This window comes from Xyrauchen texanus, chromosome 10 (assembly GCF_025860055.1).
Source record: "Xyrauchen texanus isolate HMW12.3.18 chromosome 10, RBS_HiC_50CHRs, whole genome shotgun sequence".
NCBI lineage: Eukaryota > Metazoa > Chordata > Actinopteri > Cypriniformes > Catostomidae > Xyrauchen > Xyrauchen texanus.
This window is the reverse complement of record NC_068285.1, coordinates 26411799-26483887: the sequence shown is the minus strand read 5'-3', so window position 1 is coordinate 26483887 and position 72089 is coordinate 26411799.

Sequence of the window (72089 nt, the reverse complement as noted above, 5' to 3'; positions counted from 1 at the left end):
ATGTGTATTCTATATTCTGTGTATTGTTTACTGTACATTGTATATTATCATTGAACTGCACACAAGACTTTCACCTACTGTTGCACTTGTGTACATGGTAGTGTGGCAATAAAGTGATTTGATTTGATTTTAATTTCAATTTGATCGGGAGATAATTTTGAAGAGTGTCTACACAACACTATGTGCTGATATGTTGTGCAAAGGCACTACTTCCAGATAGTGTAAAAACACTGCGTAGTCCATCAGAACCAACACAAAGCGATGCCCGCATTCCTTCCACTCTAATGGCCTCTCTGCGAATGCCTGACCAATAGAAAGGAGCCATTAGATGCTTCAGTGTCTTTTCCTGCCCTAAGTGAACTGCTATTGGATTATAATGAGCCATCTGGAATAACATTTCCCGACGGTTCTTTGGTATCAATAACTGGGTCATATCTTCCTTTGTCTGAGCGTCCTGCATCACTCAATACAACCGGTCATTTATAATACAAAAGTACAGATAGGCAAGTGCAGTGTCTGGCTGAAGATGGTGACCATCAATTGCTGTCACTTGGTCGAAGGAGTGCTCATCTTATGTCTGGTGAGCCAATCTCTCCACTCTCACTGCAATGACAAACAGCTGTTAGAGACAATCATTGTTTGGTGATGATACTTACCGTTCTCATCTCCTGATCTCGCTCTCAATTTTCAGCATCATTACTGCAGTCTTCAGTGTCACATGACCCTTCAGAAATCATTATAATATGCTGATTTTCTAATATGGGCATATTTAAAGTGCATTTTACTCATTTACACCTGAACAGATATTTGCAAGCACAAGCTTTGTTGATGATAATGAGGCAGCATAAACGCGATTTAAAATATAATCTAAACATTCATATCATTTTATATCATATTACATATCATATTTATATTATACAGCATACAATTTAAATACCTGCTTTAAACGTTCATCAGAGTCCCGCTCTTCTTCTGAGGAAAATGTTAACTCTTCCATAATATCCTGGAGCTTTCTCGTCTGTGTATCGTTGCAAACGCACAGAAAAATGAATGAAATGTGTTTAAATCAAACCTCACAGTCGCCTGTGTATCGAAAAGTTGAGTTGTGTTGTGTTTACATTAAACCTCAGAGTCGGGGGCGTGTACATTTGCATTGATCGTCTCAACGTATTAGCATATGAATGACGCGTTCTGCTGGTGGATGAGATCACATTACAGATAATTAGATAGCCTAGTAAAAACTGTACAAACTGTACATCACTTTGTTTCAAACAGATTGCATTGCAGGAGAATATTTGTTTTAAATTTTATTTAAAAGTAGACATTTTGAGCTTTCTTTAGACAATAGTTTTATGTTTGTGTGATAAGTATTTGCAGAGTTTCAGTTCATTTTTGTGACGTGGTTCTGAAATATGCTCGTGAACACAGAGACTACTGAAAGCTCACCCTCTTTATTATCTTTATTTTACAAAAGCACAAGATTTTGTTGTTATTGTTAGTGTAAACAAATAAAAGTAGACCCTTTATAGTCTCTAATGATGTCTTACCAAAAATCTGTATACCCAAAAATGATGGAGTATTTTAAGTTGTTTCTGCTGTAATGACGAAAATATCCAGCAGGACGCGCTGGCGACCCCAGAGGGTTAACAGAGGCCTACAACTGTGCACTGGGTGTACACCATAGCTAAACAACACAAAACTCAGCATTTGAACTCATAGTAGCAGCTAAATCCACAAATAATCAAACATACTTACAGGTTGTGATCCTGAAGCGCCAGTTGTCCAAACAAATTGGGAACTGCACCATCTTTCAGGAGTAACCGTTTTGAAAATACAGCATTGGTTGTGGTTGTACTGCTGAGGAGTTAGTGTTGTCAAAAATACTGGTACCCCGGTACCAAGTCGGTACTCAAAAAATTATTTACGATACCAGAATTTCTGAAGGTACCGTGGTACCGGGTCTACCCGGTACCCACTCAGAGGTGGGAACTTTCGAAGGCTCACAACAAGCAAAAGATTGCGGCAAGCAAAGCTGCTGTTGCTGCGGAGTCTCAACTGAATCATGTCGAAATGAAAAGTGGGAAAAAGCCAGGTAATTTGAGGCTGATGAAAAGGGAAACACCATAGATCAGCAAAAACGTATTTGTAAAAGCTGCTTTCACAATTTTCTGACGAAAGGAGGAAACACATAAAATGTAATAAACCACATGAAAGACAAGACACCCAGATTTATTCAAGCAAATAAAGCAGGTGAATTTAAAAGCATATTATCATTTGCATTAGGTCTGAAACGTTTAGTCGACATTATCGACATCGTCGAAAATACAAAATTGATGAGAAAAACTTTCGTTGTCGAATAGCCGTTTGTACGGAAGCTCAAAGAGGCCTTGCGTTATTATAATTTTTCGGTCTCGTTTTCTCGTGATCTCGACATATCTAAGGTTGTTTTCTCATGATCATGACTTAATTTTCTCGTGATCTCGGCATAACAAAAAGTTGTTTTCTCGTGATCTCGACATAACTAATGTTGTTTTTTCGAGATCTCGACGTCTCTCTGTCATTGACAACTTCCAGATTAGTGTCAGACACCTTAGAAGAAGACTATCACGTCTACAACTTTGTCATAGAAAATACAGTGACCCTGAACGTTTGGTCAATTTCATTGCCAGCCAACTTGAGGGACCGGGACGTCTGCATGACTGTGGTCAAGCCAGCCGCGATTTAGATCCGAGTGCGCGCATATTGCAGTTATGACGGTACTTTGCGGAAAGAACAGAAAGACGTGCTTCTTGACTCCTGTTGAGTGCAGAAGAAAGCGAGTCTTACTCTATTGATGAAAAAGCGTCTGTATGTTTGATTTAGACTATGTGAAAGGTGACTGGTTAGAATACTCTTGGATAGGGCAGGTGAATATTGGTGAATATTTTATAACCAATGTGTAATGAATTAACATAACTTTACATTTACATATAATAAATTGTACTTTTCTGCCAAGGATCTCTCATTGTCCTTCATACCTTGTAATAAACTTTGAATTGTAAATACTGTAGGTCAATTAAAAACTGTATAGAAAATTTAAGGCAAAAATAACTTTTTGTTATGTCGAGATCACGAGAAAACAACTTTTTGCTATGTCGAGATCACGAGAAAACGCAAGGCCTCTTTGAGCTTCCATATAAATGCAGTAAAATTGCTTTATTAAAGTTCAAATAATACAGAAGCAGGTCATGTTAATAACTATAAACTCAGAAACTGGCATTTCTCTGTGTGGTCGGTGCCTCTTCTATGAGTTGCGCGAATGTCCCGATCTAAGGGGGAGAGATTGAAACTTCACCGGCTGAGAGAGACTCTGCCTCGGGGAACTCCTCCCTCGCACGCTAAATGCAGCTAAATTAGAACTTATTCGCGACTTATTTAATCATAATATATGTCACTGTGTATTTCTTATCATGAAGAAAATTGGCAATATGCAGCTTTATTAATAAGAGAGCACTTTGCACATTAGTTTGGAAATAGTTTTTTATAAATTCTATTGTATGCTTGTTCATTTAGGCTTTTTTTTTTGTACTTGGTAAAAACTTAAATTAAAAGTTGCAAAAGTTGAAGCAAATCTTCAAACATACTTTAAGCATACATTGTTCAGTTTTGTTATAATTAAAAAATAATATATTTAAATTAAAGTGTTGTTCAATGGCATATTTCTGTTCTTAGTTCTGCTGCTAATATTTTGTAGACTTTGTTAAAGGGGTCATGACATGAGAAACCAAATTTGCCTTGATCTTTTGGTATATAAGAGGTCTTTGTATCATTAAAACGACCTGCAAGTTCAATATTTTAAGACGTCCTCCCCATTCTAAACAAATCATTTATTTAATCAAGCTCAAAATACAGCTCGTTCTGGATTCATGGTTAGAAGTGACGTGACGGTTAGAAGTGACGTACCAGCGTTTGCATATGACCGCCTCCAGCACAAGATAACTACGCTTTAAGCGCAAGACAACTACGCTCATTTCGTATCGCCGTGCGCCTCACAAGTGTTCAGTCGATGGACAGCGAGCTCTGACAGAGACTACTTGTGCACAGGAAAATTACGATGCCACACAGATGTGCTGTTCCTGGCTGTGGTCAAACAAAACCTCTGAATAAGCTGCCGAAAGATCCAGACGTCAGGGAAAAATGGATGCAGTTTATTTTTTGCGGACGTCCCAGTCACGGCAGTGTTAACTTAAGCGTTTGTTCTGTACATTTTAAGGTTTGTTCTGTACATTTTAAGGATGACTGTTTTGAGAACAAATCTCAATATGATGCTGGCTTTGCCAGAAAACTGTTGCTCAAAGATAAGTCCGTGCCGACTATTCTGGGAACAACGACGACGCAAACTGTAAGTAATCTATTTTAAACTTTAAACTACTTTTTAAAGCGCAATTTCATTCATTATGAATAATCACAGTGTTTTTACTTAGTTTACTTGCATATTGTTCTGGCTGGGGGCGTCAATAATTGATACATAGGCACTGACGTTAGCCAATCATAACAGTGGGCGTAACATTGAAGTCTTAAATGGAAAACGCCCCCAAAACAGACTGTTTGAATCAGAGGATGAGAAACAGGGTGGGAAAAGGTCATAAATCACTAGATTTTAAAAGTTTTTCTTAAAAAAAAATATATTAATACTATAATTGCACCTAAGGGAACATAATAATACAATAAAAAAACCCATGTCATGACCCCTTTAATAAAAGAGTGTTGCTTACTAACCTGTTTTTGCTTTGGTACCGAAAATGGTATCGAGTACCGTGAAATTTCACTGGTATTGGTACCAACTACTGAAATTTTGGTACCGTGACAACACTATGAGGAGTAGTGGTAGAAATACATTTTAACCACTGATTCTTCAATTTGTCTGCCTTTGCAAGTCCAAACAAAGAGGTTTTGCTTTCACAGTGAAAAAAACTGCATCTTCTCAACATGGCAACAACACTAACCCTACTCATCCTGGCCTCAGCTATAACTACATTTGTTTGAGGGTGGGCCAAAGTAGCCTTTAGGTGGGCATTATGCACATGTGTTACATAGTGACATAGATACTTTATGGAAGAAATGGCTGGACTACAATCCAGCCATTTCTTGTTTTTCTTGAGCAGTGTTTTCTGTTGGAGAGAATAACTCCCTTTTGCGTGGACATTGTGCTTCGTAACTTTGCAGACAGATATATTACACACTAAAGGAAAGGTAAAATCCCAAAAAGCATAATAGGGCCTCTTTAATGACACATCAAATAAGAAAAGAATACAATGGACCTCTGTTACAGCAGATTTTAATGCACATGAATAATCATGTGTGGCCTACTGAAAAACATTACATTAAATCTATGGAAAATGATGATAGCTGTGGGAGATCTTATAATTGATAGAGGGTCAATTAATATCACACCATCAGCAACTGTGGAAAATGGAAGATAATTAAAAGTAAGTTTTCAGAAACCCAATGTTAAACTGGGTATATAAAATTTTAGTAAAAATAAAAGATGTACATAAAATAAGCATGCAGAGTAAAGCTAAATACTAGTAAATTAACCTTAAAATAAAAAAAGGTGCGCATTGCTTTTTAGCATCTGTTTCCATGGTGACTTGTGAAATTGACACTCCATTGACAATGCCTTTTTGTACTCACCGTGTGTGCACTGTAACTCTGAGTTACCACTAGAAGGTTGATTAAACGAACCCCTCATGGGTGTTCTGGAACCGGATTACTGCAAATAGGCAATGTTTGGGTTAATCATCCTAGAGTTCAGGGTTTATGTCTCAGTAGGTTAGCCTTGCTTTCTGGAAAACCCCCCAGGGTTTTAGCCTGGAATGTTTTAAGTAAAGCCCCATTTTTTTTCTATCATCTTGTAGTGATGTCAAAAGTACAAGTGGTTACCAAATATACATTGTAATATGAAACATTGTTATTCATTTTTATATAATTAACACAGTATCGATAATACCAAATACAGAGTCAATTCAGAATCCACGTGCTGTATTGTGGGCGGCTGTATTTCAGAACTCATGTAAACGTGTGCATATCTCACTTACGATTGCAGCAATAGAGTGTCAATAGAATCAAACAGTCAAAAAGCCTGTCTTGGTGATATATTAGAAACTGTATTGCGAGTTGGTCCATCCAGATGCAGTTAGTACAAAATAATAAGATAAAACAATGAGTGATATATACAAATGTGCTCTATGATTTTTCAAACTTTAAGTCATGAGCCAGAACTTAGCGGGGGTTTTTTTGTGCAAAACTCAAGACATGGTGCCATAAACCTTGCAAACTTTGGCAATTCTAGATTTTTTTCTAGGACCTATCAGCCCATTATGCATTGATTTTAAACAAATGTACTTAACACAAGTATATAGGCAATGCCTGGCAGTGGCAATCAACGTTGTTCCCAATGATAACATGTTTTAATATTATTTTTTAATATTATCTCAATTCTGTCTAATCACCCCTCAGACTGTGTACACATGATAATACTGCCAGTAAACTTGTCCAACAACTAAAACTAAAATAATTTGCAAAGTGGCTCGAATGATTTCTGTCTTGTTGAGCAATCAACAATAAAATCTTCATCACTGATGCAGCTTGTAAGGAATCTGTTTTCGTTTTAAGATCTGCTTGTTGAGTTCTTCTTCTCATGGACTGTCATAGTCAGAGGACAAACCAGCTGAAATGAGCATTGAGCCACCAACCGTACCGGGGTAAAACTGCTTGTTCATTAGCGGCACCTATAGTAAAAGCGTGAATGCGGCAACTGCGGTCATTCGCTTCGCTTTCTATGTGCATTGGCCACTCGTCGGCGATTCGTCTCTCATATTTGCACCACCTTTAATGTTAAAAGGCCTTTAATGATGGACACAGTTAGTGCTTTTTGAATTTGGATAAAGCTATGAGGTGAGAGGAATTTTATACATTTGCTCAGTATGAGAAGTTTGTTGGTAGTCAGCATATGTTGACTACAAACAAGTGATCTTTTTCTACTGGATATAATTCTTAGAAATATTTCCATTGGTGTAACCTTATGTATTCATGTTAATTCAGTCATATTAAAAAACAATAAACAAACAAACTTTAATTTAGATCAGGTTTTTTTTTTTTATGTTCCTGGAGCCTCCATATTTTGGATGTATTTGACACAACCAGTTCAGGTCACGGAATAATCAGGTGATGTGTTAATTAATTTGTTTTAAAATAAGGGAGACATCCTTAAAGTGTAATTATGAGGAGGTTCCATGTGTGGCAGTATGGAAAACGTACGATGTCTTGATGCTGTACGGCTTAATGGAGGAGGTCAATCAATTATCTAATCATCCACAAGTGAGGAAATGTCTGAATATAGGGTGGAGCTGTAGGAGAGAGAAAAAAGAAAGGAGCAGGTTACCTGACAGGAGGGGGATGCCGCCTAGTCAGTGAGACATCGCTGTGTTTGGGCCCTGGTGGATCCCTAGAGTGAATGTGAGTTCCCAGGGGGATCGATTGAGTGTTGCGTGCTACACCTCTTGACACCGGCTGCAGAGCGATATATATATATACACATACACATACACACACACACACTAAAGAACATGCAGGTTTCCAATAAAATTTTGGTAAAAAAAAAAAAAAACACTTTTGTAAAAAACACTATTGTAACACTTACAATAACTGTTAATAATATAAAGAGGTCAGCTCTGGGATGAAAAGAATTACCAGTAAACATAAGCAATGAGGATATTTGGTACCAAAGAAAGTGCAGGATACCAAATAAATTGAGGTATAACATCATATTTACAAGTCATTTCTAACAATAGGATAAGTGGTAATAATTTAGAGTAAAGCTCTGGAGTAGAATATGCCATTATAACTGCAATGCTGACCTGTGGCACAAGGATTTACAAGCTATATTTAACAATAGAATAACAGTTAAGCATTGTGACGGAATGAAGGTTGAATATTTGGTACCAGGTAATGTGCAATATCAAGTATCAGAGGTATGAAATAGTACTCCCAAGCAATTTTTTATAGAACAACAGTTAAGCACACTGATGGAATGAAAGTAGAATTTGTGGTACTAGTTAATGTGCAATATCAAATATCAGGTATGAAATAGGATTTACAAACTACAATAGAATCGTTAAGCACTGACGAAATGAAATAAGCCAATACTAAAGTTGCGGTAAGTAGAATATTTGATACCAGTTAATGTGCAGATATCAAGTATTAGATGTATAATCTAGGATTTACAAGCTATATTTAAAAATAGAATAGTTAAGCACTGTAACAATGAAATAAGCAGCAAATTGTATATGAAATAATTGAGATTTTTGGTATCAAAGAATGTGCAGGATAACAGGTATAATATACATTTTGACATTCAACTTACACATGACAACAAGTGGGAATAAATATAATTAACAGCAGAAAATCTGGCTGTAGAGAACACAGCCAATCAGAATGTCTGGAGTGGTTGGGGTCTGCGTGGCGTAGTGGGCTAAGAATCACCGGTTTTCCCCGACCTCCAGAATGAGGCAGTGCAAATTGGCATATCTTCAGTGATTCCTTGTGCACCTGTATAAAAGGACAAACCATCCCATATTCATCCAAGGAGCTGCCCTCAAAGCAGGGTCACGATAAAAAAAATAAATAAATAAATAAAAAATCCAAAGTGAACAGTGTGGATTGAGTGAGTGTAGTCTGACACTTTTAGCAGGCTATTTTAGGGGTCTTGATGTTACTGACTGCAGGATAAAGAAAGGGTTCCAGTTGTCAGTGATGCTGGGGTGTCAGTAGTCAGCCTAGGTTTAAGGGGTCGGCTGTGGGTCCCTCTCAGCTGTGCGGCGCCTTTTTCCACCTTCACGGTCAGATGCGCCTTTCAGGTAACGCGTAACGTTAACCTGGATCGCCTCATCAGTGGCATCCTGGGTTGCCGGGTTCTTCCGGATGGCTCCTGTAGAAAATAAAGATCTGTCATTCCATTTGAATGGCATAAGGTCATACACATCTACTTAAATATAAAAAAAAAATATCCAACTTACTTTGAACAATGGTCTTCAGGAACATGTCTCCAAAACATGCTTTATCCCCTACACCAGTCCAGGTTGTATTGATGGAAAGGTGATTAGAAAAGATACTCTGAAGCATTCCCCACACGGTTGTCTTTAGGTCCCTCCCACATTTGATTGCCAAAAACCGAAGCTGAAAATACAAAAAAAAACGTGTTACAAATTACATTTCTCTGAAGCTTCTCATAAATGTAAAATGTGACAGGCTGTGGATTCAGACTGTTGAATATGCAATGTACAATCTTAATTTTACTTTTTAGATTACCCTATGGTTTAATAAATGAAATCAGCACACTTACAAATCGTTGCTGGAGCTCTTTATCCTGCCTCAAACTGTTATCAAGCAACGCCAAATCTTCCTGGGTGTCTAGGGGGAGTAACAGATCCCCTGGCAGGGATAACTCTCCAACAGACACATTGGCATTGAAATGTTGCAGCATAGTGTCCATTTTGTTGTCCATGCTATGCACAACATCGCCAAACTCGCCAAGACGTCGCAGCATAAGGGTCTGATCTGCACCTACAGGGGTTCCCAGAATAAAATAATAAAGTAGTCAGTGCTGGTCCCTCAACTACTAAATTATCACATTTATATCTAGGTCTACTACATGTACAGGTGGCCCCGGTGGGAATTAAACCAACAACCACATGTGTTTTCAAGTTGTACCTGATTGCCCAGTGCGAGCAAACTTCTTCAACATTGTCCCAACTTGCTTCACCTGCTCTTGAAGTGAGCCACTGTCACCTGGGAAGTAACAATATATTGATTAACAATACACTAAATATAATAGTAATATAATATAACCACAATTATCATACCAGTAACGTTCCCTGTAATTTCTATCGACAGTATGTTATGCATGGCATACAAGTTCATAATGAAGGACCCTTATGAGAACATCAATTCAATTTCATTTTTTTTCTTTGAAGCAGACTATCTGTTTGTAAAAGGGGAGGAAAAAGAAAATTATGAAATATTGGTATACAGATTTTGGTTGATATATCATACTGTACAGTGAAATTTGCTATTGTTATATCCCTACTCACCTGAAGGACGGATAGATCAGGCAAATCTCCAGTCAGGCCTTTGTAGAGTGTGCTCCTTTGTAGAACATAACACTTTCATGAGTGGGAAGTTGCATATCCACAGGTATTTTAATTCAAACATGCAACATATTGTAATAAATCTACAATATTCAGCCTTTACCTTACACCCTCGGTTGTTGCTCTACACTTTTATTATATTAAATACTTATTTATATAGCTTGCTCACTGTATAATCATGATAGCCTAATACTTATAACACAAGATTGCATCTTAAACGAATGACTGAGTTGAAAACTTGAATAAGAACGCATTTTACCCGGAGGGGACCAGCTGGGGAAACTTACCTGCCTACAATAACTGTTTCATTTGATTTGAGTTATATTAAACATGAATAACCTTAGCCGAGTCCCCAGGAACATCAGGCTATTAAAGTAACAAGCCTATAACTGCTGTCTTATCAATTCTAGCTTCACCATACACTCAAACTGTGAGGTTTCTCTGCTTTCCTCATGGACCTGTAGCACAATGCCCTGACAGTGACTTCACCTGTGCCCTGATCTTTATTAGAAACTGAGAGGAGAGCAAGTTAATACAATTGATATTACAATTATCACAAAAATTAACAAACAGTCTGCTTTAAAACTAAGAAAAACAAGCTTCTGTACTAACATTACATTAAAAATGAACACGTGGCGAACTAGCTTAGCCGCTATCTGCCGGCACACCACATTAGATTAAAATCCTTACCCTTGTAGTTGTGCAGATAACTCCATATGTAGAGTTTAAAGCCCTTGTCCCTCTTGCTTGTCGGAGCAGAGGACCAGGCATCAACAATGTGATGAACATCGCTGACGCTTATTTTCGGAAGATCATGGAGACATCGAGTAAAAACAGACATTTTGGTCGACGTGCAAGTAAACCGTAAAAAGATATGCCAACTTCTGGCGACAGCGGAAGTTCGTCACTACGCTTGTGCACGTAGGCTATTCTGTACTTCACAGTTCAGTCTTTGTAATGTGTTTTAGCAATACATTTTTAACATTTATAATGTGTTTACATTTTTTTTTTGTACAGGTCATAATTGCAAATGAATCCCTTACCTGTAAAAGGTAAAATAACAAAAAATAATAATAGCCAACATGGCTGGTCGATTTTGAGAGTAGAAATCCTTGCATTTCAAAGCGGCTTGCCGCCAGGCGGCCGCGGTCCATTAGATGGAGGGAACCACCAGAGAAAACGAAGCAGTTGTCCCGCCGGCTGTTCACCGGCGGCATCTCGCAAGAAATGGGAGTGACGAATTCGGCGGCAAACGTTTCATCCCCGCGAGTGGGACGCACCTATAGCCGACAGCTTAGGGTCGGTGGCAAAAAGATATTTTTTGCTATCTGGGTAGGAAGGAGATAACACCTGCGAGTTGCAATGTCTAAATCATTCAGTGTTAGGATTGTTTATGGTGCCCCCCTGTCCCCCCCCCCTTCAAGAACTATACACTTCCAGAGTGAGGAAAAAGACTGGTAAAATCACTCTGGACACCACTCACCCTGCCCACTACCTTTTTGAACTGTTGCCTTCTGGCCTGCGCTTCAAAGCTCTGAACACCAGAACCGTCAGACACAGGAACAGTTTTTTCCCTCAGACCATCCATCTAATGAACAATTAAATTGCCTCATTGAGCAATAATGATGTGCAATACACAGTTTAATTTTAATTTATATTATCCAACATATCCACTTCTGCCATTACTTTTTTTACATTACTTTTTGCTCTGTACATAATATACTGTTTTTTATATACAGATTGTATTAGATGTGCACTACGTGTGTGTATGTGGGTATGTATGAAGGTGAGTTTATGTACGTATATGTATAATTATTTATTTTTGTTTTTAATTACCTATGTCTTGGTGCTGTTTTTTGTATTGTTTGTATTGTTGTAGACTGGAAGCTCCTGTCACCAAGACAAATTCCTTGTATGTGTAAGCATCGTAGGCAATAAAGCTGATTCTGATTCTCTAACATGTGATTTTGCCATAGTCAAAAACTTCAAATCATTTTAATTGCTCTCCTTGGTACGTTCTTGAAGTAGAGAAAGTATAGTAGTAATAATTGATAGCTAACCCATGACATCTGCACATAAGTTCTGTAATGACAATGGGGACATGGGAACTTGTTTAATGTTATGGCTAACTACATATTATTTTCACAAAGGTGGAAAGAGACCATATTTGTAAAGTGCTAAAATGTTTGAAATGACCTATCAGAATCTTAGAAAATGTTGTACTATGACACCTCTAATTTAATTTGCATATGACTATAATTGCTTGTGAATGTTTTTGAATGGATATTGTGCTTTTTCTCCTTCTGTCTTTCTGAACTACTGGATCTGTGACAAAGCAGGCAAAGAATGAGTGTCTAAGTGCAGCTTTATTAAAATAAACAAGAAAACTCAGAATAAATGAAAAACACAGGGAATCTAGCACAGAGCATAACAAAATATGCAAGAACTGACAAAATAACTGGGGGAAACAAGGGCTTAAATACACAAGGGAAAACAAGGAACACCTGGGGAAACAATCAGGGAATGAGAAACATTCAGGGGAAAACCAATCATAAAATGAAACTACAAAGAACTACAAAAACCTAACAGCAAACAGGAACTAAACAAGAACTTCAACATAAAAGCACAAAACAAAAGACAACAGGCAATATGTGACAGGATCACGTTGATATATAATTTTGTGATAAATGACTGTTGCAATGTTTAAAGTGATCATGTCATAAGGAATCTAATTAAATTTTCTCTTTTCACATATAAGAGTTTAATGCACTATAATAACATACAGTAATTTCAAGAACTTCCCCTTAGTCCAAAAGAGCATTTACTGACACCAAGCTCCAAAAATGGCTCGTTCTCTGCTTCTGCGACTTGCCCACGTCACTAGGGGGCCTTTATTAATGAATGACCGTCTTCAGAGCAAGAGATCGATACCTCTTTTAACATCATCACCTTTTTGGTCCACCCGCTGGTGTGCAGTCAGAGTGAATGACAAGGAGAGAGCTGGACAGGTATAGCCTTTGCACCTAGAGGGACCATTGCTTTAGTTGTATTAAACAAACAAACAGATTGTTATTTCGGGAAGATTATTAAATGTTGTGCTGTTTCTGGCTGTAATTATAAACTAATATGATTCAGACTTTGCAAAAAAAAAATTTCAATAAAGATGGAGCACTGCCAACTAAATTAGACATGACAGTAATACAAGTGAGTACCATATTCAATACCACTGTTTCTGTCTGGGTTTGTTTGATATGTAAGGAATTGTATGGAATCCAATGGACTCCAATGCAAAGCAGATTTTGCTTATCAAACGGTTAATTACCAAAGAGATACACAATTTTTCACAACCTATTGAAGTGAGTTTAAATTATTTTATACCACAGGTCTGTAGAATGCTTTATTCTGATTGGTTAATGGATGTTCTAAGGTGTGCAATAATTTCCCAGTAAATGGATGGCTATGAAGTATTTCCAGGTCTTGACCACATAATGGTTCCATATCACTTTGGCAAATTATTTCAGTAATTTCATAGAACTGTACAGGATACCACAGCATTATAACCATATAAAAAAAGACTTTGGTTAAAGTATATCTGATAAAAATGAAAAACAATGTCTATAATATCCTAAATGTATTTCAGTTTGTATTGAATAGTGCTTGCGATCCCTCTCTCTCTCTTTCACTCGTCTCTCTCTCACACACACATTCGCACAGACACATTCATACACAAACATATGTGCACACAAACACACACACACACACACACACACTGACACATACGTACAGTGAGAGACTCGAGTCGTGACCAACAAACAGAGCCTTGATGTAAAAAGCAACCCCACGACTTCTCAATACAACAGTTTCTATATTATCAGAAATAACTTTTAATTTCTGTGAAAACCACCCTCTCTCTGGACACACATACTGTATGCACACACATAGTCAAGAGCTGGGACACATGTCAACAGACCCCCGCAATTTACAGTTTTTTTTTTAACTACTTACATACATTTTCAAATCTTTGCCTCTTTTTTTTTTCAAATCTTTACACACAAATCCAAGAATTGCACACACAAAATGTAAAATGCCTCACATCTCGTGCAAAATGAAGAACTGCATTCAAAATATCAAAAAAACTGTCTCAAAAACAAACATTTGTTTGCCAAACAAACACCTTTGCCATAATATTATATTTTTGGATATATCATATACACACAGTTATTCAAAACCTAAAGCTCTTCTTTTATGAGCTCCTATGTAAATTTCTGTACAACATTGAAAGTAATTGGAAGAGAGATGTTGAAAAATTCATGGTAAACATGAAAGCAAACTATTTTTTTTTTACTGTAAGCATTTGTGGTTGTGAATACAGTATTACACAGTATGAAAGAAAAGAAATACATCAACCACATGTAGTTGGACAGAAACCAAACATAATTTTGAAAAAGGTGATATTCCAAAAGGAATGGTGCGTGTGTGTGTGTGTGTGTGTGTGTGCGTGCGTGCGTGCTGGTGGGCGAGATGGTTGTGTGTATCTAGGTTCCATCTCTTCTCCGGGCCGGGTCCGGACACAATACTTTATCAACGTCACATGCTATGTTCTCTCTTGCCAGACACCTTGGAAAGAACCTCCTTGTATGGCATATCCAACCTTGGATGGAGGCAGCGTCAATATCTGGAGAAGTGTCATGTTGACATAGGGACGACGATCATACACTTTCAGGCGCCATGTGGAGAAAAATTCCTCAATAGGGTTTAGAAAAGGTGAATATGGAGGCAAGTAGACAACAGAAAAATGGGGATGAGTAACAAACCAGTTTTGGACTTGATGGGCGCGATGAAAGCTGACATTATCCGGATGATGACAAATCTTGCCTGGTCTTCATTCTGCAGACCTTAAACAAGCATATCATGCACAGTATCCAGAAAACATATGATGTGATCAGTGTTATGGGGCAGAGTGTGGCATGATGGTGCAGGACACCATTCTGTGTAATTGCAGCACACATTGTAATGTTTCCGCCACACTGTCCAAGGACATTGACAATGGCCTTTTTTCCAATGACATTTCTCACCCTTTTCTGGTTTTGCTGAGATTAAAGCCCACCTTATTCACGTAAATGTATTCATGGACGATGGCATGGTCATCTATCTCCAAAATTCTGTGTAAAAGACAAAAGAATATGTAGATTAGTATATGCTCAACCCAATAGCCTGACTTGGTAGGTGCAAGTCTGATATATTGGAGAAAGTGTTGTATGCATACATCCACAAAGTCATGTCAAAGGTTCTTGACTCTGCCACAGTTCCTTTCAAATGGGACCCTGTACCAGCTGTTTCATTCTCAGTTGAATTTTTGGGAGGACACAATGTATTGTTGAGGGGCTCACAGTATTTATGTTAGCAATAATTGTGGCATCATTAAGGATATGATTGTGTTTTTGGCGAATTGTTATAGCATTATTAGCCAAAACCAAATTAGATGCAATTTTGCAACGTTTGTCTAACCCAGTTTGGCAGGGTGCACCCAGTGGCCCTAGCACCCAGCCTCGGCGATATCGGTTTGATTCAGAAGGCCAACCTATCTGTATACGGTGTGGACAGCCAGGTCATATAGCTAGGCACTGTCGTAACTGGGAGGGAGCCACCAAGCTGCCGCCACCAGGGAGGTTCAGAGTGGAGTTGGGGGTCGGGGCAGAAATACTTATGCCATGGGGCCCTCGGGAAACTAGCCTCATCTAGTGCTCAGGGCCAGGCTCTAGATGGTGGATTGGGTGGCTCCTTTTTAATGTCAACTGTGCCTTCACATTCTACGCTCATTGGTCAGTGTCCAGTAATGAAGGTTGTAATGGCAGGTGTGGTTGTGCCATGTCTTGTTGATACAGGTTCAATGGTGTCAACTATTGCAGAGGGATTCTTTACAGAACATTTCCAACCTCAGGTTCAGGGTATTTTGCAGTCATGTGGCTGGCTACAGTTGAAAGCTGCCAATGGACTAGATATCCCGTATAAAGGATATTTAGAGTTGGATGTGGAAGTACTTGGTAGAACTTTGTCTCGAATGGGTATTTTGGTTGTACGAGATCCCCCTGATGTACAGACGCAGACAAGAAAACGTAATGTTCCTGGCCTGTTGGGAATGAATATTCTGCAAAGTTGTTACCAAGAACTGTTTAGTCAGCATGGCACCGCGTTGTTTCATTCCCCACCAGCTGTAGCTTTACCTGATGTAAGGTATGGCGGAGGATCAGTGGCCTTAACAGATTCACGAACAAACAAGAACTTACTGTTAAAAACTCCCCTAATTACTGAAATAGCGCCAACCAGTCTCCACAAGCACAATAAATGTATTGACAAAGAGACAATGAACTATTGACAGAGAATCGCATGTGACATCCGCATGCTCACCACGTGCTTATCGTGTGGACAGGAAGGGGGAAACTTTTGAACGTAAAAATGTGTGTCTTTCTTATAAAGCCTAAAAGGGCTTAGTTTTAATGAAATATGTTGTAATCCCTGTGTGCTATGTATTTTGGTGTAGATCAAAATTAGTAGAATTGTTTAGTAGTGTAGGAGAACTCATTATATCTAATAAGAGGCTTTATATTTAATAGCCTGAGTGTAAGAATGTTAAACCCACTTTTAAAGGTACCAACTATACCTTTCTTGGTATCAAATTAAACCTTACGATTTGTCCGAGCTGAATTCGAATATAAGATCTCTGTAGAATGATATTACACGATGTTTTACTATCTTTTGAGTCATTCAGCCCAAAATCTCTTACTGTCATAAACATGCAAATGAGCCTTGACAAAGGAATCATTCTCCTGTCCCAATGGAAGGAGAATTTTACGACCTCCAAAGGAATGTTCAGAGAAGTGCTGACCCTCACTTCATTCTCTTACTGAGAAAGAGAAATGAACCCTGTTAATCCTATATATATATTCTATATATCCATGTGATAAATATTGACATGTATCTAATGTGCCATCTCACATTTTCCCTTAAATGTGCTTGATCTATGTTTTCTTGCAAACTAATGGGTTAATGTTTCAGACTTTGCATACTATGGTTAACCAAAATCATATGTGTGGCATATTTGGTCTCTATAACTTGGTATTTTGAAGATTGAAATGACTGTGTACATGATATGTCGATAACAACAACATATTTGTATTACAAGTATATTTCCTATTTTCTTGCACATGCAATGGGCAATTTTACAACAAAGAGCAATAAACCAAATTCCCGTCCTAGAACTCAAACCCTTCTTATTGGTCGAGCCAATGAGAGGTGGGACCTGTTTCCTGAGGGTATAAAATTGCTGCGCCCACTTCCTCGCGCCCTCTTAGCCCCCTCTTTTCTCTTAGCCCTCTCTCTTGTCTCTTATCTCTTGCTTTCTGGTTCTCTGAGCCTTGTGCTCTCTTACTCTCTTGGGCCTTCCGGAGAAGTCCTAATGAAGATGATGCTGAACTAGAAGGCCACCAAGGACTCCCAAGCGTGTGCCAGGCTACGGCCTTGACTTTCCATTCACCAAAGATTCTCTGACTCCCACTGGTTCTCTCTCATCAAGACAACATCATCAAAGATCAACTGGAGCCTCAACAAATTGCATCAGGACAGTTTAATTCAAATGGGACATGCAAGTATCAAACTTAGTCTCATTATTTGATACATTAAGTATCCTTAACCCCTTTCTAAAAAGGGCGTGTCAGAACTAATATGATGGTTTGTTCAGGCTGTTGATCTGCTGAACTTCAAACAATGCTATAACTTCTTGCCTTCCTGTATTCTGCTTCAGCCCTCTTTCCCTTGGTAAACTGTATGAATGTATGTATATGTATGTTAGAGTAGTTTAAATGTTTAGTCTAGTTAATAAAGTCTTGTTCATGTCACATGTAAAGTTGTCTGTGTCTCAAGCTCATATCTAAAGTCACTAATCATAGATTTTGACTACTTGCTCTTAATACTTAGTAAGAAAGACATTTCCCTTGCCCGGAAATGTAACATTTCTATTAATTAATTAATTAATAACCAAAATTGAGTGTTCACGGGATGAACCGAGTATTTGGTTGTAATGTTAATGTAGCTACATCAAGTTAACCCGATTAACTGATCCAAATATTCATAATTGATTATAACAAGTTATGATTTATTATTAATATTTCATAGAGCTGATTCGCTACCTAATGGTGGAAGAATATAGAGCTGATTCGCTACACTGATGTGCTGAAGAACGCCATGTCCGAATTTCAGACTCTTGAACGTTTAACTGATTCTGAATTTATTGGTAGTGTCTCTATTCCCCCAGGTCCCTCCATCTGTGTTCCTTCTGGGTCATTTAAGATAGTTCCAGCCTTGTGCAGACAGGGAGTTGGTTCACTTATTCCTGCTGCATTTTTAGAACCCCCAGGTATAGGTGACTGGCAACTACCTGCAGACCTCCTGATTCCATGTACCCTTGGTTAATATAGGTACTCAGGACAGGTGGTTAAGACCCCAGACTTTTTTAGGTAGACTTCAAATGGTTAGTGTGTGTCCCCACAGTCAACCCGTGATTTTTGGTAGTGAAGAGAGTTGTGAGGGCCCTACTGTGTTTATCCAGTCAGCTGAAGTAGTGAACCGCACTGTCCCTGGTCTGGCCGATATATCATGGCCTAACCTAGAAGAGGTAGAACAGGAAGATGCCAAGGCTTTGTTGGAGAAGTATAGTGTGGTTTTCAGTCAGAGTGATGGGGATTTAGGATGCACAAACTTGATAGAGCATGAGATTCCCCTGTTAGATAATGTACCTATTCGCCAACGTTATTGTAGCGAATCAGCTCGCATTCTTCCACCATTATGTAGCGAATCAGCTCTATGAAATATTAATAATCAATCATAACTTGTTATAATCAATTATGAATATTTGGATCAGTTAATCGGGTTAACTTGATGTAGCTACATTAACATTACAACCAAATACTCGGTTCATCCCGTGAACACTCAATATTGGTTATTAATTAATTAATTAATAGAAATGTACATTTCCGGGGCAAGGGAAATGTCTTTCTTACTAAGTATTAAGAGCAAGTAGTCAAAATCTATGATTAGTGACTTCAGATATGAGCTTGAGACACAGACAACTTTACATGTGACATGAACAAGACTTTATTAACTAGACTAAACATTTAAACTACTCTAACATACATATACATACATTCATACAGTTTACCAAGGAAAGAGGGCTGAAAGGTGTACAGGAGGACAAGAAGTTATAGCATTGTTTGAAGTTCAGCAGATCAACAGCCTGAGCAAACCATCATATTAGTTCTGACATGCCCTTTTTAGAAAGGGGTGAGGATACTTAATGTATCAAATAATGAGACTAAGTTTGATACTTGCATGTCCCATTTGAATTAAACTGTCCTGATGCAATTTGTTGAGGCTCCAGTTGATCTTTGATGATGTTGTCTTGATGAGAGAGAACCAGTGAGAGTCAGAGGATCTTGGTGAATGGAAAGACAAGGCCGTAGCCTGGCACACGCTTGGGAGTCCTTGGGGCCTTCTAGTTCAGCATCATCTTCATTAGGACTTCTCCGGAAGGCCCAAGAGAGTAAGAGAGCACAAGGCTCAGAGAACCAGAAAGCAAGAGATAAGCGACAAGAGAGGGCTAAGAGAGGGCGAGGAAGTGGGCGCAGCAATTTTATACCCTTAGAAAACATGTCCCACCTCTCATTGGCTCGACCAATAAGAAGGGTTTGAGTTCTAGGCGGGAATTTGGTTTATTGCTCTTTGTTGTAAAATTGCCCATTGCATGTGCAAGAAAGAAAATAGGAAATATACTTGTAATACTAATATGTTGTTGTTATCGACATATCATGTACACAGTCATTTCAATCTTCAAAATACCAAGTTATAGAGACCAAATATGCCACACATATGATTTTGGTTAACCATAGTATGCAAAGTCTGAAACATTAACCCATTAGAGTTTGCAAGAAACATAGATCAAGCAACATTTAAGGAAATTGTGAGATGGCACATTAGATACATGTCAATATTTTTATCACATGGATTATATATATATATAGCATATATAGGATTAAAAGGTGTCATTTCTCCTTCTCAGTAAGAAAGCAGTGAGCTTCAGCAGTCTGAGCATTCCTTTGGGGGGTCGTAAAAGTCCCCTTTCTTTGGGCAGGAGAATGATTCCTTTGTTCCGTCATAGCTCATTTGCATGTTTCTTATGACCGGGTCTGGCTTTGGTTTGAATAACTCAAAAGATGGTAATACCTAGCAGAACACCATTCTAAGGTAATCTTATATTTATATTCAACTAGGACAAATCGTAAGGTTTAATTTGATACCAAGAAACGTGTGTTTAGTACACTTAAAAGGGAATATACACTGAGGCTATTAAATATGAGGCCTCAGAGTTTAAAACACACAACGAAACAGTTCTAACGAGTTTGATATACCTCAGAAATACACAACATACAGGGATTACACGTATTTCATTAGCAATATGCAGTTCTGTGTTTAACTGAAAAACACACACACACACATTGTTACGTTCAAAGTTTCCCCTTCCTGTCCACACGATAAGCACGTGGTGAGCATGCGGATGTCACATGCGGTTCTCTGTCAATAGTTCATTGTCTCTTTGTCAATACATTTATTGTGCTTGTGGAGACTGGTTGGCGCTATTTCAGTAATTAGGGGAGTTTTTAACAGTAAGTTCTTGTTTGTTCGTGAATCTGTTAAGGCCACTGATCCTCCGCCATACCTTACATTATAGACAACTCCATCCGTCTCAGTATGATCTTGTGAAGGCTCATATTCAAGATTTGGTAGAGCAGGGGGTAGTGCGGGTGAGTTGTAGCCCTTTCTCCTCTCCCATTGTGGTGGTCAAGAAAAAGGATAGGTCAATTCGCCTGTGTGTGGATTATCGCCAATTAAACGCGAAAACTAGGAAGGATGCGTTCCCCCTTCCTCACACAGAGGAGTCTTTGGATGCCTTGACTGGCGCTTGTATGTTTTCTACACTGGATTTGGCGAGTGGTTACAACCAGGTCCCCGTAGCTGAGAAGGATCAAGCCAAGACTGCATTCTGTACACCTTTTGGTCTGTTTGAATTCCAGCGGATGCCTTTTGGCCTTTGTAACGCCCCAGGGACATTCCAGAGATTGATGGAGTACATCTTTGGAGATGAAAGATTTCACTCACTCCTCTTATATTTGGATGATGTGGTTGTTTTTTCATCATCATTTCAGAATCATTTGGAGCGGTTGGAGCTAGTATTACACCGGTTGCAACAGAATGGCCTGAAACTTAAGCTCAGAAAATGTCACTTCTTCCAGCCAGAGGTAAAGTACCTTGGGCATGTTATTTCTGCATCTGGTGTTGCCACTGACCCTGAAAAGATCAGTGCTGTTAAAGAGTGGAAGACTCCATCTACTGTTGTAGAACTATGATCCTTCTTGGGTTTTGCCTCTTACTACAGGAGGTTTGTGGAAGATTTTGCAAATGGGCATTATGCCGCCCCTCTCCACAAATTAGCAGCAAAATTACAGCCTTCCAGTAAAAGAGCTAGGCCCAGATCAAACAGTTCCTGGGGTGATCACTGGGACTGGAGTTGCGAACAGGCATTCCATACTCTTAAGGAGAAGCTGATTGGGGCCCTAGTATTGGGGTATGCGGATTTTACTAGACCGTTCGTCCTAGAGGTGGATGAAAGCAATCTGGGGCTGGGTGCAGTCCTGTCCCAGGAACAGGAAGGAAGGCAACATCGGCCACTTGCATATGCAAGTCGTGGGCTCAGACCTACTGAGAGGAATATGACAAATTATTCAGCAATGAAATTGGAACTGCTTGCACTCAAATGGGTGGTAAAAGAAAAATTTAGAGATTATCTTCTTGGCTCTAAATTTACAGTCTTCACAGACAACAACCCTCTTTGTTATCTCCGCACTGCTAAATTGGGTGCCGTATAACAACATTGGGCATCGCAGCTGGCACTCTTTGATTTTACCCTGATGTACAGACCTGGGACATCCAATAAAAATGCAGATGCACTCTCTTGTCTGCCTCCTTCCCCACTGCCAAGTTCTATGGGAGAAGTTGCCCCTGGTATCACGGTTCCCGAAGATGTGGGACGAGCTTGCACTAAATACCATCAGCAGTTGTCTGCTGTTACATCCATTATCGAGGCAGTTCCAGCAAGAGGTAAAACTGACCTACAAGTGTTACAGGCAGAAGATCTAGTGATACAGGCTTTCTTGGTGTATTGGGAACGTGGTGGGGTCCCCTCAGCTTTGGAGCGGGCAAAGGAATCTCCAGCAGTCTTGGAAATGGTTCGCCAGTGGAATAGAATCCAAGAAGAGCAGGGAGTCTTGTATCGGCGGAGTCATGTCCCTGGGGGTAGCGAGGAAGTGTTACAGCTGTTGTTACCACAGAGGCTAAGAAGTGAAGTGCTTACTAATCTCCATGACCATCACGGTCATCAAGGGGTGGAAGGTACTACCACCCTTGTACATCAACGCTGTTACTGGCCCTTTATGCGTCAAGATATTGAACGTTGGTGTCAAGAGTGTACTAGGTGCCTGGCAGCCAAAGCTATACAGCCAAAGGTGAGAAATTTTAAGGGCAGTCTGCTTGCTTCTAGACCCCTAGAGATTGTGGCCATTGACTTTACCACGCTTGAACGAGCTAGTGATGGTAGAGAGAACCTCCTCGTTGTGACGGATGTGTTTTCTAAGTTTGCACAGGCATACCCTACATCAGACCAGAGAGCTGGGACGGTCGTTCGAATTCTTACGGAACAATGGATTTATATCTATGGTGTCCCAAAACGGATCCATTCAGATCCACGCCTGGCCGTCAAACGCGAACCGTAGGAAGGGTCGATGTCGAGGCAGAATGGAGATGGGGAAGTACGTGTCCTTCAGGTCAAACACTGTGAACCAGTCTGATTCTGAATGCAGGTTAAAATCTGTTTCTGCGTGAGCATTTTGAACAGGAGTTTGTGTAAAGCCCGGTCGAGAACTCGCAAGTCCAAGATTGGCCGCAACCCACTGCCTTCTTTGGGTAAAATGAAGTAAAGGCTGTAGAGACCCTTCTTCATCTTGGCTGGAGAGACAGGCTCTATGGCGTCCTTGAGTAGCACAGTTGTAATCTCTGGCCGTAAGGTGCTGGAGTTTTTCGCTAAGCATCAAAGTGGAGCGAATGCCGCTGAAACGAGGCAGGAGCCTGGCGAATTGAATTGCGTAGCCGAGTCAGATAAGTCATGGTCAACCAGTGCGACAGGTTGGACAGCGAAAGCCATGTGTTAATGCGAGGGAAACTAAGGGGATGATCATTTTTGACGTACCAGGTGGGGCTTCGCAGCGGGGGGGAGCAGATAATAATGCGTTGGGAGGCATAGTGGGTATAAACAAGGTGGGAAAAGAAGGATTTTCCTGCCGGCCCTTCACCGGGAGACGGAGTGGTCTTGGTACCAGCTCCGGAGTGAACGTCTGACTTCCTGGGTCTTCCGTCTCAGGAGTGCTTAGGAGCCTTCCGGGTCCTAGAGGAAGTCCTGGAGACAGGGGGCATTCACCACCTGCAAGGTGCTCGACGCTGGGGCTGAGAGCTGGGCATGGGTTGAGGCAGAGCTGCCTGTTGTTTGGACACAGGCAGACGCCCTCGGTGGGCAGATGGGGCACGGACCGTGCTGGGGCGGCGCTGCGGCATGATGTATGAGATCGCTTCTGACTGCCTACTTACCACTAAAGACTGCTGGGTGAAGTCGTCGACGGTGTTGCTCAAGAGACCAAGCTGGAAGACGGGGGCGTTGAGAAAGCGAGCCTTGTCATCGTTGCGCATCTCGACCATGTTCAGCCATAGGTAATGTTCCTGGACCACGTGGGGATTTACCCGGCGAAACCTAGCCCGTTGCTCTCCCCAAATCGCCTTCATCGCCGGCCGTGCCAGACTTAATCTCGTGGGAAGAAGGCGGGGCTAAAGTGGCTTTCCCTCGGAAGGGAGAAAGCCATGATCTTAACGTTGCCACGGCTATGTTCTCGCAATGAGAACATAAACCATTCATAAATGCTACCTCCGTGTGATCGCAGCCCAGACATGTGAGGCAGCGCTTATGACCGTCATGAGCAGAGAGAAAACAGCCGCATCCAGGAACTACACAGAGGTGGAGAGACGTCTTTAAAAAGGCACGTCCTGAAAAGGAAGTTCAATGCCTGCTGTGTACTGCTCTTTTGTGAATGAAAATACTCCCTTTTAGAGGGGAAAATACTTCTCTTTTAGAGGTATACACTCTTTTACAGAAGTGCTGTTGAAGCGCCCAGGGGCAAAAAGGGAGAAAGCCGCTGGTAACACACTGTAGATCCAACAGCAATGATCTGATAGAGGTGAGTGGAACAGTAGTGAACTTCAGCTTGCTGCTGCACAACTGCTGAAAAAATCAGACTGACAGACACACGCCTGCTTCTCTTTACACATGCAAATTCTGTCTGCCAATCTCTCATTGGCCTTTTCTCAAGTTCAGAGAAAAGACCCCTTGTGTTACTACATTCGACACAACTTCGAGTGAGTGACAGAAGGAGAACTTTTGTTTACATTCTATGTTGCCATGGAAAATAATTGTCAGCTGAGCTGGTGGGGGCTTCACTTGAGCACTAAAAGGGGATTCACAGAATTTGTAGAAGAATTTGACTTGCATGATGGTAACAACATTTCTTGTGTTTTTTATTATTTGGGATTAAATCACTAAATTTGTTCATTAAAATCAATTTTGAAACATTGCATTCCTCTAATAAGCAAATATTGCAAATGAAAACTGCATTGTGTCCACAGTTTGACATTTAGCTATTTGCTGATTAACATTCTTCAAGTTTATCGCCCCTACTGGGCAAGGAGGAGAATTTATTATATAAAATTACTTTTTAAGATATTTTATTGATATGATTTATGTATAGTTGTGTAAACACACACACAAGTCTGTGAGTGTGTAGTGAAATACAATAATTATACTGTAATATAATAACAAATATTGTAACATTTCACATGCTAGCACACGTGTGTATTTTTCTTTATAATGGCAATAATTTATAGAAATAAATCCTTTAGTCCTAGGCTTGCCAAGGACATCCGAGTCTTGAGATTATGTGACCACTGGTTGGTAACAATGACCACTGGTTGGTAACAATGACAATCTATATATTAGTTACTACCGTGGTCCATTTGGCCAGAATATCCTGCTGTTATTAAAATGTTACAACATTTGACCTTATCAGACTAGCAATCATTGTGTCTAATTTTAATGTAATTTATTTTTAAATAAACAAAACATCAATATTTCCAAAAGTCAAAACAATAGCACAAGATATGGCACTTACCTGCTCAGATGACGTATATTTGTTTACTGCTAGAGCACCAAAAGTTCTATATTGTAGCTTTAAATATTGATCAGTTTCTCACCCACACAGATCATATTGTGAAGATATGGAATAAAACATTGGAGTCTTATGATTACTTTTATGCTGCCTTTATGTGGATTTAGTAGCTTCAAAATTTTGGCACCCATTAATTTTAATTGTATAGACCTACAGACCTAAAATATTCTTCTAAAATAATCTGTGTGTTTAATTTGTGTTCTGCAGAAGAAAGTAAGTAATAAACATCTGGGATGCCAGGAGGGTGAGTAAATCATGAGAGAATTTTAAATTTTAGGTGTACTATCCATTTAAGATGGTCAACTACCTTGTGAAGTTGGAAATTGGAAAGCACCTAAGATGCATTCTCAAAGAACTTTCTCTGCCAGTTACAATACATATTTTAGGACTCGGTTGGTGGATGGGCAGAAATGTCATTTAATAATGAACACTCTCAATACCGAAGAAACAACCATTCTGCCATTTCAATCAGGAACAAATCAGATGGCTGGCTGCTGCATTAACATGAGACCCACAGAGTTGAATGCACAAATCCCTCATTGCTTACCGAGTATTCCAAAAAAGTGAGACTGTAGTACAACCCATTCCCATTCCAGTTTATTAGGCATGGTTAAGAACTGAATTTCCCAGAGAAGACTGTAATAAAAAGGTCAGATTCAGCCATAATAAGAAACACAAAATAATGTGAGGGAAATGAAAAGGAATGGAATAACAATGATTTTCTGGGCATTGTAGATTTAATTAGGGCAAAGCGGAAACTTGTCTCCTAGAAATATGTCATTGGTCACAAGTAGCTTTCCTCAGCATCTCTATGGTCAGACTTACAAGAGCTTAATTAAAACAGAACAAATCAGTTTCTGGTTCATTGTAATTGTAATTCTAAGAGATCTCCTCTTTGACCTTTCATTCCGATTCAGGCAATTGTTATTGGTGTAACAAAGAATGAAACAAGGCATTGTCTAATTTTTTTTCAGCCCTCCATTGACCTCAAGAACCATCAAATCCTCAAAGAGAACACATTTCTGGGACAATTTCAGATGTGTGATTATTTAAAAATGCCCTACATTTGAAATATTTATATTTTGTCTTGTGCATTTTATATTAAACTTAACTTTTTAATAGACTTGATTTTTCTTGTAAGACATAATTGCAAGCAGCCCTTTGTTAAACTTGGAATTTGGAGATATCCAAGCAACTAATGATCAGATGGAAACAGGATGCAAACTATTGACATTTTATGTATCATTTAATGTGCTACACTTTTGGTAAATACTTACTTGCAAAAGTTAACACTAATTGTTTTGTGGTTTGACGCAGAACTTTAAAAATAATTTTGAGCAGGATAAATACATGGCCAATGTGGACACCCAAACACCACATCCATATTTGCTTAAACTTTTAATTTCAAAACAATGGGCATGAAGAGGAAATTTCTCCTTTCTTTGCTTCTTCAGCACCCTTACAAAAATCGAGAGTTCATGGCAAAATTGACGCAAACTTGCCGCAAATTGGCCACTGATCATTTTCACATGCAAATGAGCTTTGCTGCAAACTTGCGACAAATTGCCCATTGTTGCCAAAGGTTTGCCAGAGGTTCACCACCACTACAAGTGAAGAAAAAATTTGTCAAGTAGGGTATACTACCTCTTTAAAGACATGTTCTCTCTGCTCTTCTCTCTGCTCATGTTGTCTTCTATATCTTGCAAATCCATGCGTATCTTGTCCATCTAACATTTATCACAACAAAAAAGCATGATAGCAATCAACACGAAATAGACCTTATTCACGCTAGCACAATCTATGATTTTTAATGGGAATAACAATGAGGCTGTGAGGGATAGACATACTGTACCATCTCTTCAATGGCACGAAAGGTATAAAGATGTATAAAGCTCCTATATCACATCTTATTTTCCAACTGCAGTGTCACATGCTTACGTAAAAACGTATTTAAATAAAGTTCCTACTTTTGTTTCTCTGGTGTAAAAACGATGCTTGGAATTGAATCAGAACCAGTATAGTTCGACAACAAAATGATTTTCGTTCAGGTACTAGTTCCACAATTGTGTGGAAAAATGGCTATTTCCCATGATAACTGTATGGGTAATTTTAATGGAAACCAGTATGTGTTTCTCTGTGGCACAACAGAGTTTTGAGCAGCCTACGAATAAGGCACCACTGCTATACGTGGAGCGGTGGTGTTGGTGTGCGTACTGTACATTCAGTGAAAACAACGGTTTCTAATTTTAGCACACTCTGTCTCATCTGCAGACACATCTTGTGTGCGTTCCCCTTAAGGAGTTTGCTTGAGTGTGAACTTGATTTTAAACACATGTTAGTAATAGGTGCAGCTGAAATAGCCAAACCTGTCAATTACAATGGTATGCCCACATACATTTGGTCATGTAGTGTAGCAATTTAAAAGCAGTATTGTATGAAACCATAACAGTAATAGACGTATGTACTATCTAAGACAGAGGTTTTCAATTGGTGAGGTGCGCCTCCCCCAGGGGCGCCAGAGAGTCCCAGGGGAGGCGCAACAAGGGGAAAATAAATCATAACATTTCACGTCTGTACACATATGTCCTGCTAGCTTGCGTGTTAAAGTGCGTGTTATGCATATGCGTGTTGCAAAAAGAATTGCTTTGTAGTGTCTACAATACAAAAGTCTACAGGAGAGGAGGCAGATTCTGGGCCAAGCAAAAAACGGAGGAAGTATGATCACAAATATTTAAAGCTGGGATTTTCGTGGACCGGTCCCGATGATGCGCCACTGCCACAGTGTGTTATTTGCAAAGAGGTGCTAGGAAATGATAGTATGAGAGCCTGTAAGCTACGGCATTACATTGAGGCCAAGCACTCTAGTCTGGTAGCCAGGTTTTTGACAGGAAGCTGAAATAATTGCAAACACAAAAGCGAGTAATACAGCTTTGACCCTGCTTAAAAGCAAATACCGATCAAGGCTGCAGGTGGAGGACATTTTACGTTTATTCCTTTCTTCCGTGCAGCCCCGCATCGATCACCTGTGTGCATTAAATAGTCGGACTCATTGCTCCCACTGATGTAGGGTCGATGTAAATTAAGAGGCAAAATCAGCAATCAGATTTTTTGCTTTTCTTTTTTTGCTTAACGTAGGCCTATATGGAAGTGATTTTTAGGCATTTGATACTTTGACAAAACAGCACTGTCCATAGCTGATGTTGTTTGATGCTGATGTTTTCAAAGTTGAATTCCCAATTGCTTGAAAGTCATGTGTTTTCAATTCTCTAGGGGGATGCTCCCTTTCACCCAATTTAAAAACCCCTGATCTAAGATAATTTAGGGAGATTAAGCCATACTTCATTTGTATACATGCATAATATTGAAATGTTGTGTTATGCTAATCTCCACTGAGGGGTTTAGTGTAGCTCCAAGGTCTTTAATTTGTTTGTTAGTTAATTTTTTTAAGGAGTTTCTTAAGGATTTTACAAAGAAACACAGGTTGGAAATTAGGAGACAACAGACGCAGAAAATAAAATAAATCTGCAACACAAATGCCATTAGACTTTTTTTCTTGAGTTTTCCTTCTCCGTCTTTCTCAGCACAGTGAGAAACTGGCACTGTGATTACGAATGCGGTGTACTTTCTAAAGGCACAGACTTCATAACTGCATTACTTTCCAGGAAGCCACATCCTCACACAATTATGAACCATTAATTCCGACAGCTCCAGTTTGTCAGCTTTTTTAATGAGACATTGCTTTTGCCTCCACTAGGTTGATTAACTGAGAGCCCCCCATCGCTTCCAACCTTTCGTGTCATAGCCCTAAAACAGCACTCTCTTGCATGGTGACTGCAGTTAGAATCACTAATGCCATTAAAGGTATCGTGAGCAGTTTTTTTGTGTCCGTCTGTGCTGTTTTCAAATATTTTCTTATTTGTACATGCGCTAGATGGACATCTTTGACCGTTGCGCCACATCTTGTCTCGTGCAGGAGCGTTGCGTTTTTAGATACTGTGTCAAGTAAAAAAAAAAAAAAAAAAATATATATATATATATACTTTGTTATAAACAAGTCTCAAGACACCTGCATTCAACTCTATTCATGCTGCTGCGTCCACCTTTTCATTTTTGCACAAGGGTGCGTTAGGTGTGAACGTCCCCTAAGTGCCACTAGTCTCTGTAAAAAGCAAACAAAAATGTGACCACAACAAAATTGTGATCCACAATGGCACTGTCTGCTTGTTAATCATTTTGCATCTTCAAAATGGGAAGCATGAAGCTGAGAATGTGGTGGTTTAAGCAGATAATTTAAAGATTTATGCACATTTAGCTTCATAAGCTGTTGTCAGTTGATAGTTTGTCGCAGAAGAATGGTATTTTGATGTTTATTTTTTTTTGTACAACAACACTCAGTCACTGATTAAAACTATATCAACTTTACAACTTTGTAAGACAAGTGTAACGGGGGTGTGTGATCAGGTTATGTGAAGGACGACTCACAAGATGACTTCTTTTCTTTTCACAATTTATTGGCTCTTGTAGAACACAATGCACATTAATTGCCTTCTGGCTTCCTCTTACTGCACCTCTGCTTCCCTCAGCAGTGTAAAACGAGACTGCGCACTTATGTATTTAAAATACATTACAAATGCATTAATTCAACATTACATGAGGTATTTTACTCAGAGTGCACATTACTCATAGAAAGCCATTAACACTGTACAGAAAATATTAAACATTAAATGCAACAAATACATAAACACAGTACATGTTTCCTTAAAGAAAATAACAGCAACACGTTAGGCTGAATAAAAAGTGTGTGTAAAGTCATAGAGAAACGAAAATTACATTAACAAACAAAAAGAGAAAAACGCATACCTGTAGAACACAATGCACATTAATTGCCTTCTGGCTTCCTCTTACTGCACCTCTGCTTCCTGTATACAAAAATACAGCGTTTCTCTACACAAAAGGGGCACTGAAATCTCCGACGAGCTACATTGTTCACATGGCGACCCGCCTGTCGCGGGTAAAATGGCGGCTAGAAAGTGAATATGAATTCACTGCTAAAACGTATTTGCGCAGTCAAACTAACACAAGACTGCTACATAGCATTATTGTATTAACATAAGATGTTAAAAGTAACTTAAATTATTAAATTTCCGAAGAAAACAATACTTTAGCCCAGCAGCACATTTCCACACAACTTACCCTCAGCAGTGTAAAACGAGACTGAGGGAGATAGAGCACTATGGAAGCTTAGGAGGTACAGAAGGGATAGTGTGCAGGTAGGGTCATTTCCACAGGCACATTCGCAAAAATAAAGATAAATAAAAATAACTCAATGAGATAAAATTCACAGATATTCAATAAAATCATTAAATGATAAATAAAATTATATAAAATAAGAATTATTAAAGTGCATTTTTAACTCTGTTACACAAGATATTAAGAAAATGATGTGTATAATTAAATGGATAATTGAAACTGCTACATACACTTACTGAAATTTTAACTATTGTTGCTATTCAGCAGTAGAAGCTTTGTAGCATACGTTAACCTAATAATTGGTATGTGTGACTATAGTGTGTCAGATTACATTGTATTAAATAATCTTTTAAATAATCGCTCTCTTAGACAAGAATGTCGCAAACTCCAAGTCTTGTATGAATGTTTAACTGCATGCTTAAAGTGTTACCAAAAGTCAGTAAAAGAGCCTAAGTCAAAATTTTTCTCCAAACTCATTGCTGAAAATGCTAACCGACCGAGAATGCTGTTTAAGACAATTGACTCAGTGCTAAATCCCTTACCAGCACCTTCTATTTTTCCATCTCGGAAAACTTGTGAGAAGTTTTTACATTTTTTTTTGATAATAAAGTCTTGGAGATCAAAGATTCCATTAAGCCATCATCATATGTTCCCCCTTTGATTTAATCACCAACAGATTCACAAACTTTTTTTCATTCAGTTACCTCTGCTCAGATAGCAGATATGGTTTCCAAGGCTTTTCAAGGAAGTGTTTGTAACCTTGAGCCCGACTGTAACAGCCATTATTAACAGTTCTCTAGCAAATGGAGTTGTACCTGCTAGTTTTAAACATGCTGTGGTTCACCCTCTGCTTAAGAAACCCCAACTTGACCCATCTATCCTTAACAATTTCAGAACTATCTCCAAATTACCTTTTATTACTTAGAGAGACGTGTGTATCGTCAGTTGAATTCCTATATCAGTATGTCCAAAATTTTAGATCAATGCACAGTATGTTGAAGGTCAGCAATGACCTGTTGCAAGTTCTCGATACTGGTTTGTATGCAGGTCTTGTCTTGTTAGATTTAAGCGCTGCAGTCCATAGAATCAATCACAATATTCTGTTACTTCGGTTGGAAAAGGTTGTGGGTATTCAGGGTGTTGCCCTGCAGTGGTTGGTTACCTCAAAGATAGAATCTTCTCAGTGAGCATCACTTTATATGCTCCCCTTGGGTGCCATTTTTGAGAAATATAAGATCTCCTACCACTGCTATGCTGACGATACACAATTGTATCTACCAGCTAAAACTGACAGTAGTTATCCTTTGGACGCGCTTTACGACTGTTTTGAGGAGATCAAATGTTGGATGGCTAACAATTTTTTGCAATTAAAAGAACAAAATTTTGAGAAACAATTCAGTACTGTGGTAAAGATAGATCACATTTCTCCAATTTTAGCGACTTTAAATTGGCTTCCTATAAAGTTTAGAATTGATTTTAAAATTGCCGTTTTTGTGTACAAGGCTTTATCTGGTGTCACACCAAAATACATTAGTGACCTTCTGATTCCTTACTCTCCCCAAAGAGCATTTAGGTCTAGTAATCAGCTTCTCTTAACTGTTCCACGTCATCACTGTAAAACTAAGGGTGGTCGGGCCTTCTCAGCTGGAGCACCTAAACTTTGGAACAGTCTGCCCGTAAATGTGAGGTTTGCTCCTTCACTAGCCAGTTTTAAATCGGTTCTTAAATCTTATTTGTTCTCTCTGGCTTTTGATTAAGATTAGTTTAAGGGTTTTATGTTGGAGTTTTCTGATTGTATTTTATTTATTGTTTATATATTGTACACTGCATGTTTTCCTTTAATGCTTTCTTTTTATATGCTGAACACTTTATTGTACAGCACTTTGGTGCAACTCCGTTGCTTTTAAATGTGCTATAGAAATACATTTTGACTTTACTTAACTTGAATCAATAAAGAAAAAAGGGCAGACATGTGTTATTAGTATATGTCTATCATGTTGGCACATGTCCATTGCTATGTTGCGTTACTATACTGCTGTCTCCTCCTACTGTACTGAGTCTAGTGCCCTCTCCTTCATATATTCAATTCAATGGCCTTTGTCATTTTTAATTACACGCTAAAAGTGTCAGTGACTAATGTGGCCTTCTTTCTGAACACTTTCATTAGCTATACTCCTATGGCATCTTCATCCCTCTTAAGCTCCGTTAGATCCACTGAGGGACTTATCACAAATCCGGCTCGGGTGGGATCGTGCCAGGCATTAACAACTTCTACTCTTGTCATAAATCTGCCAGGTCATTTCAATTAACATTTGCTGAGGTGTCCTGGTGCCTTGTTTCCTGCTTAGAGTGGGCAACTCTTATCCCACTCTTCAAAGGTTGCATTTGCCATGCTTGGCTGTTAGTGCCAGTTTCAGCCTCCATAAAGAGCTGTCCTTTTTCTCAAATGTGGTATTCATCAGCATAAAATGAGCAATGGATGAAACGATTAGTGCCGTACCCTTGACCAAATGTCTCAGGTTTGTTATTGAAAGTTTATATTACATTTTAGATGTTTTAAAACAAGCCATCCATAAAATTAATGCAAATGTACATTTCTATTGGTAATTGATCATGCTTTAGGCATTTATGGAGCCTGCATTTTCAGACACATTACATTTGAAAGCTTTTATACCCTTATCAAAAGAGTCTCTTACTAGGATTCAGTATGTTAAAGCTGAAGTGTTTTCTGCACTACTAGCGTCACAAAATGGAATTGTATGCAAAGATAATGATTGTTTTTAATATGCTTCCCAATCACTGTCCCTGTTTTCTATTGGTTGGACTAACAGATAGTCCCACTCCAAACTCATGGCATTAGCTGAGCCAATGTTGCTGAATTAGGCTGGTCAAGATGCTTAGGGAGAGCAATGTTTTGATAGCATTACAGAACACAGTGCACTGCACTGTTCAGTTAACCTGATACAGTAGTTGTCTGGCATATTATAATGGATTAGGAGAAAGTATTGTAGTATTAAATAAAATGACACACTTCTGTTTTCAGAATAGGGTACCAAGCTGAAAAGACCAGCATTGCTAGTCACCAGATTTTGTGTGCTGGTCCCCCCTCATGGGATGCTGCTGTCCCCACCATGATTCTTGTCTAGCTTAACAAGGTTCACCAGAAAGACCATGCTAGTCAACCAACTTCACTAGCTATGTTTTGCTGATGAGAAACATCACTCACAAAAATCAAGAGTTCATGGGAAATTTGCAGGTTAGAATCTGTCTCTGCTTGAGCATTTTGAACAGGAGTTTGTACAAAGCCCGGTTGAGAACTCGCAAGTCCTTACTTCATGGGTATGATGAAGTAAGGCCTGTAGAAACCCTTCTTCATCTCGGCTGGAGGGATGGGCTCTATCGCATTCTTGAGAAGTAGAGTTGTGATCTGGCCAAAAGGGCAGAAACTAGAGGGACGAACGCTTTTGACGTACTGGGTGGGGCGTACTCTTATCCCACTCTTCAAAGGTTGCATTTGCCATGCTTGGATGTTAGTGCCAGTTTCATCCTCCATAAAGAGCTGTCCTTTTTCTCAAATGTGGTATTAATCAGTCAGCATAAATTAGCAGTGGATGAAACGATTAGTGCCGTACCCTTGACCAAATGTCTCAGGTTTGTTATTGAAAGTTTATATTACATTTTAGATGTTTTAAAACAAGCCATCCATAAAATTAATTCAAATGTACATTTCTATTGGTAATCGATCACGCTTTAGGCATTTATGGAGCCTGCATTTTCAGACATTACATTTTCAGACATTACATTTTATACCCTTATCAAAAGAGTCTCTTACTAGGATTCAGTATGTTAAAGCTGAAGTGTTTTCTGCACTACTAGCGTCACAAAATGGAATTGTATGCAAAGATAATGATTGTTTTTTAACATGCTTCCCAATCACTGTCCCTGTTTTCTATTGGTTGGACTAACAGATAGTCCCACTCCAAACTCATGGCATTGGCTGAGCCAATGTTGCAATGTTGTGATCTGGCCAAAAGCGCTGGCACTATAAGGACGAACGCTTTTGACCTACTGGGTGGGGCGGGGAGCAGGTAATATCGCGTCGGCAGGCAAAAACGTGTCCCAAGGCTTGGGTGCTGAGAAAAGACTCAAAGCACTTACCTTGCTCCTCGCACACACCAGGGGTGGGTTAGAGACTGAGGAAGAGGTCCTGGGAAGGCGTCTTCAGAACTAGCCTTTTGGATCCGGGGTGCCGTGAGAAAGGCACGCACCGGCTGGATGACCCAGGAAGTGGGGAAATCGCTAGTCATAAAACGCTTTTAAAGACATCTTTAAAAAGACGCGTCCTGAAAAGGACGTTCAAACGCCTGCTGTGTATTGCTCTTTTGTGAGTGAAAATAAACTCTTTTAGAGAAATAAATTTGAAGCGCTGTCGAAGCGCCCAGTGGCGTAGACTGCACAGTGTGCAGAGAGAGAACGCCACTGGAAATGCTCCGTAGATCCAACAGCAGTGCTCTGCCACAGAGGTGAGTGGAACAGTAGTTAGACTCAGCTTGCTGATGCACAACCGCTCAGCTCCGAAGAAAAAATCTGACTGAAAGACACATGCCCGCTTCCCTTTATACCCGTATATCCGGAGGCGGGACATGCAAATTCTGTCTGCCAATTTCTCATTGGCCTTTTCTCAAGTTCAGAGGTACGCAAGGTGAGGTCCTCCCAAGGAAGACCACTTATGTCAGTTCATTCAATACAACGTTGAGTCAGTGACAGAAGGGGAACTTTTCTTCTAGTATGGTGTATTTAATTTTCATTTAATACACCTTCTGCATAGAAGGTTGTGATATTAAAAAGCATACTGATATAACTTTACAGTGGAGAGGTAGTTAGGCGCTAATTTTGCCATGGAGCGAATATGGAGCGGAGTTTCTCTAATCCAGGAGCACGGAGTGAGCGAGTCGTGGGAAATGGACAACCCGGCGTGGAGCTGGAATGGAGTGACACACCCCTCTCCAACCCCAGAAGCCTGCCAACAGTTACAGATGCAGCCCCTTGAGCTCTTTACACACAGTACAATAAAATTCCACTACAACAAAATCATTTTTCTCATTTCACAGTAAACATTACATGTAAATTATAATGGAGGTGGCAGTGAGAGAAGCTGGGTTGTCTCCTCATATTAAGGGTTTTGTACACATTGAAGCAGGATTGCATATTCCCTGTGTCAGTATCTTGCTTGGTCACGTGAGAAAAGTCGTGGCTTTCTTTCACCGCAGTGCCACAGCAACAGCTGTGCTCGTGGTAAAGTATAAGATGCTTGAGATCCCATAACATAATCTTATCATGGATGTTGTTACACGATGGAACAGCTAAATGGAAATGCTGGAACGCTGTCTCGAGCAATAAACGGCTATAATGGCAGCCCTCTTGAGCACAGAGGTAAGCAAAAATACCCGTCAACTCGATACTCTGGATAGCGCCGACATCAGTGATGCTGAAGAAATAGTAAACCTTCTTAAACCACAAAACAAAAACACCACTGTCCTGTCTGATGAAAAGAGCGCCACACTGGCACTCATTGTGCCCTTGAAATCCATTATCGAACAGAGCATGACACTGGACGAGAAATATTCTACAAATATCACTAACATGAAGACAGCAATCCTGCATAACCTCTCAAGCATATACACAGAGGACCCACAAGCTGTTTGTGTTGAGTTGAACTTACTTGAACAGAGCACTATTTGTTTTAATGTTTTGTTTTTTAATTTTGCACTTTTACTGCTTTAAGAATTTCTCTCTTAAGTTTTAGCTCTCTTGATTCTAATTTCATGTAGAAATTCAGTTTTATTTTTCAGTGACACACCTAGATATTTGTTAATTTACATACAGAAGGTTCAAATACAACAAAGTTATTGAAAATTGTTAATGCTTTGGAAATAAATATGTTATTTGAATATCAGTTTAATTTTTAAATTTTGTTCAAAATATTGTGATACGTATTGTATCACGAACCCAGTTTTGTGATACGTATCGAATTGTGACCACCTAATATGTGGCCAAACTGAGCAATCGGGGGAGATGAGCCTTGGTAAAAGAGGTGACCAAGAACCTGATGGGCACTGTGGTTGAGCTCTAGAGATCATATGTATAGATGGGAGAAACTTGCAGAAGGGAAACCATCACTGCAGCACTCCATCGATCTGGGCTTTATGGCAGAGTGGCCAGAAGGAAGCCTCTCCTCAGTGCAAGACAAATAAAAGCCTTCTTGGAATTTGCAAATAAGCACCTTTAGGACTCTCAGACTGTGAGAAACAAGACTATCTGGTCTGATGAAACGACGATTGAACTGTTTGGCCTCAATTCCAAGCATCATGCCTGGAAGAAACCAGGCACCGCTCATCACCTGCGCAATACCATCCCAACGGAGAAGCAGGTGCTTCAACTAAGTATTGAGTTATGGGTCTGAATACTTATGTCAATGTGATATTTCATTTGTTTTTTAGTTTTTCTTTCACAAATTTGCAAAGCAACAAAAAAGCAGTTTTTGACAAAAATAAAGGGGTCTGAATATTGTCTGAATGCACATATATATATATAAAAGCTTCTTGACAGTTTCTTTGCCTCACATTATTCTATCTTTGTTCAGCCCTGCAATATTGGATTTATATTGCCATTTAAACATTAATATCATGTAACATGTTAAAGTTGCACAAAATAAGAACAGTTCTATAGTGCAAGTTATACTGTAGCAATGTTTCTGCAATACCATTCACAATGGTAAAATTATTTGCATGGTCTGGAGCATTATATTAATCTGGATGTTTTATATAAATCTTTTTCATGATCTGCCAAAAATGGTACTCAACAGTCCATATATCTTTGTCACCAACTACAAAGCACAGTTGCAAGATATTTAACAATACTAAAACTACTGCTACAAAAATAAAACTTACTAGAGCCTTTTAGTTGACAAAATAAATAATGTCTAGGTTATGTATGTAACCTCCGTTCCCTGATGGTTGTGTCGAAGAAGTGAATGCCTCTGATCTATGAAAAAAGGCCAATGAGAAGTTTGGAAATACGTCGAGTTCATTCAGGATTTTTCTGAGGAACCGGAAATGGTCCGGCCACCACAGTGGCTCGGCTCGGCGACGTGGCCGGGAGGACAAAACGTTTCATTCCCTCCATCAGGGAATGGAGGTTACATACGTAACCTAGACGTTCCCTGTCTGTCGCTCACTTTGACGTTGTGTCGAAGAAGCGACACTAGAGGTCCAATTTAAATCACGCCATGCGCTAAGCCGTGTACGTGTACTTCTGACACAGGAGCGGGCAGGTATTTCACATGCAAAGGCGACCAGCTGTGTCAGGCTGCATGTACCCTTCCCCAATGCCCCATAAAAGTTGTCAGAATCATTCTGGTTACCTTAACAGGGCAACAAGGCGATGCTTGTCAACCTGGGAACGGGCCATGCCTCACCGGGCCTCTTTTCTCTCTATGTTTCTCGCATAGAGCCAAAAAACGTCCCTTACACGCATCGTGGGAAGGGGGTCCTACCCAGTTTCCTACTCTTTCAAGGGGAAAAGACCCTGCGGAGACCACACCTGCCCAGGAAGGGGGAGGTAAAAGTGTCAAAATACATCACATGGGCCACTCAAGTCGCATGTGGGAAAATGGCGCGTTGGTAGATCCAGCCTCAAGAAGGGAAGAGTTGTTACAACACGGCGACCGGAGGGCAGCTGGAACTGCCTGAGAGACGAGGGCCCACTCGTAAGTGGACCGTACCGCGGAAAATACACACAGGCTAGGAAGGAGTCATCCAGGGATCTGAATGAACAGGATCTCCTGGGAGAGAAAGCACACAGTTTTACCTCGGCCGAGGGAAAGTGCGCTAGGTGCAAGCGATCCACCCGGTCAGTCCGTCAGCGTGTACCGAGTTCTACCGGCTCGTACCTGAGAAAACACGGGACAATACTGACTCAACCCTGAGATTGTAAAACCTAGCAAAGGTATTAGGTGTTGCCCAACCCGCTGCTCTACATATGTCAGCCAGGGAGGTGCCCTGTCCAGTGCCCATGAGGATGCAACACTCCTTGTTGAGTGTGCTCAGACGCACAGGAGGGGCACGGCCTGGCATTCACTTTCCGCTGTCAACCAAAGCAGACAAAGAGCTGATCAGAACATATAAAGCACTAAAGTAGGGAGCCACTAGGGTGACATGCTCCTAGTCCTCCCTGACCCTGCACAGTACCTGTGCAAGAAGGCTCACTGGGGGAAATGCGTACTTGTGCAGCCCCGAGGGCCAGCTGTGTGCCAGTGTGTCTGCCACGAGGGGAGCCTCTGTTCGGGCATACCAGAGCGGGCAGTGGGAGGTCTCTTGGGAGGCAAACAGGTCTACCTGGGCCTTGCCAAATCGTTCCCAAATCAGCTAGACCGACTGGGGGTGAGGCCTCCACTCTCTACCGGGAAAGCGTTGACAGCGCGTCCGCTACCACATTGAGGTTGCCGGGAATGTGAGTGGCGCGCAGCGACTTGAGACGACGGGCAACATGTGGCGGGAGCGTACGCCGTGTTTGTGATTTATGTACGCTACCAGGGTGGTGCTGTCTGACCTGACTAGGACATGTTTGTCTCGAACTAATGGGAGAAACTTCCCCAGGGCAAAGAAAACAGTCAGCAACTCTAGGCAATTGATGTGGAAGCGCAGTGGGGCCCCTTTCCAATTGCCCGCGGCTGCATGCCCGTTGCACACGGCGCTCCAACTCAATCTGGAGGCGTCGGTCGTCGACCAGATCACGTCGGGACACCTACTGCAAGGGCACTCCTGCCTGCAGAAAGCAGAGGTCTGAATGTTTGGCGGCAGGCGGGGATGACCATCACACGGTGCGTGTTGCGGCGCCATGCTCGAGTCTCGGGACTCGAGTCTGAAGCCAGTGCTGAAGCGGTCTCATATGCATCAACCCCAGCAGCATGACTGCCACGGAGGATGCCATATGCCCCAGGAGCCTCTGGAAAAGTTTTAAAGGGACCACTGTGCCCGGCCTGAAGGTTGCGAGACATTCCAGCACCGACTGCACACGCTCGTTGGTGAGACGTGCTGACATTGAGACTCCATGCCGAGAAAAGAGATGCTCTGAACCGAGTCATCTGCGTCAGACGCCAAGCTATTCCATGCAGCGCAAGCTCATCCACCTCGAGCTCCAGAGGATAGGCAGGCTGGCTTAAGAATATAAGTTGTGTTTGTGTGTGTATCTTGGTTTCACTGCAGACCTTTGGGGGAGGTGTGTGTGTGTGTGTGTGTCTCTTTGTTTCATTGTGTAAATTGCTGAGATGTGAGGAAGCAAGCTGTAAAAAGGAAGAATACAGAAAAGATGGAAAGGTTTTGTCTAGCTTTGTAAATACTTTGGGTAAAAATGTAAATAGTTTGATGTGTATTTTTTATATAAACATTTTCCACCATAGCACTAGATTTGACTCTTTTATATGCACAACATTTAGTTTCAAGAAGGGAAAGAGCACTCTAATGTGTTTATGCTTCAGTTACTAAATGTAAAGGTATTCAATGGAAAGGAGGAGGCGAGAACCGGCTTTTCAATATAAATAATAGGTTTAATGATAAACTTAAAAGACAACACAAACACACACATGACGGACATGTCCGCTAACGATCTCTCTCTCCCGCACGGCCCTCTGCAGTCAGCCTTTAACATCACGGAGGCATAATTAGCCTAATACGAGACCGGGTGTGTAGGATCACGACCCGGCCCCGCCCTCCGCCCTGCCACACTAAACTAATAGTGGATCTGGATATGGAATATGATCACTCTAAGTGTCATCTTTCATTAGAGCCCAAAATTATGACTGTAAGTTGAAGCGTTCAAAAGTAGTAGACTTTTTATCCTAGGTATATGGCCATGGTTACCAAGGGTCCTTTTGGAGTATCCAAAAGGCACTTTTGTAATACGCCTGGGTGTACCCTTAGAAAAACAAGTGTAAAATATTCATTTTTTGTGGTATTGTTATGAAATTTTATCTTGGACTGTGCTTGTATTTAGGGATGGTTCCCCTCTAAAAGTATTGCATAATTGAGACACATCCACTGCTTTCTCCCATTACATAAGAGAAAAAACATAAGAGTCAAACAGTCAAGAGGATCATTTATTTTAATGCTCAATTAACACCTAATGGCCCTCCAACTGTTACCATGGTTAGCATCTCAGGGTACATAAACCATTACCTAAAGTTGGTTGTGTAAAAGGTGGAAGTGTCATCACTTGCTCTTCTGAGAAAAGCTTATTTTGTTGTATTTTAGGTTTAATTTGCCCTACATTTAATGAGCAGTGAACAGAATGTTGCCGAGCTCAGTTTAGAAAGGATTACTGTTAAGCAAACCTCAAACACAAGTGCTGTAGGCTTTATTGATCATTTCAGATTTATGATTGAGGGAGTCTTGCCATTGAGGTCATATGAAAAGTGCAGTGTAGGTATCTAACGCAATCGAAAGAACCTACATAAAATACAAACGCTAATGGGGGGTTATTGGAATGATTGACCATTCCTTAAGAACTAAAACCTATTAATTGGCATGACAGTGTTGGTCAATCAGTCCATTAGACCAAGCTATTTTAATTGCATTGTCTGAAGAACTAGCTTTGATGTGAACTAGCTGAGGCTATACAGCAAAAATGTCTAGGTTACTAGTGTAACCCCCGTTCTCTTGTGTCACTACAATCGACACAACGTCGAGTGAGTGACAGAAGGGGAACTGATTCCCCCCAAAAGGCCCACTATTTTTTTTTTTTTACAACCATTATCCACTATGACATCACATATTCATGGCGATATACATACTCCCAGCACAGATGCAAAAATACAAATAAAAGTAAATATGTCTAACTGAACCTCGTATGAAACGCCCAAAAATATTAAATGCAGTTTTTAAAAGTATAATCAAAATTTCGAATGAAATCCATCATGTTCCGTATAATATAACTTAACCTATTTTCATAAATTAGAAACAATGAACAGTAACCCAGCCATCTCAATAAGAACTGTGCAATAAAAAAAATATATATATTAATAATAACAGTAACGTGTACATAACGTGACATAAGCACTACAGTGCAGGTTTACAGACTTTAGAATGATGATGAGCAGCCATAAGAGCCATTACAGATTAACCGAGTAAGAATATTAGCTACATTTATCAATAATAAATAGAAAAAACAAAATAGGGGGGTACTCACAATGATACTTGTCATAAAATGTATTTTTTCCCTCAACATTTCTGTCATGGTTCCATTCTTTTATTTATAAGGATAATAAAATGAAAATAATAAAATATATATTGTTTTGGCATTTGAGACATGTTCTACAAAAAGACAGATGCACCTGTGAGTTGGTTTGGCTTTATGATGTGAAAAGCAGAGAGTTTATTGAGTTTAATCTCAAATGTCAACTCAAACATTAACTTTATTGCACTTAGTTTTATGTTGGTGTCAGAAGCATGGGAATGAGATGTAATTTTGGAGAGAGAGATGGCAGAAGTGTCCCTGTTTATGAAAGTGTCCATGGTGTGAGCGATCAGATATGCTGCTTCTCATTCTGGGGCTGTTCAATGAGGGAAGCAGGCTGCCGATGATTTTCTCCAGACACAACATGCTGTCTTCACTTGCGATAATGCAGAGCCGACCCAAACTGACACAGAGAACGAAATGACAATGAATTCACAAGTTATTTATAATCTGTGTAGTCTAGGGCTAGTAACTTCTGTTCTTTCTCTCTCTCTCTCCTCTCTCCCACTGCCGCTCCGCATTGGACTTTTCCCTCTCTTTTAAATTTTACAGTTTTTTTTTTTATTGTTGAGGGGTACTCCACAAGCAAAATTGTCAGCGAGCACAAATAAACAGTAACATATCCAACGAAAACATGATTTTGTTGGCAATTCTGATGACTTTGCTTAAATTTTTCTGTTGTTTTTTTTGCAGCATATTTTAAATGTGTTTATATTTTTTTGATTAATGCTTGTTATTTTTTGATCTGTACAAATTAATTTGATCTGTGCTTATTATTCTGATCTGCGCTTTTTATTTATTTTTGCGCAATTTTTTTCTGTGCTTATTATTTTTGGATTCAAGCTTATTATTTTGATTCAAGCTTATTACTTTTGGATCTGTGACCGCAATACTTTTGACAGGATTTTGATCACATAAACATTAACTGAAGCTCCTGACCTGTTTCTGCTTGATTTATGCATTGCACTGCTGCCACACGATTGGCTGATTAGATAATCGCATGGGTGATTGTTTGTGCCAGACAGGCTGGTTTGAGTATTTATGTAACTACTAATTTTCATACACAACAGTCCCTAGAGTACTCACAATGGTTCCAAAAACAAAAAACATCCAGTGAGCGGCAGTTCTGCAGACGGAAATACCTTGTTGATGAGAGAAGTCAACAGAGAATGGCCAGAATGGTTTGAACTGACAAAGTCTACGGTAACTCAGATAACTGTTCTGTACAATTGTGGTGAGAAGAATATCATCTCAGAATGCTATTCTGTGATGTGGGTTGGCTTTGTTTTGGTGGCACGAGGGGGACCTACACAATATTAGGCAGGTGTTTTAAATGTGTCTGGTGTAATTGAATATGTTATGAAACATTCAAATGTATCATCTTAGAAGCCATGTCATGTGCTGTAGTAAAAGTGTTCTGATGTCATAAGATAGCATTGTGTGAGGATTAATGTTGCGTTCCCATCTCCTAATAGGAAATAATGACTGAAACACCACCCAAATTTGGACATCCGATTTGTTAACTCAGGGCATATCAATGTACCCTGACCTCAGTGAGTAGCATCATTTAACTTCATTTCCAAGATGGCACAACCTCAAAGTAAAAACCTTTAAGTATTTTTACAGCATGGAATGTCTGTACATGCAATTTATAATAAATGAACAACAGTATGTTAAGAATTGTTTGTGGATCAATGCCTATGTTTTCACTTATTTTTATTATTATTCACTTATTATTATGAAATAGCTACTAGATAGCCAGTTAGCTGGCATCTGGAAGACTGTGCATGCATTTGGCATGTGACAGTGACATGTGATTGACTGTACCGCAATAGGGTCGCAAGTTGGAAATCCCATCTGCATCTTCGATTGGATGAACAAGCTTCGCTTAGTTCGCCTAAAAATGATGACGTAATACAGTGACGTTTTTGTTCTGCCAATGTGTACATTTGGTGATATTTCTCCTTTTCGTGCACATCTCTGAAATTCTTGACCTGGGAGAACTCTGCTGGTCAAAGAGCGTTGATGACTGGTTAAAACTAATTGTCGGTGTTGTTTGGACATGGCATTTTATTTTTCAATCACACATGCCAGCTGAGGAGTTGTTACCTACTGTCAGTTACTGTGGTTAAAATGGATTTTGGAACTTTGAAGCCCATCTCCCAGAGATAGTGCAGAAGAATTGTTTTTATATGATTCGCAGCACAAACTCTACAAAAACAGCATGACCACGAAAAGTGAGTGGAGAGCCTGGAGTTTTTTTAAAGTGTAAGGGGCTCCGTGACCAGTTTAATAAATCAAAGAAGAATCAGAATCAGCTTTATTGCCAGTTATACTTACAAATACAAGGAATTTGTCTTGGTGACAGGAGCTTCCAGTGCGCAACAATACAATAGAGCAACAAGACAGAGATAATAATACAAAATCATTTAAAAAAAATAAAATAAATAAAAATAGAATAAAAAAGAAAATTGAATAGAAAATAAAGAATATATAGAATATCCAATAAGACTAATATTATATATATATACACTCACCTAAAGGATTATTAGGAACACCTGTTCAATTTCTCATTAATGCAATTATCTAATCAACCAATCACATGGCAGTTGCTTCAATGCGTTTAGGGGTGTGGTCCTGGTCAAGACAATCTCCTGAACTCCAAACTGAATGTCAGAATGGGAAAGAAAGGTGATTTAAGCAATTTTGAGCGTGGCATGGTTGTTGGTGCCAGACAGGCCGGTCTGAGTATTTCACAATCTGCTCAGTTACTGGGATTTTCACGCACAACCATTTCTAGGGTTTATAAAGAATGGTGTGAAAAGGGAAAAACATCCAGTATGCGGCAGTCCTGTGGGCGAAAATGCCTTGTTGATGCTAGAGGTCAGAGGAGAATGGGCCGACTGATTCAAGCTGATAGAAGAGCAACTTTGCCTGAAATAACCACACGTTACAACCGAGGTATGCAGAAAAGCATTTGTGAAGCCACAACACAAACAACCTTGAGGCGGATGGGCTACAACAGCAGAAGACCCCACCGGGTACCACTCATCTCCACTACAAATAGGAAAAAGAGGCTACAATTTGCAAGAGCTCACCAAAATTGGACAGTTGAAGACTGGAAAAATGTTGCCTGGTCTGATGAGTCTCGATTTCTGTTGAGACATTCAGATGGTAGAGTCAGAATTTGGCGTAAACAGAATGAGAACATGGATCCATCATGCCTTGTTACCACTGTGCAGACTGGTGGTGGTGGTGTAATGGTGTGGGGGATGTTTTCTTGGCACACTTTAGGCCCCTTAGTGCCAATTGGGCATCGTTTAAATGCCACGGCCTACCTGAGCATTGTTTCTGACCATGTCCATCCCTTTATGGCCACCATGTACCCATCCTCTGATGGCTACTTCCAGCAGGATAATGCACCATGTCACAAAGCTCGAATCATTTCAAATTGGTTTCTTGAGCATGACAATGAGTTCACTGTACTAAAATGGCCCCCACAGTCACCAGATCTCAACCCAATAGAGCATCTTTGGGACGTGGTGGAAAGGGAGCTTCGTGCCCTGGATGTGCATCCCACAAATCTCCATCAACTGCAAGATGCTATCCTATCAATATGGGCCAACATTTCTAAAGAATGCTTTCAGCACCTTGTTGAATCAATGCCACGTAGAATTAAGGCAGTTCTGAAGGCGAAAGGGGGTCAAACACAGTATTAGTATGGTGTTCCTAATAATCCTTTAGGTGAGTGTATATATATATATATATATATATATATTTTATATATCCAATAAGATATATCCAATAAGACTAATATTATATATATAACCCGAATATATATATACTGTATATATACAGTATATACACAACCCGAATTCTGGAAAAGTTGGGATGTTTCAATAAAATGAAAACTCACATGAGCCAATATTTTATTGTAAACTATGTTATGTGTAAATCAGACGTTTATTTTAATTGTCATACTGCTATGTTGCTTGGAACAGCACCCAAGAACCATCAATGGAGCACCAGTTGTCACCAAAGTGTCACCCACTGTTGCACATGTGTTTATGGTTGAGTGACAATAAAAGGGTTTGATTTGATCTATGGGGGTATTTAGTTTAGTGCTTATATATGCCAGATATTCAGCCACCCAAATGCTCAAAATAGCTTTTTAATAAATGTATAATTTTGCAACGCAAATAACAATCATGTCGACATCCTTCTGGCCTCCAACTCATCTCAAAAATAATTGATAGAATATTCTAAATTAGTTTTATGAACACCTTCAAAAATAGTATTTGAATGTTTAGCACAGAAAAATTACAGCTTTGCACGCAAGAAACATTTTACAGAAATATTATTTTTTTGGTATTATTTTTATGACTGACAAATTCAAAAGTGATGGCAAAGTAAAAGTGAATGAGCCAAGAAAAAACAGTTGACCCTGTGTGGAGCCAAAGCTTTAGTGTTGGATTAACTGTCCACATATGTCATACTTCATTATGTGTCTCATACACACCGCATTTCATTTACTGTGCAATTTGTTTTTTATGAGTGCCCAACTGAAGAAACAGATTGCCATGTTGATTGCATTAAATTTCACACCAGGCTTAACCACCTCCTAAGGGAGTTTCATAGTGAAAACTTTAGATATAGCACTTGCTGCGAAAGAATGGCTGATGCAGGGGCGATACACCCAAAATAGCCCTGAAGGGTGTAAGCAATTTTTCTGCACCTTGGACTAAACAAGCACAAGGCCGTCTTACTGATATTAATGAAAAACATCACCCCATGGCTGAGTCACCTCTTTTCCACTGTCCCTGCATTAAACTTCCTCTTTTCTTCACCTGGAGAGTTATTTTGCTCTGACTCAGTCAGCAACTACTGTCTCCATTCACTGCCAGCTATATCTCCTATTCACTTTCACATGATTCACATAATCTCACAAACATATAGATGGACAGATATGGATAATCAAACTCGTGGCAGGCCCTTTCAGGCCCATTGTCACTTTCACAGTCACACATCCACTTTAACACACGTGTGAAAACATGCACTTGTCTCAAGCTTTTTCTTAGTTTCCTTCTTAGAGTGTGAGATCCAGGACATTGTACAACTTAATTAAAGATTTGGGGAATAAGACGACAATGTAATTACATGGATTGGTTACACACAGGGAATTGGAACACCCTAAAATGACAGCAAACAACATTTTAAACAACTTTATACCTCAAACATTACACAAGTTTTAACAGATGAATTAATGTGTTTTTATAAAATTATAAGCTTCACATGTCTTCCTTTTTAACCTTTCAGAAATGGTCCCCATTCACTTCCATTGTAAGTGCCTCACTGTAACCCAGATTTTTGTTTTTGTTTTGGGGACAAGTTGAAGTTGAAATTATTTTTTTGTGCTTAACTTGTTTGAAACCTGGAATATTCCTTTAAGCCTCCATGACTTTATTAAAGTGATAATAAAGTCATGATTTTTTTTTTTTTTTCATATATAAAAATATTTTCATAAAGCAAGTTTGAGTTTATCATGTGTGGTGTGGTGAGCAAGAGACAGTCACAGTGTATATGGGGTCAAGCCTCAGAGGCATTTATTGGAAATAAAAATAAACATAAAATGGTGTAAAATAACAGGGAATCTGGCGTCCACGTGGTGGGGCTTTGTGAATGAAGGAGTGTGTTCACAGGATGATCCAGATATACAGAGTCCGACGGCCACACAATCTCCCCTCTTAAGGTCGGAGGCTTCTGTGGCATACTATCTTCCCTGGGGCCGCATTGTGTGAGAGGAGAGGCTCCAGTGGTACCTCCCATGCTCCTATCTGAACACGGAATCCAGAACCGGTGGTGCATCCTCCTTGACACCCACACTGGAATGCTGCTTCCTCAACCCGGCCCTACAGGCATTGTGAGCATATAGAGGATACCTCTCCAGGCCAGCTCTCCCTCTCACTCACACATGAGTGGGAACAGAGAAGAACATTAATTAATATAACAGCCTCAACCAGCTGCAGGATGAATGCTTATTAAATGCCACTTACCATTTGTTGCAGCTGGGAGGTAGTAGCCTGTTTCTTCTCCATCCCACTCCAGGCTTTCCATCTAACCAGCAAACGAGAGGGAGAGTGACTTCACTGTTGGTGCCCATCTGCGCCGTCTCTGCCCACAAATTTCCTGCATTCTCCACCACTGTGGACAGGGGAGCAAGAGACAGACACAGTGGTGTTGTGTCAAGACTTAGAGAGGCGTGGACTTCTGGTTGAGCATGTAAGCGTGAGGCACGCAGTTGAGTAGGCTCCCAACAATATCAATTACATTTCCTACAAAACCTATATTTTCCCACTCTAAACTCACTAGTTTCAACTTGTAAGACTTTTTTTTTTTTACTTTATCAATCATCGATGGCGGCCAAAAGTCGACAGAACGAGACTAAAGCTACTTCTGCTACACCTGCGGTCTGTCCTGCCACCTCGGATGGTAATGGCTCCGCGGCAGGGCCTGCCAAGCTACCCGCTGACCTGGAAAATCTCCGCACGGTTCTGTTGTCAGAGCTGACAGCAGTTATCACCAGTCAGCTGAAATCCGCCAGTGATACTGCCCTTGCACCGATCGCCGCCTCCCTAGAGGGGTTTACGGCAAAGTTTGAAGCCCAAGACCACCGCATAGTTGAACTGGAAAAGCACCTCAATGTGTATAGCGACAGCATCGTCATGCTAGAGAGGGCAGTTAAGGACCTAGCTACATCCAATAAGCAACTGACCGATAAGATGGAGGACCTCGAGTCACGCTCCCGCCGCTGCAATCTGGTGTTATCGGCATTCCAGAGGGTGTCGAAGGACAGGACCCTGTTGCGTTTATGTCTAGTTTCTTCTCGGATGTGTTGGGACCTGATGTCTTTTCATCCCCACCAGTCCTGGACAGAGCTCATCAAATCGGCCCTAAACCATTTGATAACCAGGCTAACGGCAAACCACGGGTTTTCATAGTCTGCTTCCACTATTACAGTGACAAGGAACATGCCAGTCGCTGGGGGGCTGTCAATCGGAGACAACTCTTCCACCGGGAGAGGAAAATCTACATCTTTCTGGACTATAATGCTAGCACTGCAAAGAAGAGGGCTGCTTTCTCCAATATGAGACGCTGTCTACGTGTAGTGCAGTTTACAGGATGTGCAGTTCTCCCTTCGTTTTCCAGCCCAGCTTTGCATTGACTACGATGGAGAGAAGCTACAATTTGACTGTCCAAATACAGCACAGAGATGGTGTCACGAATGACGGTGAAGGTAGGCATGGGACGAGGATCTAATTGCAGCAGAGGCTTTTTATTGAATGACAATAAAACACGAACAAAGAAAACATCCACGATGGGAAAAAGGTAAAACAAAACACGGAGGGCATACAAAGGGTTAACAAAACACGGAGGGCATACAAAGGGTTCCTTGGGAGAAAACAAAGATGACGAGCACGGGTAACAGACGTCCACATACATCAAAGACGGACAGGAGAAAGGAGAAACAAACAGGGTTAAATACACAAACACAATAAAGACTAAACGAGACACAGGTGAGAACAATGAAGATTGTAGGCAGTGAGAGAGGCCAGGAATTGTGGGAATTGTAGTTTTACACACGGACAGTGAGACTCAGGGTGGACAACAGGGAAAACGTGACATGGAACGGGATCGGTGACGGGTGAAACGGAAAACACGGAGCAGACAACACGGAAACATGACATAAACGTGATGGGTGAAACAGAGAACATAGGGCAGACAACACAGGAACGTGACAGATGGTTTGATGACCATTTCCCAACGGAATCAGTGTTGTCTGCGTCTGGGTGAGGTGACACTAGTGTGTATTAAGCCTGTGGAACAGTTTTTTGTATTCCTGCTTCAGACTTGCTTTAACAGGCTTTAGCATAAAGTTAGTGACCTAGCTGTTTGGCTGGCTAGCTAGCAAAGCGCAACTGATTAGGCTAACATTGCTGTGTTTCTGTCTGCCGTCAAATGTTTTCATCAGTAGGCCATTGGCTACTTAAATACCTTTTTTTGTGTTAATGTGTTATTTAGGTTCACTCGATAGGGCAATATGGCTCATTTAAGGCTGATTTAATGTTACATGCTCTGAGGTTTTTTTTTTGGGGGGGTTTGTTTGTTGCTTATTGATGGGAGAAATGCTAACGTTACCAGTAGCCAGCTCTAGAATGTGGACCAATGTTACCTTCTGAGCGTACAGTCTGCCCTTTTTTAGGCGTGTTTTTACAATAACTATCACTTACAATGTTTATGTGAGTTTTTACAATAACTATTGTTTTCATTGGGTAATTTTTCGTGTTTTCTTTGTTGAGGAGCCTCTCTGACTACGAGAGGTAATCTGTTTGACTTGTTTAGATGCATCAGATGTCGAGATGTGGTAATTGCCTGCAGTTTCCCTTATTTGGGAAGGGAAATTTAAGGTTTGATGAGGGAGGGGAGGGTAGGGGAGTATGGGACAATGCCTTGTCTGTCTTTTTTCATGTATGCGTTTTATTTTTATATTTTTTTTATTTATTTATTTTTTGTTATCCTCTTCTTTTATTTACTTATCTTTACTTTATTGTGGTTTACTTTATTGTTGTGGTTGGCTTGCCCCTACAGTCAGTTAATCCGGTTTGTGCACTGTCATAATGGTTTTAATGTTATCAAGTATCTTTTTTCACTTTTCCATGCAACCTAATCTAAGCCATGGTTGATAGGTACATAAATGGTTCCTCCTTGAGATTTCTGAGTTGTAATGTAAAGGGGGGGGGGGGGGGGGTAGTCCTGTGAAGAGATCCAGTTTGCTTTTGCACCTGAAAAAGCTGAGGGTTGATGTGGCTTTTCTTCAGGAGACCCATCTGCGCATTAAAGATCAACTTCGACTTAAACCCTGATGGGCTGGTCAGTATTTCCATTCTAATTTTGATTCCAGAGCTAGAGGAGTAGCTATCTTAATACATAAAAACATACACTTTTCCTTGGATAAGATTCTTTCTGATAGGCATGGAAGATACCTGATTGTTGTGGGCTTGCTTGACTACACGCCTATTATTTTGGTAAATGTTTATGCTCCTAATTTTGATAATGTAGAATTTGTGAATAATCTTTTGATGCAGATCCCAGCCTTAAATATGCATTTATTGTTATTTGACGGTGATTTAAATTGTGTCATGGACCCTGCAATGGACCAGTCTGGGTCACGTACTAGTGTTCCCTCTGCCATGTAAAAATATTTTTCTGACTTTATGGCCCAACATGGATGTGTTGATCCCTGGAGATTTCATAACCCTCAATCCTGAGAATATTCTTTTTTTTTTCCCATGTCCATCATACATATTCCCGCATTGATTATTTTTTTGTAGATGGCTGTCTACTCCCAAGGATAACAAACTCTGAATATCTACCCATTGTCATCTCTGATCATGATCCCTTGGCCCTTGACATAATCATTTCCTCCAATTGTAAGAGCTGTCCCCAGGAGACTCAATTCTTTACTTCTTTCTGGCCCAGCCTTTTGTGATTTCATCTCTACATCTATTGATGATTTCCTTATTATACAGGTGAAACTCGAAAAATTGGAATATCGTGCAAAAGTTCATTAATTTCAGTAATTCAACTTAAAAGATGAAACTAATACATTATATAGACTCATTACAAGCAAAGTAAGATATTTCAAGCCTTTGTTTGATATAATTTTGATGATTATGGCTTACAGCTTATGAAAACCCCAAATTCAGAATCTCAGAAAATTAGAATATTGTGAAAAGGTTCAGTATTGTAGGCTCAAAGTGTCACACTCTAATCAGCTAAACACCTGCAAAGGGTTCCTGAGCCTTTAAATGGTCTCTCAGTCTGGTTCAGTTGAATTCACAATCATGGGGAAGACTGCTGACCTGACAGTTGTGCAGAAAACCATCATTGACACCCTCCACAAGGAGGGAAAGCCTCAAAAGGTAATTGCAAAAGAAGTTGGATGTTCTCAAATTGCTGTATCAAAGCACATTAATAGAAAGTTAAGTGGAAGGGAAAAGTGTGGAAGAAAAAGGTGCACAAGCAGCAGGGATGAAGGCCATTCATCAGGAAAAGGCCATTCAAATGTGTGGGGGAGCTTCACAAGGAGTGGACTGAGGCTGGAGTTACTGCATCAAGAGCCACCACACACAGACGGGTCCTGGACATGGGCTTCAAATGTCAAACGTCTTACCTGGGCTAAAGAAAAAAAGAACTGGTCTGTTGCTCAGTGGTCCAAAGTCCTCTTTTCTGATGAGAGCAAATTTTGCATCTCATTTGGAAACCAAGGTCCCAGAGTCTGGAGGAAGAATGGAGAGGCACACAATCCAAGATGCTTGAAGTCCAGTGTGAAGTTTCCACAGTCTGTGTTGGTTTGGGGAGCCATGTCATCGGCTGGTGTTGGTCCACTGTGCTTTATTAAGTCCAGAGTCAATGCAGCCGTCTACCAGGACATTTTAGAGCACTTCATGCTTCCTTCAGCAGACAAGCTTTATGGAGATGCTGACTTCATTTTCCAGCAGGACTTGGCACCTGCCCACACTGCCAAAAGTACCAAAACCTGGTTCAATGACCATGGTATTATTGTGCTTGATTGGCCAGCAAACTCGCTTGACCTGAACCCCATAGAGAATCTATGGGGCATTGCCAAGAGAAAGATGAGAGACATGAGACCAAACAATGCAGAAGAGCTGAAGGCCGCTATTGAAGCATCTTGGTCTTCCATAACACCTCAGCAGTGCCACAGGCTGATAGCATCCATGCCACGCCGCATTGAGGCAGTAATTAATGCAAAAGGGGCCCAAACCAAGTACTGAGTACATATGCATGATTATACTTTTCAGAGGGCCGACATTTCTGTATTTAAAATCCTTTTTTTTTATTGATTTCATGTAATATTCTAATTTTCTGAGATTCTGAATTTGGGGTTTTCATAAGCTGTAAGCCATAATCATCAAAATTATATCAAATAAAGGCTTGAAATATCTTACTTTGCTTGTAATGAGTCTATATAATATATTTGTTTCACCTTTTAAGTTGAATTACTGAAATGAATGAACTTTTGCACGATATTCTAATTTTTCGAGTTTCACCTGTAAATAAAACAGATGGTATTTCTTACTCTTCATTATGGGAGACACTCAAAGCTTATCTCAGAGGGCAGATTATTTCTCACTCATCGCATCAAACTAAAATTAGGATAGCTAGAAAGGTGGATCTCTCCAATGCTATTCTCAGCCTTGACCGCCAATATGCTCTGACTCCATCTCCTGAACTCTATAAACAATGCCTTGACCTTCAAGCAGAGTTTGATCTTCTATCCACATGCACAGCTGAGCGGCTGTTACTACGTTCTCGTGGCACATATTATGAGTATGGTGACAAAGCCAGTCGCCTTTTGGCCCATCAGCTAAAATGTCATGCAGCTGGGCGATCTATATCTCAAATTGAATGCCCTTCTGGAACTCTTACAATCGACCCTATGGAGATCAACTCTGGAGATACCTACAATTGATACCACGCTGACTGGGCAAATTGATGCCCCGGTAACATTAGAGGTTCTATCAAGTCCTTACAGTCATGGAAAGCCCCTGGCCCTGATGGCTTTCCCCCTGAATTTTACAAACAATTTCATGTCAAACTGGCCCCACTGCTATTGTCTGTTTTTGAGGAGTCACTAAAGTTGGGCTCTCTTCCCCCCACAATGAGACAAGCCTCAATATCCCTTCTCCTAAAAGAGGGGAAGGACCCCACTACACGTGGTTCATACAGGCCCCTTAACCTTCTCAATGCTGAGGTGTTCGCAAAGTTACTGTCATCTCGCATAGAGGGTGTTCTGTCCAGCATTATATCGGAAGAACAGACTGGTTTCATTAAAGGTCGTCATTCATTTTTCAACATTCGAACCCTGTGTAATATAATGTATTCCAAAGATATAAATAATTGCCCTGAATTAGTAATTTCATTGGATGCTGAGAAGGCTTTTGATAGAGTTGAATGGAAGTATCTATTTGCCACATTGAGTAAGTTTGGCTTTGGTGATGCATTCATATCTTGGATACACCTATTGTACACATCGCCTCTAGCCTCTATCAACACTAATAATTTCAATTCTGATCATATTACCCTGTCTTGTGGAAATCGCCAGGGTTGTCCACTTTCACCTCTGCTTTTTGCTGTAGCTATTGAGCCTCTCTCAATTGCACTCAGAACCTCTCCCTCATTTGTAGGGATAACCCGCATAGAGTCAGAACACAGACTTGCCTTATATGCAGATGACTTGCTTTTGTTTGTAACTGACCCTGTCTCCCACATACCTAAGATTTTGTCTCTATTGGAAACTTCTGGCTCTTTTTCTGGGTACAAGCTCAACCTGCAAAAAAGTATATGTATGCCTTTAAATGCAACAGCGCTTCCACTTCAACAGTCTGATTTGCCATTCCAATTGAATCATCTTGGTTTCAAATATTTAGGAGTTAATGTTACTCGCTCACTATCTTCCCTATTAGATGCTAACTTCACTCCTCTCCTTTCCTATATGAGGCCTAATTTTCAGAAATGTCTTAACACTCCCATGTCTATGCTTGGGAGAGTTAATGCTGTTAAAATGAACATACTGCAATAATTTATTTTCCTATTTCAAACCATTCCCCTATTTTTACCCAAATCGTACTTCAAATCTATAGATCAGGCTCTCATCTCTTTTATATGGGGAGGGAGGACTCCCAGAGTTAGGAAATCCCTACTGCAGCAATGCACACTCAGCGGAGGGCTATCTCTGCCTAATTGTATGTATTATTACTGGGCAGCCAACATCCAGAAGTGTTTGTTTTGGCTGGATGCTCCACAGACATTGTGGTGCCAACTTGAGGCTGGGTCATGTGTGTCATCTTCCTTACCTGCTCTCTTTTTTTTCTCTTCCATCCCCTTATCTCCTTCTCACTATACAGACAACCTAGTTTTCTGTACATCTCTTAAAATATGGTGTCAATTCAGGCGTCACTTTCAGTCATGTTCTGCCTCTACTCTAATGCCCATCTGCAGCAATCATCTCTTTCCACCCTCTCAGTTATATCCCGTCTTTCATCTCTGGGAGTGAAATGGCAGTGAGCTTCAGTGACCTATACATTGGCAATGTTTTTGCCAACTTCTCTGATTTATCCACCTTTCACAACTTACCCCCTACTCACTTATTCAGATATTTCCAGGCTAGGCACTGTGTCTTCAACACCCTTCCCAACTTTCCCTCCCCACCCCCAAGGCAACCATGGGAAGAGTTATTTCATCATAAACCACATCAAAAATCTCTCATTTCAAAAATATATCAAACTATTTTGTCTTTTGACAAGCAGACTAGCTCTAAAGCCTCTGCTGCATGGGAGACTGAACTGGGAGTTGATTTTGGAGATGATTTTTGGGAGAGAGCCATCAAGAGAATACATAATTCTTCGACATGTGCTCGCCTAGGTCTCATCCAGTTTAAAGTGGTAAAGAGATTGCATTTTTCACAATCAAGATTATCAGAAATTTACCCAGATGACACGCCTGTGTCAAGTGTGGATCAACTCCCAAACATCTTAGCCATATGTTTTCCCTTTGTCCCAAACTTGAACATTTTTGGAATTCTATCTTCAATATCCTTTCAGACGTCCTTCGAGTCCACTTAGACCCGAGCCCCCTACTAGCTATTTTTGGTGTTGCACCAGTCCCACAGCTTCTTAATGGAGAACAGGCAGATGTGGTTGCCTTTACTACTCTGCTGGCAAGGTGTAGGATCCTATTCTCCTGGAAATCCTCAAAGTCCCCTTCTGTGTCCCTGTGGCTGAAGGACCTTATTTTCTTTTTAAAATTAGAGAAGGTGAAATTCACTCTCAGAGGAAACACTGATAACTTTATTAAATGCTGGAACTCTTTTATTACTTATTTCAATGAGCTACAAACACTTCCTTGATTAGGTGCGCATTAACTCACAACCACTTTTTACGCCATTGTTTTTATTTGATTTATTTAGTTATTTATGTATTTATTTATTTTATTTTATACACCCACTTAATTTGGTTTCTCAGTAAATGTTTGTTTGTGCGTTGATGTGTGTGCGTGACATGTAAGACCTACCCTGGGGGGTGGGTGATATGGTATTGGGGATGGTAGGGGCTCGGGTAAATGAAAGCTCTATTCTATCCTCATTTATGTTGTATTACTATTGTACAATGTTTGAAACTTTTGTCATGACTTTATATAATAATAGTAATAAAAAAAAAGACTTGGAGAGGCGTTTATGGGAAAAAATGATAAACATAACATGTACAAAATAGTGAAAATAAAGTGTCCATGGAGGGAGGTGTACAAAATAAAGGGGAATCTATTGTCCTCACGGTGAAGGGGGCTTTGTGAAGGAAGGGGAGTGCTCACAGGATGATCCAGGAATCAGCAGGGTCTAACGGCCGCACGTGCTCAATGCTGTGTGCCGTACGGCAGTAATGGACAGTTGTGAAAGTTGGAGGACTGCGTAACAGAAATGTTTTAAATAATTAATAATAATAAAATGATGTTGCTACTCCACCACAGTGAGTGAGAACTCATAAGTAGAACGGAAAGGAAAGAGAGAGCAAGATCATTGTAATGAACCCATTACTGGAGGCTGGTTAAAATCCATGTTGCAGAGGTTCTTTATTGTCAACGACAATAAACAGTCAAACAATCCAAAGTACTGAGCAGAGAGACAAAGTTGAAATAACAGGCAGTAATTAAATAACAGGCAGGCAGTCCAAACAGGCGACAAAGCAAAACAATTATCCAAAAGACGTAATCCAGATAAACAGGCAAAAAGGTCATAACATGAGACATAAACAATGGGCAATGGAAAAAGCTTGGTAAGGCAGATGAACTGGTAATACTTTGCAATATGGGTGTGTGAAAGCACTGCTTATATATATGACAAACAGGACATGGCAGGAAACAGGAAGTAACATGGCAGGAAACAGGACGAGACATTGTTCAGAATTCAGGTGAGGGCTCCCTCTGGTGGACGGGAGACTGGTCAATCATTACAAGTAAACTTTTGATATGGTCCATTATTATAGCAGCAAGGTAATAACATTTTATTATATCACATTTTAATGTAGATACGTTTACTAAATGCATATTAAATACATGCATTTAATACTAAATACTAAATACAATTAATACATAGGGCTTGCATGACTACCTGTTTAGACGGGTTGAGTAGTCCCAGAAAAGTTACCAGGTTAATGTCTTAATCTTATTTAAAATGTTAAATATCCACCTCCACTTTTTAAACACTGACAGACGGTTTAGACTGATGTCTATCATTTTGATAGATAAAACATAAGAAAAACATTTTTACCATAGCTCCTCAAATGTCATTTTAACTAGTGGAGTGGTGGTGGCTAAAGCACTAAACTGTTGAGCAGAAGGTCGCTGGTTTAATCCCCACAGCCACCACCATTGTGTCCTTGAGCAAGGGACTTAACTCCAGGTTGCTCTGGGGGATTGTCCCTGTAATAAGGGCTCTGTAAGTCACTTTGGATAAAAGCATCTGCCAAATGCATAAATGTAAGTGTAACTAATTTGACTTTTTTTTTACCTTGATACGTGTGGCTTCTATATCTCCTTGAGTGTGCTTAGGAGAGAGCACATAAGCAGCGCAACTGAGGTAATGTGGGTGACGAAACATGCGTACCCCCATTGACAGATTTATTTGGCTGCATTGATGTCTTGTCTCTACAGTGTTTCTTGATTCGTTTAATTGCTCTTTGTAAGAATTTTGAAAAATGTGAGAATGTTCACTGTAATTGTACACAGCAGTTCCTTCATGCTTTACATTTTTTATTTTCACTTTAGCATAATTCCAAACATATTTAAATGCAAATACAGAGGATGCAGTTTGTGGATTGATGAATTTTCCATATAACAAGTCCAACTGTAATCATTTGAAAAAGTCTTGCTCGTCCCCTGTGATTTAACTGTCATCCGAACGCATGACTTTTATAACAAAGGAAGTGTTTGTAATGTACTTTTACAGATGTCACCCTGAGAAACAATTCCGTCCGAACAGGGCTTTAGACAAACACACTGTGGAGCTTTCTTATCAAAGTGAAGAAATTTGATGTTTGGGTGGACAAAGAGCAATACATATTTTCACATATTTTTTAGATTTGACTACCTAAACCATGAATGTCAATGCATTATCAGTGTAAAAACATTTATTGTCTTCAACATGATCAAACAATAAAATATTTTAACCGCTCGGCAATGTGCCAAACACAAGTACTAATATAATAATTTGGGCTGAAATATATATATATATTTTTTTATAACTTTATTTATATTATTTAAATTCTTTGATTGCAGAGTGCCAGGCAGATATGTGGCTGTGCATGGAAACAATAACCGGTTTTATATTACTTGTTTGATTGAATAAGAGAACAATGTAAATCTTGCTCTCTTTATAAATAATTTATGACATTAATTTAAGTGAATGCTTTTTGATAATAAATTATGTAGTGAAAAGAAATCATGGTGGCCATATATAAAAATGGGGAACATCAGGCATAGATGCTCGTACTACACACAAATGATCTTGTCCTGTCTTGGCTCATTGGCTGGCAATATTGCTGGGTTAATCAAACACATTTTATATACTGTAGGTCCTAAATTGCCTATCCAATCTTTGTGGGAATACATGTGACTTCATTATGCCAAGCCTTTTTGTCGTGATCTCCTCTCAGCATTGGAAATGTGACACCAGCCACCAAACTTATCTAGCACTTTCAGAGCAAGTGGTCCAGAACACAGCCAAGATCACACCACAATGCTCCAAAGCCCTTCACAACAAGAGGTGTTCATGAGGAATATTTTTTAGCTGGCTCATAAAAACCATTAGACTCTGGGTGCTGTAGCAGAAAGAGATGAGGCTCAGATAAGGACATAATGCAAAATATTACCCTTGAGGGGCCTTGATTTAATAAACCTGTAGAGAAAGAGAATGAAGGACAAGAAGGCTGGTGATGGTCACAGCTGGCCATATTTAAGCTGCATCTGAGAGAAACATAGTTCCATTTTTTGTGCTGTCTTAGTCTTTTATGATATTTTGCTGTGCTTTGTCACACAGAAAAACACTGACATTGTGATTGATGTATGCTGTCATGAAATCAGATACCCTCCCATCAAAATCTGAACACAAGTGGTCACAGGAGATGCATCTGAGATGCATGGTGAAACCAGGTGTAAATGGGCGATGCATCCTGGCTGACCACTTGTGACCAGATCACCAAAAACACATCTTAATACAAGGTGGAAACAGACCCATATATACCTGAAATACCCGTGTTTTAGCATGGAGTTATATTCCTTCAAGTTTTGTTCTGGTTTGAGGAGGCTTTGTCCAATCTGGAACCCCAGATAATGTGCTAACTGACAGACCAAGGTGTAATTTCTTTGGATTGATGGTCAGTCTAGTATCACAGAGCTTGTCCAGCATCCTCAGGAGGAAAGGCAGATGCTCTTCCCAACCCTCAGACTGGACTAACAGATTGTACACTCTCGGAAAAAAAAGTACAATTTTGTACCAAAGAAGGTACAAACCCTTGTCACTGGGGCGGTACCTTTTACTGGTACAGAATTGTACCTTAATGTAAAGAAACAAATTTGTACCATTACAGTTTGTACCTTTAAGGACACTATTTGTACCATGGAGAACCAAAATGTACCTTTTTTTTTCTTCAACTTAATGGAACAATATTGTACCTTCATCTTTGGTACAAATTTGATCCTTTAAGGTACCACCCCAGTGACAAGCCCTTTTGTACCTTTAATGTGTCAAATGTGTTCCTTCAAGTATTCAACAATTAAAGGCCATTTTTCTATTGAATAACATTCAACAACTGATCCCAAAAGGCATCGATTTAATGTCAGAAACCATACACATCAAATACATGTTTTTGAATTAATACTTTGTTCCAGGTTAAAATATTTCTTTTTGTCTAAAATCATCTTTACAGTTTACAATGGAGACTTCAAACATATTTTTAACAGAACATAAAAAAAAAAACATTTCTCCATTTGCTACAAAACATTTCATAAAACAATTACACTAAAATGTCAATTTCATTCTCCCATCTACAATAAAAATTCACAAGCTATTTAATAAAAAAACATTCAGACTTTTAAATTAATTTTTACCTTCCACACAATACCCCTGCACCCTTGACATCTTGCAAGATTTCTTGCTGAACAGACTGCGGTAGGACATTTTTTTTCTCTGCATTTCAATACAAAGGAAACCAGATTTCCTTTGAAATTAGTCAAAAGATCATTCATATCCAGCACAACATCTTCAGGAGTATCCTCTGCAGTGTCAGTGTTGACTTCATTGTCACTAATGTCAACTTCATCCTCTCCAGTGACGTTATAATGACTTGGCCAAATGTGAGTTCTGTGTTTTCTATATACATGACGCCTGAAAGACTCGTATTTGAAAAAGTAATTTTGGCATCCATCAAGTCCACAACAGATGGAAAAGTCATGCTCATGAGCATGAATCAATCCTATATGTTTGATTAGTTTCACTACAGTAAAGTGTCTGCGTGAACACTTTGGACATGCATAGGGCCGTGGCATCCTCTCAATCTAAGATAAAAGATTAATAATCCTGACGACAGCAGTTGGCAATGGCTTATCACCAGGTGCAGTTACCTTCAACACATGCCTTTGGAGAAAGAGTAGAGTGTTCCTGTTGTACGAGGGATACGCAAGGTTGAATACAAAATACGCGCAAAAAAGCAGAGAGAACACCGTCCTCTACCCCAACTGCTCTGCAAACTTCAGATCCCTCCATTTTTACAGTGCTGAAGATTCTCTTCTCACTGAAGACCTGTTTCCAGTTAGACGTTCCCAAAATCTTTACAGTGGGATATGGTGTGGCTGGTTCTTCCTAAAAAAAAAATAGAAGAACCAATATTATAAACATCAGAAGTAAATCTGGATTAAATTCATGTTCCCAATGACTAGTTACAACTGTCCATCTACACTTCTTATTTAATCTCATTTCACTACATTTCTTATTTTTTTTTTTTTTGTATAATTGTATTATAAGACTTTAAATAAATTCAATAATGTAATGAATCTGAATTTAAAAAATACAAGCAAATAAATGAAAATAATTTTCAAAAGCCGAAATTTCGGTGCATCCCTACTTGCTTTAGATTCTTTGCATTCAATACCTGTCCGATTGTGATATAATCATCCACTTTCTCCCTGAAAATCACCGGAAGTAAAACCAGAGTAGCACGAAAATCCATATCTAAAAAGACATTGAACATATATTAGGGGTGTAACAGTTCAAATTGCTCATGGTTTCGGTACGTGTCATGTTCAGAAAAAAGGTCTACTGACAAATAAAAAAAAAGAAAATAAGAACAAATAATCAAACTACAAGCAATCGCACAAATAAATACAATAAAGCAAAGATACAAATAAAATAAATGGTGCTTTTCAGGTTTTTCTGGTAAATATTTTGGGTAGCGGAACTTTTTTACACTTAATTTTTCTTCAACAAACCATATTATAGATTAGGCTTGCTGCGATACTTTGTGTTACCGGCGCTCAGCTACAACACCGGTTACATCACTTGCCCAATTGTCTTATAGTAATAAAAAATAATTTAGTTCAGTAAGCAAACACTACAATAAAAAAATTGGACGTTTTACTTTCGAATTAGTGATTTAACATCCCTGCCCCCCGGAGTGTCACACTCCTATTAACTGGTCGGGAAATTTACCACATCTACCTTTTTCACATTTAAAGTCAGAACTGACTGGTGCTAAAATAGGAGGTTTCATGACTTTAAGCAAAATGTCTATAATGACTAAAAAATAAATATTAAACATTTGACTTACATATCCATTTCCCTCTGCATCTCTAAGGAAAGGGTATTTGGAGATAAGAGCCTTGACTGCGCAAACAGTTACTGTTTGAAGGATATCTATCAAAAGATTTAAAAAAAAGTGCACACATTTACAACAAATTTTTACCAGGGTTTGGAATTTAAAAAACAAAATAGTGTTTTTTATTAAACTTACAGTGTGTGTTGAGCCATATTCTCGTGCAGTACTCGTACAATTTTATGCCGATAAGTGCTGATCTTATGACATGGTTCTTTATTATCCAATTTTAACTGAACATCCTTTGGGAATTTTGTTAGTGAGAAGACAAGAGGAAATGGGGTTGGAGTTCTTTGCTCTTGACAAAGGACTTTCAACCTTTGTGCTCATCAGAAGAAAATATAAGGGAACATAAATAAATTAAAAAAGACCTCAAATGATAATACTTGCCTCACAGCTGAAGGTGTAGTCAGGCATTCAGATAGTTCTTCACTCTGGTTCTCTTTAAGTTGTTGGATAAGTTTGATAAATTTAAATTGTTTCTTAAAAGACTTCTCAAAAAGCTGTGCCATCATGTGATCCGTGAGACCAGCACTGACAGTTTCCCCATCAACTTCAAAATCTAAGAGTCAAAGAGACATTTGCTGAGTTTCAAAAAACTTCTCTAATACAATTAATGAAATGTATATGACTTATAGATATGGCAGAATCAGGTAACGTTAATCACATTATTTTAAACACGGGAAGAGTGATGTGCAGACCAAAAAGAACACGCGTCTCAAGTTTGTCTGGACTTTTGCAAGATATACTTTGTGAACATGCACTAGACGGTTATTTGTGACTTATATCAGAGTTGGTTTGGGATGAAAACATGAAATACGCAGAGTTTAATGGGTATGAAACCGTATGTCTAACGAATGTCAAACGTTAAACTAACTTTAACTTACCGCCGAATAAATTTATGCAAGTTAACGTTACTTTAAACTTGCAGCACACGAACTAAATCACTTTAATCTATAAGCGGACGGCTAATAGCACTCGATTCATTCATAATTAAGCTAATTACACTTGCTAATGCCATGCTTAAATAGTTGTAACATTTAATAGATTTTTGATTTGATTAAACATAAAACTCACCTTTGAATTTTGTCTTTTCTTCCTCTGAGAATTCGAGTCCGGCCTCTGTTAATTTTAATAGGAGTTCTTCTGATGACAACGACGACAAAGCCATGGTTCGTTGTCTGCTTCCCGCTCTCTGTTCTGTTTGAAAATTCTTCAGCCAATCAGTGTCGTGTTGCTATGCCTAAAGCTGCGTACACATTGCCAGCGACTTTGTCGCTGCAAGTCGCCAGTGGCTGGCGGTGAAGTCGCTAGTGGGTGTTCCCACTACTGGTTGCCTAGTAACGTTTATAAATGACATTCACGGATGTCATTGCATTGCTGTTGACAGCGAATCTCTTTTCTTGCCACTAAAAACAAACATTTTGGAGGGAAAAGACTAAATATAAATGGAATCAGTACATAAAATGCTTTATATCAAAGATGAATGAGAAACAAGGCTTGCTGTTTGCCATAGCGGCTGTTTATCTCCATATAACATATTGTCTTTCTGGGTCCATAAAATCCCCGCGATCTCAGATACACCTTTCCACGCAGTATTTTTCTTAAAAATGTCCTTGTACGTGGGAAGAGACATATCATAGAGCACTGGGAAATTTCTAACAGCAAGAATTAGCCTTTCATCCGTCTTGATAGAGAGAGAGAGAGAAGGGACACGTGAGCTCTCCCGTCGTCTCTCCTATTGGCTGTCGCTTCCGTTAGTCGCTCCAAAGTTGAACTTTTCTCAACTTTGTCGCGTCGCTGGACACGCCCACATCTAGCGCCAACGGTCGCGACAGCTCGTGTCGCCGGAAGTCGCTGTGCTCGCATTGAAAATGAATGGTATTGAGTCGCTGTTGCGCGCGATGTCGCTGGCAGTGTGTACGCACCTGAACAGTTAACAGTTAACGTTATACAGTGGGCAGTGAAGAATGGCTAACAGCATTGGGTGCCGTCATATAGGTTATGCTAGATTTAAGAGCTAATTTCGATTTGAGTAACGTTAGGCTAGTTGAAACATTTACATTTTTTGCCTTGTGTACTAAATATAAATACAGATAACGTTAGTCAAAACTCACCTTTACATTTCGTCGACTTCTATTTGATAGTTACAATCCACCTTCTTAATTTCAACAGATTTTATGTCGAAAAAAACTGACAAAATGCCCGGACGTGCTCCAAACGTATGCAGCCTTCTTCCCGCTCTAATAATCCGTTACGGCAGCAGCGCCGCCGCCTTTGACCAATCAGTGTCTTGTTGCTATGCATATTATCTAACACACCAACCAATCGTGCATGAAACAGTAATTTGGCCGGAATGCAGTGGAAAGCAAACGACACATTCTGTGGATGATACCAATTATGTCTTAAATGTAAATGTATTTTATCTATGAAAATATTTATTAAAACACTGCATGAAGTATTTTGTTTTATAAATATCACAAAACCTGCATCCTTGTGGTTTTCCCATGTTTTTGGCACTATTTTTTCAGAACTGTTATGATAATGCACATTTAAGCCAGTTGTAGTTAATTTAAATATTTTACTATGGAAATTATTCATAACTTTACTATTTCATAATTTTCGTTCATAGAGATTGTATGCTATTTGCAAATGTAATAATAAGGGAGTTGTCTATCAAGGTTAATGTACCCTTGATGTGAGAACAATTTTGTACCTTCATTTCAGTTGTACCTTAAAAGTTACCAAACAGTATCATCATAGGTCTTTCCTGTACCATTTAGGGTACAATTATTAAAAAGGTACAAATATGTTCTTCGAGGAACATTATTTGTACCATCGTGTACCTTTTTTTCTGAGAGTGTACTTATGCACAGCAAACATGTTTTGCTGGTGTGGTCTAAGGAGCATTACGTTTAAGCTTAGAAAACGAGATCGATTTTTGCTGTTGGGCACGTTGGGCATTTAGCATGTTTTAGCATGAGTGTGCTGTGGTGAGGTAAGTGATCTGGTGCACTCTAGTTTGTGTCATATTGCTTTAAATTATATATACTGTAAAAAAAAAATATATATATATATATATATATATATATATATATATATATATATATATATATATTATAGTTTCTATTATTATTTTTTGTTTGTTATTATTATTATTCACATTTTAAAACAATAGTAAAGTCATCAAAACTATGGAATAACATAAATGGAAATATAGGAATTATGTTGTGACTAAACAAATTAATAAATAAATCAAAACTGTGTTATATTTTAGCATCTTCAAAGTAGTCACCCTTTGCCTAGAATTTGCAGACATGTACTCTTGACATTTTCTCAACCAACTTCTTAAGATATCACCCTGGGATACTTTTTAAACAGTACTGATGGTGTTCCCATCTATGTTGGGCACTTATTGGCTGCTTTTCTTTATTATTTGGTCCAAGTCATCAATTTCAAAACCTTTTTTTTTATTAAATTTGAGTTTTATAATTAAATAAATTAATAAGGTGGCACAACTATGTTTTTGTCTACAAAACTCATTTCAAACATTTAAGCATACACCTAAGCATACACCTTTTTTCACTTTTAATATAAAAAAATCTATACATTTACATACATGTTATATTTGTATTTACATGTATTACCACATAGAAGATTTCTGCATGCAACATAAACGTAATTCTACTGCATCGTCCCAGTTTATGAAGTCCACATTGTTATTGGGGCGGCACAGTGGAGCGCTAAAATCGCTCGCCATCTCAGTGCTAAAACAAATTTATGAGGCTCCAAAAATGTGAAAAATGTTAATGGGTCCTTTTGTGATGCAGTGGGAAGCTTACCTAATTAACCTGATTTTGTGAATGTATTATGCATGGCTATAAAGCTTGAAAGTACTTGTAGTATACTTTTTTGCAAACTTTAGTTAAGTTTGAATATTTCAGACAAAATCAGTGTAAAGATGTTACTCTCATAGGGTCCAATGAGTAATGAACAGTAGTTTGAGAATATCACTGGAAGTAGTGTTGACAAGGTATTAATGTTTGGCACAGCTAACTGTAAATAAAGTCCATAACATTAATGCAAAGAGGTAATCTGGCAGCCTTCCAAACTGTTATAGAACAGCATGCACCAAAGTTCAGACCTGTTAGAAAGTTTAGAAACTACTTCCCAGGATGAGAAAGGTATACTTGCCTGGCTATTTCATCAGTATCTTTAAGGAAACTGCTCAGGTGTGGTGCTCAGGTTTGGTCAAGCAAATCTTCCACAGTGAAATGGAAAATATTCTGCTTCACCAAGAAAACACTGGGTTGTAAATTGCATATTTTAATGTGTGCACACTTTGATCTACTAGTCAAAAGACAGACACTCTCTAGATGCTCTGAGATTCATTTGGTTTTCCCCAGTAGTCAATTAATCTTTAAAGAATTAATTTCACTGTGAAAACAGGTTGTTAATGTTGAAAGACAAATACATTTAGATTGACTTGACTTGAAAGACATTAAAATGTACAAAATATTGAATCTTGGTGAGGCAGCAGAAAATGTCTCATTTACGTGGAACATAACCCTGGTTCCCCGAGTAGGAACAAGATGCTGCATGTTTGCTATGGGACACTGTCTGAGTGTCACGTGGCCTGAATCCCTTGTACTATCAAGCAAAAGTATTGGCCCATGTCGCTTAAGCGACACCCCTAGGGAGCTATGTCACAGGCTCCATAAACGCACTCTGTTTTGTGCCACTGAGTCCAAATTTCTGCAGGAAGGCACGAGTCTATGTAGGTGCTAGAAAGTATGGCCAGCTACACAGGGTCTAGTTCCCACTCAGAGAACCAGACTTTCCCTTTCATAGGAACTCAAGCTGCATATTCGCTATGGGAATGATATACATTCACACCATGTGAATACTAGTTGCCAAAAGTCTAAGCCCGTGTGGCAAGCATATAGCAGCACACAAGCGAGCTAAAGCATCTGAATAAAAAGAAGGAATTATGGGTACTCCTGTTCCAACAGAGAGAACCTGGGAAGCAGGAGTCAAACCCTCGTCCATATTATAAGATCTAACAAATGTATGCAGTGTGGACCACCCTGCCACCATACAAATATCCTCCAAAGACACACATCTAGCCAAAGCCCAGGAGGAGAATTAGCTTGAATAACCGAAGATAAAGGTAAACTGCACGCTTCGTAAGCACTTGAAATTGCATCAATAAGCCAATGAAACAATCTTTTCTTGGACACCGAAACACCTCTGCACACAAAGCATACAAACAACTGCTCTGACTTAGACAACTGGCTAGTACGGTCAACATAAACTCGCAGTGCCCGAACTGGGCAAAGCATATGTAACCTTTCATGCTCCTCTGACTCAAATGGGGGAGGATAGAAAGCCTGAACATTAATGATCTGCGAGCGAAATTACGTCAAAACAATCTTGGGCAAGTAGCCCAAAGGAGGTCTTAACATGACCCTTGAACACCCTGACACAAAATACATAAGGGATTGATCGACAGGGCATGCAATTTACCAACTCTTTTAAAATATGCCAATGTTACTAGCAGGGCCATTTAAAGAGTCAAAAGATTATCAGAGAACGAAGCACCTGAGACCACCTCTAAATCCCATAAAGGAACAAGAATGGGACGAAAAGGTCTAAGCCTGTGTACTCTGCGCATAAAACAAAAGACAAGAGAATGTCTACTGACAGAGACTCCATTGATAAGCGCGTGCTCAGCCGCTATAGTGGCAACATAGACTTTAAGCATTGCTGGAGCAACCCTGGCCCCAAAACGCTTCTGAAACAATTCCAGCACTGTACCGACAGGCCAGTGAACTGTATTTTTACCTTGTGCTGTACACCAATAAGCAAAAATAAGAAACTTGAGCTTATAAAGCCTCCTAGTTGATGGAGCTCTAGCATTTAGAATGGTATCAACCACAACGGGGGATAACCCATCATTCAAAAGAACCCATGCCATACCCTTAACTTCCACAAGTCCGGACGAGGGTGCCAAATGCTGCCTCGAGCCTGAGACAACATTTCTGTTCTGACAGGAATTTCCCAAGGCAATTTCTCCAGAAGACAACGCGAGTCGAAAACCATACTTGAGATGGCCAAAACGAGTGACTAACAGAAGCCAAACCCGATCGTCCTGAACTCTCTGTAGAACTGCATGCAGAAGACTGATCTTTGGAAATGCATAAAGACATGCTGTCGGCCACAGTTACGCCAACGCATCGATGCCCAACGGTGCCAGGAGCAAAAGGCAAAACCAGAGGGGACAGTGGAACATCTCACTTGAAGCAAACAGGTCCACTTCTGCCCTAACAAATTTTCTCCAGATTTGTTCCATATTCAGAGGATGTAATGTCCTCTCTCTGGGATTCAAGCCCTGGCTGGACTGGAGATCCGCCACCAAATTCAACAGGCCCAGAACATGTACATCTCGCCGAGACAGGACATTTTCCCATGCCCACAGAAGAATGTGACGTGCCAGCCTCAGCATGGCATGAGAGCACACGCCACCCTGGCAATTGATATAGGACACCACCATCCTCTTTTCCGATCAGATGATGATATGGCTGTCCTGAATCTCCTGGAGGAAAAACTTTAATGCCAGCAGCACCGTGAACATCTACTGACAATTTATGCTCTATTATTGCCGCTGACCCATCCAAACCCCATAGGCTAGACGACCCTCGTATACAGCGCACCAACTTATGGAGTCATGGCGTCTGTCATTATAACCTTGCGGTGACACACCTGTTCCAACGGAATGCTAGAATTCGGAAGGTGGGTCCGTTTCCATACAAACACAGCTTGGTAGCACCCATGCGTCACTTTGAAGAGACGGGACACTCTCTTCACTTTAAGATAAAAGTGATTAAAAGGTCACACATGCAACATGCCCAGGAGAATGACAGCAGAAGTTGTGATCATGAGCCCCAAAAGCCAGTGAAATGTTCAAGAAAGAACATGTCCCACTCTGAACATCGTTAGACACTGGCAAAAAGGCACTGGCAAACTGGAGTCTGCATCGACTGTGAATCCAGCTCCACTCATGGAAACAGACTCTGTTGCCCTAGCAACAGAACACTCTTGTCTGGGTTTACATGCAGCCCTAGATTGCTCAAATGGCTGAGAACAACATCTTGATGTTGGGCAGCCAAAGTCTCCGTGTGGGCTAACATCAACCAATCATTGAGATAATTCAAAACACGGATGCCTTGAAGCCTCGAGGGCATCAAAGCCACATCCGTGCATTTTGTGAAAGTGCGTGGTGACAGAGAAAGTCAGAATGGAAGGACATTAAAATTGATAAGCTTTACCCCCAAAAGTGAACCTGAGAAATTGCCTATGCTTTGGTGAAATCTGAATATGGAAATAAGTGTCCTTTAAATCTTCTAAATCTTGTCACAAACCAGTCCCCCGGCTGTATTTTTGTTCTGCATAAGTACTCTGAATTGAAATTTCATCAGAGGGAAATTCAAAAGTCTCAAATCTAAAATGGGACACAAGCCGTCGTCTTTTTTTGAGACCATAAAATACAGCTGTAAAATCTGCATTCTCTCTGAGAAGGGGGAATCTCCTCTATTGCCTCCTTTTTAAGAGAGAGTGAATTTCACTAATCAAAAACAGGGCATAACCGTGCTTTATCGTTCTTAGTATCCAGTTTGAAATGCCCTTCAACTACTGTCGAGCCAACAGACAGGTAGACAAAGGTATTAATGCATGGCTCGTGCCTGCAGCGTGACCTGTAACCACTATATGGCATGCTTTGCTTACTTTTTGTTAACTGCCCCAGTACCAGCGGTACAGCGGAGAGAAGCCTTCGCACCTCCAATATTGTGGCTAGTTGAAGGTAATTTGATAATGTTTTTGCCTTTATTGTATTTAGGCATAACTTGTGAGCGCCCTGAAATGTATCTACAGCAGGAATGCTTTCCCTGGTATTTTGTATGGAGAGAAGCATATGAACGTTAGGGGGAATGTTTATTTCAGATAACTGGTTCGCCACAACGGCTCCAGCATTCTTTTGGGGGGGACAACGTGTGGTGCTTATGGTCACTGTGTGTCTTGTGTACACTTGTGCTTAATGAACATTGAATTCTATCGTGCATGTCTCGAGACCTTTAGTGATAGAGACAGAGGCTGAATTTGGGATGTGGGTTCTTAATGTTCGCTCCCCAGGGCAAACTGCGGGGGAAACTAAACCATAATCTGGCTATCAGTAATTTGAGGGGTGTACAACGGCAAACTCAATCCAATACTGTCCAAAAGGGCAAAGAGGAATGACATGGATATGTTTATATGCTCCAGTTTCATTCACTAAATGGGTGCTCACCCTTCATTTCACTGCATGTCCATCAGGCTCGCTTCTGATGTCCTGCCAGCTGTTTAAAAGGGACCGAGCCAACATCCAAACACCTATGCGTATGCGCCTGTGATGGGGGAAAAGAACAAGAACCCTAATCCTACTGAGGGGGTGCAAAACCTGTGCCCAGTGCCATATGCAGCTCTCTGGTGGGATGTTACGAAGAAACCAAACATGAACGCACCGGAGCTGCAGAGGCCTTTTCTCTTTCTTTGCGAGGAAGCATCTGCTGGAATGCGGCAGTCAGTTGTTTCACGGTGCAGAATTTTTCCACCACCGACTGGACTGCATCACTAAACAGTCCGGATTGTGACACAGGGGCATTCATTGGAAAGGCCTTGTTATTGTCTTGAATATCCATGAGCGTAAGGCACAAATGGCATTCTGCCGCCATGAGGCCCGCCATATTCCATATTTTGTGGCTTTCCATGCCAAATCAGAAGACCAGCATAGTTCCATGATGGCCTCAGCATCCAGCCCTAAATCCATCATAAAATGGGCCTGTTAGGCTTACAAAACCACCATCTCGTGCAAAGCCGAAACCGCCTGACCCAAAGCCTGGTAGGAGATACTCAACAAGGACGATGTCACCCTGCATGGCTTCGAGGAAAGAGTATACCTCGATTTCATGCGGTCACTGAAGAAGGAAAGAGATGGGCAGCCAGCGTCTCTTCCCTCACCGGGACAGAAGTTTTTCTGTGGTTGGAAACTCGGCATACATAAGAAAATTCCAAGGCCGATTGAATTGTAATCCTGGTTAAGTAAGCTTGATCCCAGGACTTCAAAATCTTTCCGGGAGAAAAGGAAGCAGCCTACGAGGCATAGCTGCGAGTTGGCCCACTAAAAAACAGTAATCCAAGATCAATTTACAATCCTCCAACTGCTTTCATCTGACCAGTCTAGGTGTAACTTTTCCACGGCATGTGTAATAACCTCCAGCAACTCGTATAAGTCATCGAAGGTCTGGAAATCCGACCACTAGGAGGCAAGGCTTCAGCCTGGCCGCCAGTGAAATCTTGGAATCCGACGCCACCATACACATGGCATGCTCATCCACAGCGCCGAAGGAAACTGCTGTTCGGACTCAGGGCTAGGACACAGATGCTTGCATGTAAATTCCACAGGAGAATACACCAGCACCAGCATGTGGCTTTACTGAAATTCAAAATTTCGCATAGCATCCTGACATTCATTAAATCGCACTGCAAGCAATCTGAACTGTCCAACATGGCCTCCACCTGGTGAAACCCTAGACAGGCAATGCACATGTCGTAGGAATCTTCACTGACATTAAACCACGTGCACTTCTAAAATACCATTCTGTGTTGCCACTCAAAAGGGAGAATAATAATGATCCTCGCTTCAAAGTGAGTCACTTGAGCAACACAGGCCAGCCGAGATTGTGCACTGAAGAACAGAAAATCTGACTCGATGTTGTGAAAGCAAGCGCCTTTATGGAGCCTGTGAAGCCTTTATGGGAGTGGTGGTGGCGTAGTGGTCTAAAGCACATAACTGGTAATCAGAAGCTTGGTGGTTCGATCCCCACAGCCACCAC